This window comes from Diplotaxodon limnothrissa, linkage group LG15 (genome assembly GCF_057381915.1).
Source record: "Diplotaxodon limnothrissa isolate DT_005_m linkage group LG15, D_limnothrissa_male_GT1.1, whole genome shotgun sequence".
NCBI lineage: Eukaryota > Metazoa > Chordata > Actinopteri > Cichliformes > Cichlidae > Diplotaxodon > Diplotaxodon limnothrissa.
The window spans coordinates 9,061,461-9,133,357 of NC_140610.1; the positions used below are offsets into that span (position 1 = coordinate 9,061,461).

The 71,897-nt window shown below is 39.9% G+C and overlaps 3 protein-coding genes and 1 non-coding gene across 7 annotated transcripts in view; 2 read left to right on the forward strand and 2 right to left on the reverse strand.

Annotated features, from left to right (window-relative positions):
* Positions 1-800: 800 nt before the first annotated feature.
* On the forward strand, positions 801-51,686 carry eya4 (EYA transcriptional coactivator and phosphatase 4). 3 transcript variants are annotated; one of them, XM_085373046.1, is made up of 20 exons: positions 801-1,132; positions 4,829-4,889; positions 23,105-23,154; positions 25,836-25,957; positions 30,708-30,791; positions 31,494-31,571; positions 32,676-32,742; positions 32,898-33,040; positions 35,287-35,430; positions 35,515-35,597; positions 36,705-36,879; positions 38,109-38,245; positions 39,549-39,632; positions 43,418-43,507; positions 44,062-44,120; positions 44,401-44,561; positions 44,957-45,071; positions 45,275-45,396; positions 46,929-47,029; positions 50,190-51,686. In XM_085373046.1, exons 2-20 carry the CDS (start codon positions 4,857-4,859, stop codon positions 50,268-50,270), a joined length of 1,929 nt encoding a protein of 642 aa, XP_085229172.1. In that variant the 5' UTR covers positions 801-1,132; positions 4,829-4,856; the 3' UTR covers positions 50,271-51,686. The 3 variants fall into 3 exon arrangements, with proteins under 3 accessions (XP_085229172.1, XP_085229173.1, XP_085229174.1); XM_085373047.1 differs by lacking the exon at positions 30,708-30,791; XM_085373048.1 differs by lacking the exons at positions 801-1,132; positions 4,829-4,889 and adding an exon at positions 19,429-19,829.
* A 1,854-nt stretch (positions 51,687-53,540) lies between these two features.
* rps12 (ribosomal protein S12) lies at positions 53,541-56,968 on the reverse strand. Its single transcript, XM_085372138.1, has 6 exons — positions 56,917-56,968; positions 56,746-56,792; positions 55,406-55,522; positions 55,169-55,271; positions 54,773-54,874; positions 53,541-53,628 (listed from the first exon to the last, which is right to left on the reverse strand). The coding sequence occupies exons 2-6, from the start codon at positions 56,757-56,759 to the stop codon at positions 53,566-53,568; spliced, it is 399 nt and encodes a 132-aa protein (XP_085228264.1). The 5' UTR covers positions 56,760-56,792; positions 56,917-56,968; the 3' UTR covers positions 53,541-53,565.
* Positions 54,982-55,065, reverse strand: LOC146617011 (small nucleolar RNA SNORD100). The gene has a single exon (XR_014906904.1). It is a non-coding gene; the product is annotated as a small nucleolar RNA SNORD100 (small nucleolar RNA).
* Positions 56,969-67,603: 10,635 nt separating the features above from the next.
* LOC146617012 (scavenger receptor cysteine-rich domain-containing protein DMBT1-like) overlaps positions 67,604-71,897 on the forward strand; it is a 10,526-nt gene continuing 6,232 nt past the window's right edge. For both annotated transcript variants that reach the window (XM_085372372.1, XM_085372371.1), the window contains exons 1-7: positions 67,604-67,705; positions 67,775-67,852; positions 68,132-68,158; positions 68,279-68,590; positions 70,424-70,714; positions 70,816-71,130; positions 71,211-71,498. In XM_085372372.1, coding sequence (XP_085228498.1) covers positions 67,801-67,852; positions 68,132-68,158; positions 68,279-68,590; positions 70,424-70,714; positions 70,816-71,130; positions 71,211-71,498 — 1,285 coding nt within the window. In that variant the 5' untranslated portion in view covers positions 67,604-67,705; positions 67,775-67,800. The remainder of the gene's footprint in view (positions 67,706-67,774; positions 67,853-68,131; positions 68,159-68,278; positions 68,591-70,423; positions 70,715-70,815; positions 71,131-71,210; positions 71,499-71,897) is intronic.

The following is a 71,897-nucleotide window of genomic DNA, read 5'->3' on the forward strand; positions in this document are numbered from 1 at the left end:
GTGTGTGTGTGTGTGTGTGGGAGTCTGTGTGGGCATGCGTGTGTGAACATTAACAGGATCTCTAAAGCAACAATCAGCGATCAGTCAGAGTGGTCGCTGACATCACGATCTTAAATAAATGACAGCATGGTAAAAGAGCGCTGATCCGAAGCCAGCGGGGCCCAACAGTTGGAGAATCTATAAGCCATAACAAACAATATTTCAAATAAACAGACCCCATGGCCAAGCCTGTCATCTTTCTGGGGCGTCTCCAAAACAGTCCTGTCTGACTTTACTCTCATGCTGTTTTCTGTTTGTTTTTTCGTTGCATCTCCAGCGTGTTTTCTGGCATCGTTGTCCTCTGTCTGATCCCCTGCCTGTAACTGTATACAGATTAACCACCACATTTTCCTTTGACGTGTTTGCATAAGTTTGCATTTTTGCCTTTCATGTTTACATATGTACTGTGTATTTTTAAAAAGCTGGCTTTCTATGGATGTTGTTTTTGAATATAAAAATACAGTAAAAAGTCTATATATACTTTTGCTATACAAATTTTTTTCTGAATCCTTTATAATACTGGATTAATGGACTAATTGGAGACCAGATAGATAGATTGATAGCTAGATGTTTTTGCTCCTGTGGGATATATAAAACTGTGAGCACATCATTTGGGCCAAACTATTAATAAGAAATCATTTTGGTCCCCTCCACCCCACCCCACTCTGAACCCCATTACTTCTTTGGACTCTTGCCCGGTAGTATCCGCATGGCAGCTGGACGCATGCGCAGGAGCAATCTTCAATAATGTCCCATGCCTCTGAACTGCCTGGTGCTCAAACTTGGACGCGGACTGAAAATAATGTTGTTTCCCGCGGGGGCGAGCGTTCCGGTCACCGAAAGCGAGCCTCGGGACTCGTGTTTGAGTTTGTAAAATTGTTTTAAGGACTCTGAATAACTCATCGGCTTGTTTTTGGACTCTTGCTGATAATGGCAAGCAGTAGCTGAGTGTTTTGATCCCGGTCAGTGACAGCCTGCAGACGGCAGGGAGAGCTGTGTGGCGATCACGCAGTACTTGATTATGAGCGCTCGCAAGAAGTGAAGAGAATCTGGGAGCTGATTTCTCGCTGGGACGACAATAGGTTTAACACAGGTATGTTTAAACTAGTTTGTGTTTTCCCCAGACGGCTGTGGCTTTATTATTAGACACTTAAATTGTAGGTCAGGTGGCAGAAGCGAGAAAACTGTCATAGTTTTGTTGAGTTTGATTAATTCCGATTTAAAAACATTTATATGAAAGAAAAACAACAACAATTCAGTAAAATGTATCAGTAACATTAAAATGAATTATCCTCCATCAAAGAGTGATAGACTCTGTCCAGTTTTATATAATATTATTATTAATATAAGTCTTTACTTTACGTTATTGTTGTTGTAAGGCCAGTGCATGCCTGTTAATAACGCTGATGTGTTAAGTGTGTGTTCTCCGACTTCATCCCAGCCCCGGAATCACGGCACACCGATAGATTACCTGATATTAAACAAGTGGACAAATAATAATAATAATAAAGATTTAGTGGTTGCTGTAATTTTTTGCTGAAACATGGCAATAAATGAACAGACAATTACGTCAGATCCTTCCCCGTAAAACTGAATAGTTGTGCAAAAGGGTTTTCTTATTAAAAAGAAAAGAATGATAAAATTACAGTGATTATTTTTTGGTGGTTATTGGTCACACATCAGTCTTTAACTGCAGGTCAGTGCGGTCCATCCTTTTTTCCCCTCTCAGTTTGTGGACACGTGAAGGAGTTTAGTCCCCTTGGTGTCCCCTCAGTTCTCAGTCTTCATCCCTCCGCGTGTCCATGGCTTTTTCTCTCCATCTCGGCTCTCATCCCACGTGGAGTTTGTGTTTATATTTGATATGTAGGAAATGGGAATCTTATACCACTGCCGGGCTCTCAGGGCTTGAATGGCCCCCGGCTATTGGCCTGCCTCTAACAACATGACAAGTTACACGCCGACTCAAAATCTGATAGGGGCCTACTGCGCCGTAATCCATACAGATTAGATTTCACATTAAGGGCTCATACTTAAACAACGCGCATTAATGCGCAAGATTTAGAGTGTGGAGAATTTTTGGAAAATTGTAAACTCCTGCACTGGCCTTCTATCTCATTTTACATTACGGCTCGGTCTAAGGATGATAATCCCACCAGAAATGTGAAATATTTAGGATTAAATATTTTAATGCAGCCAAAGGGGATTTTTAGCGGGTGTTGGCGTTTGCTAGAATATTTACATTTTTTGTTTAAATGTTTTTTTGGTTCTTTGTAATATCGGTTAATTAGAGGCCACCTTAAGGCATTAAATAATCCCGTATATAAACTGTATTTAACACGTCACATTTGTTTCTATTTATTCATTTTATTTTTCCTCTAGTGGGAGAACTCTAAGAGTATCCGTTTCATTATCTGGAAACTGTTTTATGTTGTTTAACCCTGACCCGAAACGGGGAGGGCTGCAAAACACACTGTTTTATCCCTTTTAAAATGACCAGAATAAAGAACAGCATCGCACTCTTACATTTTCCAAATCTTTTTTTGTACTTAAAAAAATGAACTCGTATATGCATATCGCATTGTTTATAGAAATGTTGCGTTAGGCCTAAACCTGCCTAGCATAAAATATTTTATTCTGATATGAAGATTTGAGTCTTCATATCAGAATAAAATATTGTATTTTTATTTATTTGTTTATTTTAACTTTTTAGGTTAAAAGCAAATGTAAATATTGACCATTTAAACGTCAGAGGCCTTAGGGGTTTTTTTTGGGGGGGGGGGGGAGGGGGGTGTAAACAGTTTAAATTTTGCACAGACTAATCCTTAACTGGTAATCTTGGAAACTGCTCGTGTCATTTAAAGATCGATAGCTGCATATAAGCGATTGCTAAGACAGCGAGGTTAAACTCAAATTTAACATATGATTTTTCCCTGCAGCCACTCCGACCTGCAGCAGTCTGCGGTTTGTTCAACATTCTCCTTCCTTCGGCTTTTATAGCGTGAAATTACCGCGGTGTAGCTATTTGGTCCACTTTCTAACCCTCTGCCGTCCCATATGTGTTTCTTATGTCGCTGTCAATAGCCATAGTGAGAAATATAATTCTCTCTTCTGGGACGCCGAAGGAAATGGCAGGCACTATTGATTCCCTGTTTAGTGTCAGGTAACTGCTGGGTGGGTTTTAGGGCCGTGCAGGGCAGCTGGGGCAGATAGACAGCATCATTTAATAAGAATTAGTTCTGACATAAAAAAAAAAAAAAAAAGATCCCCTTTTAATCAGCAAAACTCCTTGTGGCTTATTTGTGCTATACTTTAATATAAAAAAAAAACAACAACTAAGGAAAACTAAGACAAATGCTCCATTACAAGCATGAAGTAAACTTTGCTCTTTGTGGGTTTACTGCCCATCACGTTTCCGCTAAAGAAGAATAAATCATGAAGGGAAGGGTGAAACCCAGCCAGATCGAATAGAAGGCTGATTATGTCCTCCACAAAGGTGAGAGAGAGAGGGCGGGAGGGAGGGAGAGGGTGGGGGTTGAGGGAAGCAGGGAGGCTTGGGCACAAATCAATTCACCTGAGAGACGCATTATTGTCTTCGGTTTCAGGCTAGGAGGAGCTGAGCGCTATGAAAAATTAAAAGGATGCCAGTTAGTTTAAAGGATCGAGCCAGAAAACTCCACAGTGCACACACATGCAAACACACTCGGCAACAAAACACTGCGCAGACTGAAGAACAACTTGGAGTGCCCCAATTTTGTGCTCATACCTGTCCATATTTTGGGAAAAACATTTTAGACCCTGATCAGTCTTTGTGGTAAAAGTAAACAAATCCCTTGTATCTGTCTTTTAGAAAGAGCAACACACTTGTATGCACATTGTAGTATTCACGATTACAGTCAAAAAGTGTTACAGTAAAATAAAAAGTGTATTTTGATGGAGAACTTGAGATAGGTACAGTTAGTGGCACTCTTTACCACATTGCTGGGAACAACAGATCTAATGACAGGGAGGACCTTTGTGTTTGCAGGTTGTGTGTGTGTGTTTTTGCAGCTTATTCTTTTTTCTGACGCCTTTTGCGCAACATACCAGAAAGGAGCCATTCAGTGTCACCCTGTTGGGATAATGGCACCTTTTTCCATTGTTTTGTTTTGTTTTTTTGCAGTCCTTTGTTGCCGCGTCACTCCGTGCATGACAGTAGCGACAACAAGACGAGGACGCATTGTAGCTTCTGTCCTCATCTGGCTGATCGCAACGCCTCATCTTCGCTTAACTTGTAGACAATCACCTCAGGCTTCTCCGAACTCCTCCGCCAACCTGTCTCCTGTCTAGTATTAATAGGGTCACTCACTATCTTCGTGCGCTAGCCAGCCACTGTGTCTGTGGTCCAGAGGCAGCCAAGCGGCCCTATCACTTACACTTCTCCATTTTCATTGTTGATATTTACTTCTGCAATTATCTCTCCACTTCACCCTCGGCTGAAGATGATATGCTGAAGTTAACGCTGTCGCTTCCCTCCTTCGCTCTCCTGTTGCTCACACATAAACGCAGTGACTGAAGGGCTAACCGACAGATGCACACACACGTACAAAGTAACTTAAATGCTGAACCGTGCGCGATTTCATTCACGATATAAGCCATGAAACTCCCAGAAGAGTGGTTTGTTTTTGCTGGGATTTTGGTGGAAAACATCTCAGTCTATCAGATGATCTTGTTTACTTTTAAGTAAACAAAGCGTCACTTTTAGGCTTCTGACATCTATTTTATTTCCCTATTTTCTTTTTTGGCTTTCAAGTGTGTGGCAGATCAAAGCCAGAGGAGCCATGGAGGCCTCACAGGACCTCAGCGAACAGATGGTGAGTTAAAGGCTACTGTATGTAAGTGTGTGTGGCTGAGCGAGTAAGTATACCTTGTATCGGCCACACAAGTGTGAGGAATGGGTGCATTAGAGACATACATTGTGTGTGTGTGTGTGTCCAGGCTAATACACAGCAGCTGTGTTTCAGTGAGCGTACAGTAACCATATGGCACCAGTCAGAGTGAATGAGACTTCAGGAGAAACAATGTTGGGCATAGATGTCAATTTAACAATCATGTGTGTGAATTTTGTGAGCCGAAGTGTGTAACGCAATTCAAATCACTCATTAAATTGAAAAAGGAGGTAATTTTTATCTTTATCTTTTACATTTCAGTCACACACTGACACAGACACACAAACGCACACACACACCACACTTGAGCCTGAGGGTTTGTGAGCGTCCCAGGACAGCGGGCCATCTCTGCGTCACGTCAGCGCAGCGTCCCAGTTCTGCTTGTTTAAAGATCAGGCCGTATTGTTGGGAAAATGATTTTGGCGGCGAGCGAGGGCCACTCGCATTTCAAAGTCGTTAGTCAGCCACCAGAACAGGTGTAATTTCATCTTCTTCTCCTCCTCCATGAAGCAGCGTTCTCTCTCCCTCCCTCTCTCTGACCTGCCAGCCTCGACAGTAATAATAGCGCAAAGTGGGACAGAGCCCACGAAGTATGTTGTTTTTTTTTTTTCCCCCCCGACTTTTTGTGCTGCTCTGTTAGCCTCACTTCAGGTTGGATTACAGGCGGACCCCAGCGGAGTACATGTCACTCATACATAAAATGCACGCGCACACACGCACAGACACGCACACTAAAGAACACAAAAACACAGAAATAAAGAGAGAACAGAGAAAAACATCCATCTTGTCTTGCCGCTATCGCGACATCAAATATTGATGTGCATATTCCACAGTTACTTCACCTACTTTAAATAGGGCAGTGATATCATCTATAAGTGAATTTGAGCTGCGGCTCAAAGACATTGATTAATTGTTCGTGTTGGAAATGAGATATCGGAGCAAGGACAGAGATTTTTATTAGTTCGATGGTTTTATAGGCTCAGATTTGTGACTTCTAAAATGTTCAGGCTCAGCATTTTCTGTAAAGGGGCCAAAGCTTACTTTGTAACTTGGACAACCGGAGAATTCAGGTGTGTTGGTATTTAGGAAACTCGGTATATGGTTTTCACATGTGGACATAGCTAAAATCAATACAGGTCAATATAATAGCCCTGCACTAACACTACTTTCAGTTATTGGCAAAATTGAGTGATATTTGGGGTCATTAGTTCCAGTTCTAACACCCGACAGTATGCTGTAACTGTACTTAAGGACTGAGACTGAATTACTATAAGGTGGCCACTGTTTTCAGATATATGGCTAAACTTTGAACTGCAGTCTAATTTCAAAGGTTTATCAAAAAGATAAAGAAAACTGCAGTTTCATCTGAAACTGTTAAAACAGCTGACATATGCCATTTTTTCCTTTTAAAAACGGTTCAAAATATGTCAACCTCAAATACATTCAACCTCTTTTTCAAGGCTTTAAATGGAAATTTAATTTGCAGCTTTGCTCGTATTGTTTCAGTCTGATTACAGCTGAACCTTTAAACCTTTGATTCTAAGTATGAATGACAGCTTTAACATCTGACTGAACATTTTAAATTATAAACTTATCCTATACTTGTAAAAAAATTTTCAAGCTTTCCTTTTGGTTTTAGTCTTTAAACTAAAATTGGCTAATTCTTTCCCCGCACTCCTTCATTGAAATAGGCGTGTCTCGGGTGACTAAGAAAACAACTCAGACCTCACACACAAGGTTTCGGGGAGTTGTCTGTTGATATTTAATACCCCCACTCCTCCTCTTTACCCTTTAAAGTACCCTTACTTCCTCCACCCCGCCCTTTTCCCACCACATCCATCGCACGTCATCTGGGTTATGGTCAGGCGTCCTCTCTGGCCGCCTGCCTGTCGAGAGCCAGCCTGCCGTCTGGGGTCCTCTGGGAGCGCTAGAAAGGAGCCTGAGATGGCGCTTGCAATGGTTCGCTCCGAAGCGCTGCTTACAGCTTCTTGAGGTGTTTCGCTTCACCTGTTGTCGCATATTTTGTTTCGCTTTGGAGAAAAGCTGTTGTTTTTAGGTGATGCTCTGTGAGATGATGTCGACGAATACAACGATTTGTATTTGAATTCAGCTGTGAACATTAAGGAGATTGGATTGACAGATCAGCGTCAGTCATTCAGTGCACACACAGAAAACAGAAAACGCATGCAAACTCCACACACAGTCTCAAGAGCTCCTGATCCAACAGACCTCCAATTGAAGTCTCCAGTCTTTGGCTTGGTGGAGGTGGAAGCAGTGAGAGATGGGGGAGCAGGAGCATTTGTTGACCCTAGGGAGCTTTGCAGGATTTAAAATGTTGAGCCACCTGAAGGGAAAAAAAGTAAGAGAGATGGAGAAGAAAGAAAAAGCGTCTGAAACATGAGGGGAAAGGGTTCTTTTAGCTTTAGCCTTTTCCTCTGGTGCACTGGGAGAGGCCCCTAGTATGGCAGCTGTCCTAGTGTGTGTGCATGTGCGTGAGACACAGAGCGAGAGACCAAGTAGGAGAAGGAAAGGGGTCAGGTTGCACCCCTCTTTCACCCCTACAACCCCATACAGACACATTCACACAAACTTACATGCAGCAGCAGTAGCTTAATATGACTACAGCCCAACCCTGATTGCTAAGATTGCACTGGCGTCATAGATGGCCGTTTCAAAATCTGCCCGGCAACGGGACAGATCACTGAAGTGTAGAGTGTAACAGCTACCCCACTGGCATCCCTCTGGTAGGCTGGCATCCTAGCTGGGGCACCGAGGGGCACTTCAATTTCAGCTTGGTGTACAGTGCTTCTCGTAAGATTTATGTGTAGCTGACAGCTGAGTGTTGCTGAGTGAGTCTTCTCTCTCTGTGCAAGAAACGCTGCAGATTATTTTGATCAGCACAGGAGAAGGCAGAGGAGTAGGGAGAGCAGGATATGAAATATGGCATGCACAATGTAGACAATAAATGCTAAATGATATTAAACTGCATGCAGTTGCAGAGAAACCGTGACAAGAAAACCAAGCAAATGAGAGCAGATTTAGAAAATCATAGCATAATAGCAGGAGTTATGATAGTTTTAAGATTGCATGCAGAAGAATGCTCAGAATTTCAATATGTACATATATTTAATTAAAGGAATGCCTTTCAAGGACCGACAAACTCTGAGCCTCCATCCCAAAGTTTATATTAATGTAGTATTCAGGTTGACTAAACATTATATTGTTAAAGCTACAAACTTTAGCATGAGCCCAATATGGTAAGTGCTTACAATTTTAGCGGGAAATGCTAGTTTTTGGCCAATGAGTTAAATTGGGCTTATCATGGCAACACCGTTTGATCTAAATGGTGCGTGTGGGGGGGAAAAATTCACTGAAAAGTGTGTTAAACAGTTGGACACATGTTTCATCTCTAAAGGACTTCTTTCCCCAGTCACTAAATCACCCATCAGCACCTGAACCGCTAAATAAGCTAAACCTGTTGTTGCACTGGTGCAACAATGGATAAGACTCACAACAGATTCCCAACAGCTCCACCCATGTGGCGATGCATAGTTGCGCGTTACTGTAATAAAGATGTAGGGAAGTGCACAGCACAGTGTTTTTCCTTGGCTTAGTGCATCCATAACATGAATCGTCCTGGTGCTGCACATTGTTATTATTTAAGATGTGTGAAACAACCAAAACATCTGTCTTTCGCCAAAAGCCCTTCAGTCCATGCTTTGGTACAGATAATTTATAACTCGTATATGAGAATAGAGTGAGAGTCTGTCTGGCCAGAGAAAGGCAGCTAGGTGTGAGGTCAGCGGGTCACAGACAGTCCCTGAGCCACTCAAAGCCTGACAGAGTCAAAGCCCCCAAAACAGACTGGAGAATCCATCTAGAAGCCAGAGCAAGTGGCGTGGGTTTTCTAGAAGAACACACCAGACAGGAAACCACATGATATGTGTGCTTTAGTGTCTGGTGTGTGAGAGTACGAGTGTGTAGGTGTTTCTTTCTCTGTTATATGCATATACTCTCTGTGGTGTGGGTTGGCTGAGGTCATCTGAGTGGAGACTGTCTAATACTGTGGCCATGCTTGTTTAATGGAAGTCAATCAGGGCTATGTATTTCTTGCCAAGACTCATCACTTTATTGATTACTCTGAGACTTCTCAAGAAAATCCCTATATTGCCAGATGTGACATTTTAACATAGTTGGTTATTATTTCTTTCTTTTCTTTTTTTTGTAACTGACGTGCTGAACTGATGCTTTGAATTTGCTCCGTAAAGATAAAACACGTTTAAAATGTAAAAGCATAACCCCAAGAAGAAGTCATTATTAAAATAGTAAAACATTTTCTTCTTTGTTTGCAGTAACTTCCATAAATAGAGCCGTCGATATAGCCCACCTTTTGTTCGGCCCCAACTTCTGGCTAATGCTCATCTGCCATTGGTTCCAAAAAGAGGAGCATATTTCCTCATTTTGCTGGGAAGGAAATGAAATTGCAACAATTGTGCTTTGGTAACGGAGGAACCTTCTGCCTCGCCTGCCGCAAGAACTTCCTCTGTTGCTCTGCTGGGAGATTGGATTTCTTTCTCTGCAGCAGCGCAGAATCAGAAAGGTGGGAGAGAGGGGTCGGCGAGGCTGTGACCTGTGTCTCTGTGCTGACTTGACTATTGCTACAACTAATGGCTGTTTTCATTATCTGCCACTTTGTTTCTTGTTTTAAGCAGAGATTAATGCCTTATATTATTAGTGTTCATAGTCATGAGCATGGTCAAGTCACATATTTTAAAAAATCCATTTAAAACCAAAAGATCTTCAGTTTTTCATCGAATCTGACAGTTTGGAATTGGAATTTTGCACTTGTGTGCAATTCATGCTTTCCTGTCTCTTAAGAGTATTCCTTCCTGAATACATTAAAATAATATTGATATTAATTTCTTACATGTTTGTGCTTTGTATTTGGTGCTGGTGTTAGCCTAAAGTTCTGCATGGAGTAGAACAATGACTGGATACACTGAAAGTAAAAAAATTATTTATTAATCTTAATATTCATGAAAGACTTTTTGGTTTTGGTTTTTTGCGACCACATCTGAACTGCATCATTGCAGCAGTGATATCCAAAGAGAAAAATGAAGTCTTTTTTTTTGTTGTTGTTGTTGTTTTTGGTTTTGTCGTGTTTTTCTTCTTCTTCTTCTTCTTCTTCTTCTTCTTCTTCTTCTTCTTTTTTTTTTTTTTTTTTGCTCCATGTCCTTGATTTTTTTTTCCTTTTCTTCGATCTGTCTGACTGACTGTCTGTCCCACCTTCTCTTTCCCCGCCGGCCTTCCCGCCTCTTCGTCTCTCTCTGTGTCTCTCTGGCTACAGAGTGATGATTCAGGCCCTATTGTGAAGTCAGCAATCCGATACAGAGCAAGCCCAAGAGCGAGGGTGGGGGGGGAGGGAGGAGGGGGTGGATGGAAGGATAGAGAGAGGGAGAGAGCAGGGGGGGATGAGAAACAGGATTATGGGTGTTCTCGTAGCGGCGTCCGTGCTATTGCGAGCCCTAGGCGGTTTGGCACCCTTACCTGTCCTCTTCTTTACCTGTTGCTCTCATTCTCCAAGTTCACTCTGTAGTCTACGTGTCTCTCCTTCTTTGTTTTCCTTTATCTTTATCCTCCTCACACCCACCGAACTCCTCACTGACCTTTTTTTCTTTTTTCTTTTTTTTAAGCTCCTTGACCATCTTTTTTTTTTTTTTTTTTTTACACTTACATACTCTCTCTCCCCTCAATCTGTCTTCCTTTTTTGTAGACATCTGGTATTGTGAGTGATTTTATTAGGAAGTTGATATGAAGTGTTTCGAGGCCTGGTATGATGGAACAGCTTGCCACTTCTGAGACATTTAACTCCTGTTCGCTCTCCGTGGTGCATAGGCCAGCCGTAACTTCTAATAATCAGCCGCATAAAGAATCCACGAGCAGATGGTGTTTGCATGTGTGGGTGTGTGCGAGAGAGACCATACCTTTCTCTGCACTGAAAGTCTCTCCTTGTGTCCCTTTTTTTTTTTTAAGGATATCTACCTTATGTTGTACCTCTCGCATGCATGCACACTGTGATGTCATGAGCAGCATTATTTAACAGGCAGCTGGGAGGCCATTCATCATTTAATTAAAAGCGTCTGAAAGGGATCTGAGGCCTAATGAGATTAGCTTTAATTATTGATGCCGCTGCTGCTGCTGCCCCACACACACACCACCTCCAGTGATGACCACCACAGATATTTAGACCGTCTAGTCTTTCAGCCTTAACACAAGTAGTTGCATGCACATTTTTTTTGCTTTTCAGTTCTTTTCTTCCCTACCTGATGTCTTCCCAGACCCACGCACATCCCATTGATATTTGTTTCCCTTTGGGATGTCAAGGTGCTTTGGAGGGGGGGGGCTACGGTATGAAGACCAAGCAGGGGGTGCGGTAGCTGTGGTCAGGTTGGCGATGGGGGTGTTGCTTGAGGCTGGTGTTGAGTTTCTTTAGGTCTCGCACACCAGCAGAGAACTTGCTGCTTTATTTTTTTCCCCTTAGTTTCATCGCTTTCATACATATCAGTGGATTTATTTTGGATCCATTCTGTTAAGTCCTTGGTTTTCATACTGTAGCCTGGGCAGAAGGTAATATTTTGTATGGCTTGTGATAACAACTTACTTCATGTCACACTATGAAACATTAGTATAGAACCAGACCCAGACAGCATTTTCTTCCACTCTGGCTGTAGCTTATCATAGCAGGCCAAACCTTTTTAACTTTAACAAGGATCTGGTGTCGCCTTTATTAATCGTTGAAGAACACTATTAGGTACACCTTGCTAGTGTCAGGTTGGACCACCAAATGTTTTCAGGATGGCCATAATTCCTCATGAAATAGATTCAAAAAGGTGTTGGAAACATTTCTCAGAGATTTACGTCATGTTGATATGAGAGCATCAAACAATTGCTGCAGATTTATCAACCTCACATCCATGATGTGATTCTCCTGTTCTTCCACATCCCAAAGGCGCTCTATTGGATTGCGATCCGGTGACTGTGGAGGCCATTTGAGTGCAGTGAACTCAATGTCATGTTCAAGAAATGAATTTGAAATTCTTTGAACTTTGTGACGTGGTGTGTTATCCTGCTGCAAGTAGCCATGAGAAGATGGGTACACTGTAGTTATAAAGAGAGCAAAAATAACAGTCAGCTAAAATATCAGCTAGGCTGTGATCATGCTCAGTTGGTACTAGAAGGCTCAGTGTGCTAAGAAAATATCCCCCACACTATTACACCAGCACCACCCTGAACTTCTGGTACAAGACAGGATGGATCCATGCTTTCACGTTGTGTACCCCAAATTCTGAGCCTAACATCCGAACGTTGCAGCAGAAAATGAGATTCATCAGACCGGGCAAAGTTTTTCTAATCTTCAGTTGTCCAATTTTCATGAGCCAGTGTGAAAAGTAGGCTCCGTTTCCTGTTCTTTGCTGTCAGGAGTGGGGTCTTTTATTACTGTAGTCTATCTGCTTTATCATGTTGTCCATTCACAGATGTTTTTATGCATGGTTGTAATGACTAGTTAAGTTCCAAGGCATTCTCCTCTGACCTCTGGCATCAACAAGACATTTTCACCCGAACATCTGTAACTCACTGGATATTTTCTCTTTATTGGGCCATTCTCAGTAAAGCCTCGGGATGGTTGTCCCGGTTCGACCAAGTCTAGATGACTTGGGCCGCAATCACATGTTGTTCAGATAATAAAAACTCTGAAGACCTCTGCCCTTTAAAAACCTCTTTTTATTTTCTGTTTAAAATGTAATTTATAATTAAAATTCAATCTATCTGTCCAAGGTCATGACGCGAGAGAAAGGATCACCAGTATGTTTAAATAGAACACCATTAAAAAAATGTAAAAGTGGAATATTGGCCAGGTAAAATGGTTCCAAGTTAGGCAGATTGCTTGATCAAGGCTTTTAGAACAACTTATAACACCACGGTCCAGAAAAGTCTTCTCACTTACTTTTAAGCTTAATCTGTGAAAACTCATATTCCTTCTCTTTCACCTCAAGGCTTTTACATTCATATCACACTTCCCAGGAGTTTCATATATTGTAGTCATAATTTTTACGACTGCATCGTGGGGTCTAAACCAGCGATTTATGGGGATAAAGCTAATGCAGGTGGGGAAAAGATGACAAAAGAAAAATTATTGCATGAAAATTACTTATATTACCTTGCATGCAGGGAAATTTGCAAATTAGTTTGCCATTGTGCTGAATTTTCTTTTAATAAAATTTAACATTGGTCCTTTAAACAGCATACTAAATCGCAATGCAGCGCAGATATGGGAGTCACTTAATGACGCATACGTTATGTTGTCATTTAGATCAATTAAGGGTCACTGATTAATCATTATGTCTGAAAAAGGTTAACCAACAGTCGATTAAATAGCATTTTAAATTATACTGATCCTTCCAGTTCATTGTCCACTCATCTGACCTACTGTCAGACTTTCAAGAACTTCATATTAAGGTGTTTGTTCTGGAGTGTGGTTCTATACCACTAAGTAGTTGAGTGATGTGCTCAGTATGTGTGTGTGTCCGTGCACGCAGTCAGCCATGGAGTGGTTTAAGTTTCTCCCAGTTGTTTTTTTTAATCACTCTCATCAGATTAGCTGAGCAGGGCCAGTTGAGGCCAAACGCACTATTAACAACCCAGAACCAGTGTACACACACACACACACACACACACACACACACACACACACACACACATCCATCACTGACTTTTCATTTGTCTCCACTGAGTAAAGCTGCATTAAATCGTGTCTGTGATCCGTCACTCCCTTAGACAATGAGGAGCCAATTTAAATAGGCGACATGAAGACCACCAGCACGGTGAGCAGCATGGAGATTGGTCTGTTCCCCTCTGTAGCTCTTCCTCCCCCAAACACGTGGATTTACTACCGCAGTTCGACTGAAGAAAAACAAACGCTTGGGACTTCAGGATTAGTAAGATGCACTAATGATATCTGCGGTTTTGCTTAAACATAAACGCCCAGAATTTATACTGTGATAAGACTTAAATGGAAAAAGAAAAACAGTTTTACTGTAAAAGTGTGACTTTTATCAGCGAGCCGAATGGAACAAAAACTAGATCCACGAGGCGGGCGATAGTCATTGATTCCTTGTAGGCAGCCCACTTAGCCTTTAGTGGCTCATTCTGACCTTTGTCAGCAAGCTTGTTAGAAAGAAGAAATAATAAAAAAAAAAAACAACTTGTTTTTTATGTATTTTTATATTTTAAAAAAGTCCCAGTTTACCTTTGGAGACGCTGATAACAGAACAGCTTAGAACACAGTATTGTGCAACATTTTGCTGGCTTCATTTTTATTTGTATTTAACTGTTTATATTTTTAAATGTCTTTAATTGATTAGCATAATGTAGCTACTGCTTGTTGTAACAATAACTATTTATTTGGTGAAATCTTTCACTGCGATTAGTTATGCTGTCCAACTTCATCATATTAGTACAAATATATTCTCCTGGCATGGTTTGCTGAAGACATCGCAAGTCACTCGGTGTTGTGAGTTAGGCTCTCTTTCTATGTAGTAAAAGTTGTGAACATCACCAGGCTGGCAAATTTATGTAAGCATGGCCAGGTGAAGCGAAGTATACCTGGCTAGAAAGACATGGAGGGAGAGAGAGTGAGAGAGGTTTTCGGAGAGTACCTATTTCACCCAAACACCTCCTCCTTCTCCCTGCTCCACAAACTGTTCTCTCCTTTCACTCCCTCACTTTTTTCCCCTCCTTTATAGCTTCCTACTACACCTGAAAAAGGGGCATTTTTGGAGGCATAAAGAGAGGGATAGATTTACACCTCCCCAGGCTTGGGGAACTGTGGGGTGTAGGAGGAGGGAGGGCTGGAGGGTGGAGGCTCGGCACAATGTATTTTACATGAAAGGAAGGGGATAGAGTTACCATCCCGATAACCACTCATACAAACGTGGAGAGCAGAGAGCTTTGAGCAGGGGACAGGTAAACGGGTGACTCTGTGTGTGTGCATATGCGTGCACGAGGGGAAAATGCAGAGTATAGATCGAGATGAAGCTTGTGTTTGTGTGGTGATCAACATTCTTCATGAATGTTTTGTGGTCGACACACCAGCCGATGGCGCAGGCAGGGATGGTTGGGTGATCGTGTTGCACAGGTGTATGCGTGCATGCCCGTGTTTGTGCGCGTGTGCAACGACTGTCCCTCTGTGTCCCATTAACTACACAACTAAAGACTACACAGCTACATTCTTTTTCTGATCCTGATGTTTTTTTAGCCTTTTTAAATGCAATTAAATTAAAACTATAGGATTTATTTAATACAGAAAAACATTTAGTGTCCATTTACATTTACAGTTTTCAAGTTTTAGGATTATCATCAGTAACTATTTAGAGCAGTTGTGACTATTTTTTTTTCACCCTTTTTAGAATTTTATCCAAATCATATAATCAGGCATATGAAAAAGAAGAAGAAAAAAGTCCATAATTAAGCTGGTCACCCCTCTGTAATAGATTCCTTGGGTCTGGCTCTTTCAGGTTAAAAGGAGGGTGTTTTTATTTAGTTTTTTTCTCTATTGTTGCTAGCTGCTCACTCACAGCACCACCTGGATCATTGTGTTTTTAACTAAAATGTCCTGTAAGGGCTGTTTTAAAGTAGTGGTACTTTAGTTCTGTAAAAGGACGTGCTAAGGATATAAAGAATGTGAATACTTTTAACACCACTAAGGTTAGCTTACTAAACCTAGCCAAACACTGGCCTTAACTGGGAATTCTGGTGCAATGTTGTGTCTTGAAATGAGGTTTTTGGAGATCTGGAATGTTAATGCTTTTGTCTGGAAAGCATTTTAGTGCAACTTCTGTTGATTTAAATGTGCCATATGAATAAAACACATTTGATCTGACTTGACTTGATCTTCTTGTCTAACTTTAACTGATGAAGTGAATGAGCCTATGCTTAGGCCAGATTTAATAAATCAATTCTAAATTTGTTAGATCAACATCAAAGTGCTCAGAAGTGGATTTTTAAAGTGTGATGATGGAGCTAAAAAAATATAAGTAAATCATGAAAAGCTAGATAAAAAAGGAGCAGGGTCTGTCTTAGTCAGCCCTCCTGTTGGAGGTGAAGAGATAAACTGCTGTTGTTCCACTTGAAGAACACAGTTATTCTCAAGGGCCTCTTCAAATTGAATGAGCCACCTCCAACAGGCCCTTTGAAAACACTCCTAAAGTCAACAAAAACCAAAAGTAAGTGCAGCTATTTGACTGTATTAATATAATGCCCTCTTCCTCTGCTCAGTTCACTGCTCAGATGTGCCCATGCCCCACTCCTGTTTTTTTTTTTTTCTTTTTGTATGTGTGTGTGTGTGTGCAAGTGCATTTCATCAGGCGTGTTTTGGGACGCCTCCCCTGCTCCCTTCTCCACTTGCTGTGAAAATATTTCATCGGGGATGTTTTTGGACGACCCCCCGCCCCCCGATCGGGTCTAGCCTGGCTAATAATAAAGTGCTTGAGTTGTCAAGCGCTTCGGCAACACCCTAATCTGTTCTGACAGCCAGTCCTCCACATTCACTCTCAAACGTCCAGTACACACACACGCGCGAACGCACGTCGGCATCCACATATAACACACTTTCAACAGACATTCGCCACGATCTGTGCACACAGGTCCTCTAGACAGTCTATCAATCACGGAGTTTATTGGGGCCGGGGATAAATGCTTTGGGACGGGGCCGCATGCTGTCACTATGGTGAGCGAGCTAAAGGTGGCTGGAGCACAGTTGGAGACAGTGGCTCTGTTCCAGATTGGTCTCCAGGCCTGTATAGATTTGTTACTGCTCCCTTAGCTATTTTCTATTGCCGTGTACACACACAGCAACATTCAAAATGTTCTGAATGTTGTTGAAGGATCATTCATGCCAATTAAATTCTATTTAGTTATAATCGTATCTAGCCACCATTTGCAACTATTAACAGTCAATTCATTCTTGATTGGTCTATTTAAAGTGGCATCACCAGCATAAAAAGCCTACACATCATGTTTTACATCTCATATTTTCCAGAATTTTAAGTGCTTTGACATTAAAACCCATCCACACACATATTGAAACAGCAAAAAATACAATAACTAAAACTAAAATGTTAATAGTAACTTTAGAAATGTGATGCTTTGTGTGCATAAATCTAAAAGAGTCAAGATCCACTGGTTTCCCCAGCAATATGCAACAATATGAGGTCTAAAATGTAAACAGGAGGAGTTTTGTTGTGCCTAAATTCATTAATTTTTTTCACAAGGCACCTTCATGTAATATAAAGTTAGTGAAGAGCACTGAATTTTCTTCCCCTCTGGGTTAAACAGGACTAAAATTGGGCCACGTCTCTCCAAAATGTGCTGAGGGAGTCAGATGTCAAGAGTTTGCTTCATGAAATATTTTTCTCCTCAAGTGCTTTTGTGTTAAATGTGTTTTTGTTGTTTTTTTTAGGTCCTTTCAGCTTTAAAACTCTGATTTTTTTTTTTCAAATCATGGGGAAAAAAGTAATGATCTCTATTTTTTTTTCCCATTTTAACCATAGCAGTATAAATAGAATAGCATTCGTCTTGTGTTTACTGGGAAATCTCAGAAACATTTATCTCAAAACTATACGCATGATCCTGTGCTGATACAGAAAAGTAAAAAAGCCAGTTTTGTAATGTGGGCGATCTGATCCCAGTATTGGTTCTATGGTGACGTTTAGGTAAAGAAGTGAGTGTCAGAAATTTGCAGTGGCCTAGTTTAGGCGCATGTATGAGTGTGAAATCATTCACTTTTGTTTGCTTAACTCCTAGTGAGTGTGCAAATGTGTGTTTGAGTCTGTCTCCAGGGGTTAAAGTGGGATTTGGCATGTTGGGGAACCCTAAGATTGGTTGTAAAGGCACCGTATGGGTAAAAGAATTACTTGTGAAGCTGTGATCAGCTGACCCAAGCTGCTACCCTGATTTATGGCTCTCTGTGGGTTCTACAAGATATAAGCAAATGTTTCATGAGCCATGGCTGATTTTCCAGTATGATAAACACTGTGAAGCTAATATAAAAGGTAGAATTCAGTGAGTGATTCTAATCAGCATCTTTACCTTAAATATAAACAGATTTTTGTTACCTTTTGATGTAACCTAACACTGATCTTGAATGCCGTGTCTCCTGTGTACCAGTCCAGCAAATAGTGTATCACTGTGAACTTCACCATAATAGCACAAGCCAACCTGTTTAGCCTGCTCTACAATGCTTTGTTGAGCATTCCGTACCTCCTGTCTTCTTTCTTACATTTTTCTCTATTTTGTGACAAACATATTTCTGTTTGTGTACTTGCTGATATTTGTTCAGAGGCTCACAAAGATGCATCTTAATTTATCTCCCAAGTAAAGACAAAAAAGTTACTGCTTATAGCTCCATTCAGTGCCTCTAGCTAGTTGAGAAGCAGTTTATATCTACACCTTGAACGCATCACACGGATGAGAGGAAAGGATGTGTGGAGGGTTTAAGTGGGCTGTGGGATGTCTTTATTTTCTTGTTACTGAGCAAGTATCTCCATGAAGCATTAACTCGTTTGACGGTAACACGTCTTAAGATGCCTTTTTGGAGTTAATTGCTCGTTAGTTGACAGCGCCGGAACGCCGGTCCAGATCATTCCGAGCCCACTTTGACCCCTGTTGTTGTGAAAGGGTGCCATCTTCAGACTGAGGAAACTGGCCGCTTGTGTGTCTGTGTGTGAGTGTGATTTGATATTACACTCAGCCCATTGCGCTAGCTCTGTTAGACTTCACATATGAGACAGATGTGCAGCCGTGTGTTTCCAGTTAACACAGATTGAAAGTATGTGTGTGCGCGTATGCTCAGGTGCACATGTGAGTCAGTGGGTGAGATGGGGGAGGGTGTGTGGGGGTAGTGGTGTGTGTGTGTGTATGTGTGTGGGGGGGGGGTCTCCTGCATGGTGTGAAGTTTATGGTCTGGCCTGTACTTTCTACTGCACAGCAAGATATTGACACTGCGTCCACACCATTTCAGCTTCATGGAAGTAATCACGGCAGAGCTGCCATCAGCAGGATTTATATACGTGGATGTCTTTGATTTTAGGAAACATCCTAAAAACGTGTGTACAGCTCAGATGTTTCCTAACTTAGTTACTTCTGTTTTTCATTTAAATTCTCTTCCTTTTATGTTTTCATTCACAATCGAGTTAGGGAATTAAGTTTAACGGTGCCTATGTTAGGATTGGACCCACACATAAAAAAAAATGACATCTGTTACATTTAAAAAGTTCTTTGGGTTTAAACGTAAGCTTGAGTGAGCCTGTAATGAGTGACAGCTGAGAGAGGGAGAGGGAGGGAGAGAGGAGGAGGAGGAGGAGGAGGAAGAGGAGAAGAGAAAAAGAGGGGGTGGAGGCAAAGGAGGAGGGAAATGGGACGAGTGAAATGTTCCCCATTACTGGAGTCGAGAAGACAGAAGCTGAGCATGGATTGACCTTAGAGACAGAGAGGAAGAGAAAACGCTTGGTTTTTGTGCGGTCGTCATTTTCTAGCCCCTAGATATTTCTTCTGAGTGAAAGGGAGCGTCACAAAAGGAAGCAGGAAAAAAGTCGTCATTTGCTCCCTTAAAGCAGAAACTAGATAAACGTAACACCTGGAGTGCAAAGTGAGGAGAGGCAGGTAGACAGAGACGAGCGCTCAGTGTGTTTTCCGATAGTGTGTGAGAGACCAGCGAGCCTGCCTGTGAAGGGGAAGCTGGTGGATCGTACAGCTCTGTAATGCTTTGTGGAAGTAAAGGACTGCTAACGGACCCGATTACACCCTGAGGTAAGAAAAGGATCTCTCGGTCTGTATGGACGTGAGTGTGTTTCACGCTCAGAGTAATGCTAGTTATTTTTATTCAAGCAACTGAGATATTTTCTATATTCTTACATAGTTTGCTCATTTGTGAACAAATGTAAGTTGGACATCATTTGACACAGCACTCAGAGAATTTTTAAATGTATGGTGACAGCAGTGTTACTGGATTAACATTTGTTTTACTTAAATAAGACACGCTTTTACCGTAATTCTGTGTAAATACATTTTTCTTTGTGCTTTTAATACAAGGCGTGTTTTATTCTTCATAGTACTGTTTTCACATATACTGAAAAATATTCCACTTGTTTTTTTAAATGTTAATGTAGAAAATATAACCTCATCTGTATTTTCCAGTTTTTAAAAAAGTTAAAAAAAAAATTACAATTTTGATCAAAGTAGGATAGCGACAGAAATTGACAAAAAAAAACTTTTTTTAAAAAATTGTGAACCATAAAATCTTATTTGTAGACAAATTTAGAAATTGTGTTTTTTTAAAACCATCAAATATTAAGTGTGTGTGTAACTCACTCATTGCTGATGTGCTGGATTATGTGTTGTTCTTCATTCTCCATCCCTGTTTTGTCTTCCTGCACTGAACTTCCATAATGTATCAAAGAAAATAACAAAAAACTCGTTCAAGCACCATTTTTATGAACACTTTTGGATTCTGTAGTGAACTTTTCTTTTTAGAAGAACAAGCAAGAGAAGGAAACACAACTCTGACTAGACCAAGGGCAGCTTCTGCTTATTTCTGACTCTCACATACGCGTTAATGCTTCTTAAGGCCAAAGAAGGCCTCACGTTATTATTACATCCATTAGATTGAACAAACATCATTAGTTACACAAACACAGCAGTGTATAATTCCCTTTAATAAATCATTGTTATTAGTTCTAATTACCTGTAGCACTTGTATTTTTCCCGTAGGGAGTGCTCGGGCTGCCTAGGTAGTGTTCTAGACCGGTCACCTGGCCAACCAGGTCAAAGGTCACCTATTTAAATGGCTCAGGTGACACAATTGGGGTCTTCGAGCATAGTGGCCACCAAAGAGTGGACTCAGAGGTGTGTCGTTTCAGTATTAGAAATGAAAATTGGTGCATTGTACTACAAAATAAAGGAAGAATAGCATAGACTATCTAAATGCGGGGCTTAGTCATCATTTATTTGCAGCTTTTTTTAATGTGCTGCAAGTTGACATCAATAATGTAGTTTAATAATATAGTCGATGAAAATGGCTAAAGTCTGTATTGATCAAAGCCAAAACAAGTGGAACAAATGAAAGCTGGATGAAACAGGAAAAATAATGCTTTTGATTGTTTTATTATGTTAAAAAGAAATTGTGATGTGATTAGATCAGTAAGAGAGTTGAGTAAAATCAATATGTGGAATCTGTTTAAATGTGAAACTAGTTGTCCTCGATCCGACTGAAAAAGATAAAAGTGGCGAGATGTTAAGAGAGGTGAGAGCCTCTAGACCGCGGTTGACGCGGAGGGAAAGCGTGCGCGGGGATAAAGCACGACGATAAAAGCTTTTCAGGATCAAAGCCCGCGTGTGATTTCACAGATCATGCCGGGACAGAAACAGTCCGGCTTGTGTATTTTCAAGTGTGTGTGTGTGTATACGCACGAGAGCTGTGTGTACACCTGCGTGCTGTATGTAGCCCTATGTGTACGTTACATGTGCATTGCAGTTTCTCACGGCCATGACGCTGATGTCGTGAGTGACAGCCTTGTTAAATTTCACTAAAGCATGAAACGTGACATGAAAGTGGTGTGTGTGTGTGTGTGTGTGTGTGTGTGTGTGTGTGTGTGCGTGTGTAAAGTGATCCATACTAGGGCACCGGCTAACCTTTGAACCCCGTCTTAAACAGCTAAGTGCTGCTTCTTATTCACTCACAGCAGGACCCTCTAATCAGAACCATAACAGCACAGTGTGTTCTCCACACACACACACACACACACACACACACACACACACACACACACACACACACACACACACACATAAATATTAAAATGTCTACATACCTGCAGTTCAGAGTCTGCTTAGCCATGCACTTTCTCTGTATACTTACCTGTGATTGCGATAATGTGCAAATGACTGCTTGAATTTGGTGTGGGTGTGCGTCTGTATGCGAATTTCCATGTACGGGTGTGTGTCTTTGGCACCCCACACGTGCCCTACACCTCAGCAGTGTGTTGACACAGTGATTATAGGGCAGCTGGTACACATTGGCCCTGGCTCCGCCCTGCATTTACTGTTCTAATTAGTTCCTGTTGCAAATAAGACAGAGGAATTTTAATAGAGAACCACTGGTCTGCAGTCTAGCTGCACATACCCTCACACACAGCAACAGCCTGCGTGTGAGCACAAGGAGAAAGTTTGCGGCTGAAGAGTGTTTTCTTGATTCTTTTTTCTTCCCTACATCAGTGAAGAAGTAAAAAGTTCCAGCACACTAACTGACATGGCCAAATGTCCCCCCACCCACACAAAAAAAGTTAAGGCTTGTTTTAGTGTCTGTGGTGACCTGTTTAACGGCGAAGACTAAACCCCGTGCTTTGACCTAACATGACCCCGCCGTGACCTTTCAACTCTTTAAGGGTTGAAAATGAGGCTTGAGCGTGAGCTGGAGTGGGGTCACGGGTGAACAAGGGAAAATTAATATCTGTCACTTAGATGCCAGTTAGTACTTCTGTCACAGTGGCGGCTACAGCTACTGACACCACATCCTGATTTATTTCTTTTTAAACATTTAACATTTGAAAATGAGAACATTTGTAAGTCACATTTGATGTGATGTAATTTCCCGTTGAGGTAACTGATGATGCGATTTGGGTTTTTAATGCCTACTTGGCAGAATTTCTCTGTATTTGGTGTTGTTCAAAATGTGATGATTCTAGTATATGAAAAAAAGATCTGTGTTCAGCTGCTCACGTATTAACATGGTCGGTAGTGGCACATGTTGGAATTGACAGATTTTTAAGCGGGATGCCCTTCCCAAACGCAAGCCCGAAAGGATTTGTGTCTCCCCCCAGGATCGAACTGGCAAACCTTAATTTGTTAGTTAAATGTGTTAGCCACTTCGGTGTTAATACTAATATAATCTGTCCTGTTTACAAACTGATTTATGAGGTTTGTTTATGACACACTAAATGCGTTTTCTCATGAACTGTATGTGTGTGTGTGTGTGTGTGTGTGTGTGTGTGTTTAATAACATTTCCTTTCCTCTGTTGTCTTGGCAGGTAAAGAAATCACACACTGAATCTCATGTTCCAGACCCTTCAGACGTCAGGTACGCTCATGTGTCTGTTTGCATAATGTGAGATACAGAATGTGCTTTTTCAGAACTCTGTGTGTGTGTGTGTGTGTGTGTGTGTGTGTGTGTGTGTGTGTGTGTGTGTCCGTCCTAGTTCATTAGTCATGGTGCAGAGAGGTGAGGTTTCACTGCAGTTGCAAGCAGTGATGAGGTCATCAACACTTCCCCAAGACCTCTGTGTCCTAAAACTGCACACACACACACACACACACACACACACACACACACACACACACACACACACACACACACACACACAAAGAGGAAAAGATGTACTGATTTGATCAAACAGACAATAAAAAGGGAATGTGCTTTACACACAGTCAGTACATCAATTAGTCAAATTAGGAAATCAACTACATGCACTAAAATGCTACACCTTTGAATCTTTGAATTCAGGAAAATCAAGCACCCTTAGTGCAGTCTGTCTGTCTCTGTACTACGATGCCCCCTCCAGTTTGTGGAATTCCTCCCCTCTTGGGAATTCTACGATCAGCTGAAAGCTTTAGGCATTAACATCAGCACAAAAACTGTGCGCTGGGAGCTTCATCGAGAGTCAAAAAATTTTACAGTGTCAAAAGACTGCTGTAGCATGCTGCGTCTAGTTAGCTGTTGATAGCCTGAAGTGCTGGCAAATGTAGACAGTTTTGTTTTTGTTTTTTTAATTATCCACTTTAACTACTTATCCTAGTCTGAAATAGCTTAAATTGCAGAAACAGAGTAGCTGCAACCTGACAATTTGGAGATTTGACTTACTGCATGCCAGGATCCTGTAGCTTTGCCATTCTTCTCTTACTACCTGTTTTCCCCTTTTGTCCCCCTTTGGTAGCTTATTGATGAAGCAGTTTATACTTCTTAACAGCTGCATTGCAGCTCCTAACTATTTTTCTTTTTCTTCTTCTTCTTTTTTTTGCCTTCAGAAGGAATTGACAAGAAGGCACTTTCTTGCATAAAAAAATCCTCTGAAATGGGCTTCTGTTTATATACTGCAACTTATTCAGTTAAGAGGGGGGAAAGGAGTGGATAAATCAAAAACAACCAGCTACAGGCCTAAATCTGCTAATTTAACAAAACGCGCCGTGCATCTCGGTAATATAGAGCATATTTTTTCAATGACCGAGCCATGATGTGAAAACCAGAGAAGAGTTTATGAAACACCACAACTCTTGCCATCGCCTCCCGAGAGGAGTGAAACAGAGGGAAAAGAGGAAAAAACAAGAAGGGGAGACAGAATCATTTCCTGCTGTTGAAAGACAAAAGAAAAGGATGGATGAAGGGGTTTAAGCACATGATGGAGAGAAAAAAAAATGCGGGTTGGGGGTGGGAAACGAAGTGGTGGCGGCAACATAATCTGTGAAAGTTCTTAACTTTTCCCTTGTGTAGCAGATACACTTAAGGCCTTTGTTTGAAGGTAGGACTTGGCTCGTTTATTTTGTCCGCCGTAAACTGTCGTTGACGTCCATGCAATGAACGGGAGAACAAAATGAGTGTTTAGCCGTAAATAAGGAAACAAAAAGAAGAGTTGACCGAAATGGAGAGAGCTGATTTAGAGTGTTTATCTTTCACGCATTCTCCATTTTGCACCGTTTAGCAGGGTCTTTCTCGTTTGCTGAAAGCTATATGTTTATACCCGTCAGTCCGACTGTGGGTTGCAGTCATGTGTGGAGATACTATCTGCCCATAGCATTGAGATGGCCTTCTGCCAGACCGCCACACAGATGCACACGCTCTCTTTTCGTACACACACACACGTGCGCGCATAAACACACACCGAGCAGCAGCGGCCCGCATTTGTTTTATTCTTCTTCCATCTCTGTCATTTCTGGCTTTGATGTCTCACACAAGAGCACAAGTGTGACCAACCTGCGGGCTGCATGAGTCAGTGCTCAGAAATATGCACACACACACATTCGTAAGAAGTATTGTCCACACACAGACCGATTCAACATGAAACTATAGTCTTGGTCCGAATGTACTGAAATCTGGGTTTGTGGTAACAGTGGTGAAAAGTCTGAATAAAGTATTTAATATACATTTGCTTGAAATCTAGAACTATAAAAATGTATTAATAGGATTTTTACCTCTTAGTTAGGGGTTATAGAGCCTATAGAGAGAGCAGTTGTTGCCACAATAAACTGTAATACACAAAAGGCAGACTTTTATTCCACTATGTGCATCTGCACTCTGTTCATGTCTTACTTACTTCCACTTCCAGTCATCCGCGCACACACGCAGACACACTCTCACTTTACCATTACCACCTTGTGTGCTGGTTCGTCCCAGTCATGCATGTGGAACACATTGTAAAACTAAAGCACGCTGGCAGGCTGTGGGTTTGTATTGGAGCCCAGAATTTATATACACACACACACACACACACATACCGCCACACCATAAAAGAGCCAGCAGGCCCACATACAAGGTGTAGCCCCTCTGAACACATGCTCATGTAAGCTAACTGGTGCTGAGAAGTATGAAGTTTATGACTGTGAGGATCTACAGTACAGTGGGATCTTAACATAATGTATGGTCGATGTAAATTCCCACCTGTGAGAACATATTGGCATTGATCTGCTATTCATTAAATAGCACATACAGCACATAACAGTAGAAGAGAGTTTACCTCTTTTTCCTTGCCATCTTCTCTCCCCAAATAGGTCTATGGAAATGCAGGACCTAGCCAGTCCTCATAACCGAGTGGGAGGTGGAGATTCGACAGGCTCCAAGCTGGACAAGAACAACCTTGGCAGCCCGTCTATCACCACCAATGGAACAGGAGGTGAGAAGATGGGATTTTTAGGAGGTTTTCTTAGGGGCTCCAGTATTTTGTACTCAGCTGTGTATCTGAAACTCAAAGAAAAAAATGTGTTCGACTGCTTAATAAATCTGCACACATTCCCAGAGGAAGTCAATATGATGGCAAATGCATAGATTTAGTTGTTTTCTGAGAAAAAGTGGGCTTATGGGTTCATGGCAACCCCAATGCTACTCCACCATCCCCACATTACTTTCAAGTAGCTGATCAGCTCCCTCCCACTCTAAGATGCCAGTTTAAGTAAAGCACAAAAAAAGAACTAAGAATTTTAAAAATTAAGTTTTATTTTTCCAAAATAAAGGTTGACGTTAAATTATATGAATCTTTCTTTGTTTGCAATCTTCTTCCATGAAAAAGGACATTCGATATGCTGCTGCAATAGATCTTTGCATTATTGACTGCCCACTGTGTCACAAAACCACTGTCTGACTATGGCCAACTGTAGTCAAAGGCATGACCTAATATCCCTGTGTGGATGCTTTTCCCACATCGTCATATTAATGTTGGTCCAGAATGAGTGTTACAGCTGACCAATAATGTTGTGATGTCATAGCTTTGTAATGTTGGGGTGGGGGGGCTTTTGTTAGTATAAAATTCTCTTCTGGAACAAATGCTAAGCATTTCAAGCATTTTCTTAATTCATTTATACAATATGATAAATATTGTTTGGGTTACATTTAGATTTAAATTTAGGTTACCAATGTTGCTTTGCTACAAGTGATAGTTTCTTTATAGCATTAGCTAACCTCTTGGCTAATGCTAACTGATTGCTCAGACAACATCATCCGTCAGATGCAATGTTTATCCAGGAACAACACCAACATGGGGTATGTCAGATACATAAATATCAAATATACTATATAAGAAATAAATAAATAAAACCTATATGTTTCCCTTTTGAACTAAACAAACAAGATTTGTTCATTTTTAAGCTTAAAAAGGTGCTGGTAAGCCAGATTGGTTACATTTGGACAGGAAAAAGCCAACAGTTTCATGTGTTTCAAGGCTAACTAATCTGACCCTCTTAGTCCTTTCTAACTCTAAGCTAGAAAACAAATTTGCCAGTATGTACGTTTACTTGAAATGCTGCATAAAGGTCCATGATGTATTAAAGTTAAAGGGTGAATTATTTCTTTGAAGAAAGGAGAGAGCCATTGATGCAGGAACAGTGAATTTACTGATTTCTATTTTTTTTTACGTTGTATAAAATGTAGTTGAAAGTCTAAACTCCTCCATTCAGAATACTCATTGTCTTTTATTCCTTTTTTTAATATAATCTTAATGCCAAAGGAGGTCCAATGCACATGTTGAAAGTCACTTAAGGCAAGAGCATTTGATGAGAAAAATGTAATGCAATGAAATTTATTGCAAAATCATCAGTCAGAAATCCTTTCAGCATGTAGAGATAAATACTTTTTGAGGAATTTATGGAGATGGAAGGACACACGCACATACAAATGCATGCATACACACTTCCAAGCTGGCATGAGTTCTTGAATAAACCACCGGAGAATGTGTGTAAACACACGGCGAAGCACTTCTGCACTCCTCCGCTAACGGCTTGGCAAAGTGTCTGTATGTGTGTGTTGGAGAGCAAGCTCAAAATCCCACTGGAAACTATTTCCTCTACAAGAGCATTAAAGCATCACTGCTCTCTTATATGTCAACACCAGTGAGCCCGCTCCTCTCTTTTTCTTCTTTTTCTTTACTCTGAGTCTGTATGCGTTTCTCCTTCTTTCTATTAATCTTTTTTTTCTCCTCTCACCCTTGATCTTCCCACTTTCTCATGCTCTGTCCTCTGGAACCATTTCTGTCAGGACAGTTTGATGATATAGCCCTGGACATGGTACTTTTGTTGAGGGCCATCGTTTGATCTATTGCTGATTTACCAGGCGGTGGAAACCACTTCTAATAATAATAATAATGTCATGGAAAAAGTGAGATGCTGTATTTTAGTCATTTTGATGTGTTAACATACTCGCAGTCACACATGCTCAGTGTGGGCTAACAGCACACCGAGACTGTATTAGAGCACATTAAATCATTTTTGATGAGCTCACAGTTAATGATTTAAGCAGACAGAGCTCAGGCTTCACAGAGAGCCAAAACAATCTACATACTCAACATTCCCCTCACCTGACATCAGCGAACGCTCAGGCCCAAAGGCCATCTCCATAGCAATTCATTTGTCTTCATTACAGCTTGTCCAGTGGATTGTATTGTTCCCTTAGGGGATTAATGAAGTTGTCCTGAACTCAATTGAGTTTTCAGATGGTTGCTAGTGATGGGCGTTTGAGAAAAGAAGCCCCTGAAACACATTATGTAGAATGATAAACTGATTAACAGGTGTCCTCTTCTTTTAAAAAGCGCAATCATGTGATGATAGATGAGCTGCTAATTAGAAGAATAGCTCGAGACTTTAGCAAGAACATATTTGTAGAGACAGAAATATCAGGAGATTAATCTAATAGCTGTTTGTTAAAGCAGATACAGTTGTCATGTATTATAATAAAATAGCTCTGTCTTAAAAGTCGCATATCCTTCTACTTTGACATATTAATGTTAGTCTCACATGTCCCCAGAATGTATATGTATTTATATTTCTCACTCTAACTCAAGCTATCTAAATGTGCCTTTTTGTGGATGAATCAGGGATTAAATGTGTTTAACCAAAATTCAGTTCAGTTTCATTAGCTACAACCAGTCCTGGCTACTACCAGACCTGTTGAATCAAGAACTTATTGAAACAGAATCTGTATGACAAAGTGAAATAGGCTTATAGACCTCAAAAAGTCCCAGATCATGCCACCATCTATAGAAATGTAAGACCTGTTTAGAATCGGTTAAAGTCACTGGTTGGAAACTGCCATTTCTAAGGCATTGGGACTGCATGGTGAGAGCTATTTTCCACAAATGGAGAAAAAGTGGAACCATGGTGAACCTTCTCCGGAGCGGTCAAGCTACCAAAATTACTCCAAGAGCACATCGACAATTCATTCAGGAGGTCACAAAAGAACTGAGAATAACATCTAAAGAACTAAAAGGCCATACGTTCCTTCAGTTATGGTCAGTGTTCATGATTCAACAATAACAAAGACTGGGCAAAAATGGCACCCTTTGGAGAGTTCCAAGGAGAAAACCGCTGATGACCAAAAAGAACACAAAGATTCACATTTGCCAAAAAACTTGATGATGCCCAAGACTTCTGGGAAAATATTCTCTGGACTGATGAGACAACACTTGAACTTTTGGGAAGATCTGAGTTCTGTTTTATCTGGCATAAAACTAACACAGTATTTCATAAAAATACAAAACCAATATTCAAACATGGTGGTGGTAGTGGGATGGTTTGTGGCTGCTTTGCTGTTTCAGGACCTGGACGACTTGCCATAACTGATGGAACCATAAATTCTGCTCTCTACCAGAAAATTCTGGAGAATGAGGAGAATGTCCGGCCATCAGTTCATGCCCTGATATTCAAGCAGGACAATAATTTGAAACACCAGCATTCCACCTCTGAATGGCTCAGAGAAAAAAGGTTTTGGAGTGGCCTAGTTATAGTCTGGATTTCTGATTGAGATTCTTTGGCATGACAGGACGATCATGCTTAAAAACCCTTTAATGTTGTTGAATTGAAACTATTCTGCAAAGAAGAGTGGGCCAAAATTCCTCCGAAGTGACATGAAGACTCACTACATGGGTTGCTGTGTGACTTTGTGTGACCAATTGAGGCAGCATCAGTTCTTTCTTCTGAAACATGCTCAGTTTCAGAAAGTTTTTTATTGGATCTTTGATATCATAAAGAAGGGATATCCTTAATATGGTCATCACAGCCTTCTGGTTATGGATGTGAGCACAGGAGCCCAATCCATCCGTTCTCTTCAGTTTATCCAATTCAGGGTTGCTGGTGGGCTGGAGCCTATCTCAGCTGTCTTAGGGTGAGAGGCAGGGTACACCCCGGACAGGTCATCAGTCTGTCGCGGGGGAAAGCACATAGAGACAGACAACCATTTGCACCACATTGACTCACCCAGCTATTTTTCTTTTCTCTTTTTCCCTAAGGGGCAGCCAATTACAAGAATGTTTGCATAAATGGGGTGACTTAAAGGGAAAATTATTCAGACAGAGAATGATTTGAAGGGCTTACCAAAATCCAGTGTGAGATACATAAGGGTTATTTTGACCTACACCCAAATGGATATATTACCTTTGATTTAAGACTCAAACTAGACTTAACAGGTGGGAAAATTACGTCTGGCTTTGTCCAAGGGTAACAAAATCCACCTACCAGCACCTCTAGAGTTCTGAAATCAGTTTGTTTTAATCTGTACAAAAAATCAGCAGGTTGGGGGTTATATATGCCTTTACTGACATCTTGTTTCTAAGCTTTTGGAGCGCTGGGAAGCAGCTGTTCTACCAGTTTTATAAGCTAACCATTTCCTTACTCTAGCTTCATATTTAGCATAGAGACAAAATTGTTACTGACCGTCTTAATAACTTGGCAAGAAAACATGAAAGCAAGACGATGGGGAAAAAAACACAAGTCTTTAAATATTCCCACAATATAACTATTTCGGGAATGTTTGTTTTTCTTTTATATTCAACGCAAATGTCTACGAAAAGATCAGTACCATGTGACCCCGTATACCTTTGACCTGCATCTGGTTTTCAGTGGGTCGTATCCTCATCACCTTCCCACCTTGCACCCCTATAGGTGAAAGCATGACCGTTCTTAACACGGCTGATTGGCTGTTGGGCTGCAGCAGCCCATCCCCTGCCACAGGCTCCAAGGAATATGGTACAGAGGTGCATGTGTGTGAATCCCAGAGCAAAGATTTTACAGCAATACAGCAAAAGCATAGCCGTTGAACTTTCTTTAGTTTTAGCTAGCCACGGTTGTTGACTTGTTGTTAATTGTGTTTTTTTTATTTTGGGTTTTGTTTGTTGGTTCTTGCCAGAGTTGCTCTGACTGATTTTTGGTTTGCTGTGAATTTTTTCTCTGCTTTCTGAATCTTCATTGTTTTTCTGCATCCCAGTTTATTACTGTGTGTGAAGTTTCTTTCTCTCTTTTTTATTTTTTTATTTTTATAGTATATTTACAGGGTTCCTACCAAAGACCCTCTGAAAAGAGGGGAATTTGATAAATTTGCAGGGGGAGGGCAATAAATCGCAAACATTTGCTAAGGATCACTTTGCATTAATTCATTTTTGAATGTGTTACTTACATTTTATAGTTTTCAAAGTCATCCATATCTTAAAAATAGCATCAGAAAACAATGACGAAGTAAAAAGCTTCAAGCATAGTGGTTATAGAGAGCCATTTAAAGACTGTGAAATTAAATAGTGCTTGCAATGGGAACCCTGCACGCAGCATTAAGTTGACATGCTGGAATTGCATGGACGTTTTCTGCTCTTACCCACTAAGGTTTGTTTCTGTCTGTGTGTTGCGGGAAGTCTTTACTGCTTTACCCTAATACTGACCTTTTCCTTTTCCTTTAAGTGAAAACAGAGCCGTTGAACAACAGCGATACAGTTACTACGACAGGGGACACAGCCCTGGATACATATGCAGGCTCAGGTAAAGCACAGACCCTTGGATAAATATGCACACAATTCAGAAATATCACCAAAGTCCATACCTGTCAGTCAGAGTTTATTCATTAATCTAGCATTAAGAATCCAAAAGGAAGACTAGGAATTTGCAAAGCATCATGGGCAGGATAATGGCGTGTGGACTTGTGACAAAACCAGAAGAAGTGTATTTTGCATAGATTATAGTTAGTTTTTAACTTGCTTCCCCAAAACAGCTATTGCTAATTTTAAATTTGCAGGCTTGAGTTTAACCTTTTGACTGTCTTTATGTAGTAGTTGTATAAGTAGCTGTGATAGTGGTCAGAAAGCTGATCAATATATAATATACATTCTGTGATTCAGGTGAATACACTGCTTTTTAAAAACAGTGTAGGTTTGAAAAAATCAAATCCCTCTGCACTCGGAGTTGCTGTAAGACTGTAGATGGGGAAAAAAAGTACAGTGAGTTGACAACTGAATCAGCCATAGATAGACGCAGAAATATAAATGCCTTCTGGTCTCCGCTTGTCTGTTTTTGTTCAGACGCACAGAAGTCACACAATCACCATCATCCATTTGAGCTCACTGGTAGACCTGCTGAAAGCTTTAATCCAGTGAAATATTGCCTGTCCTTGGATTGCATCATCAAAGGCTGGCAGAGGGATAAGAGAGGGGCAGAGACATTTTACATTTGTCTTTTTTCTTTTTTTTTTTGGACTCACACACGTCCCCCATTCTCTTTCACACTGTAACACACACACAAAGCCATTCTACAAAACAGAGAGAGGGGTTTAAACCCAGCAGGGTGTTTGTCAGTACTGAGCTCTGACATCTCAATGACCACAAACAGACATTGTGTTTTGCTATGAGGCCCACTGTAAGGGTTTCAGGGACTGCGGTGATCTCTAAAGGAAGAACTTGGCTCCCCTCCATTCAAAATGCTTCAAATTATGTTTACTGGAACGGCATCTCGGCTCAAATAAGCTGGAGGCCCCGAATTGTCCTGCTCAGGAGTGGTTTTGGTAAATGCTCAGAAAAACAGCAGATTTGAGTTGACACCATCCGTAACATGTTTTTGCCTTGTTGTATTTGATTATTTTGCTGTTTTTAGTAATCACCAGCAGCGGCTACAGCCCTCGTTCAGCCCACCAGTACTCTCCCCCTCTCTACCCATCCAAGTAAGTCCAAGTTTTAAAACTGAACAGGCATCTTTGTTTACATTCTGTAAGGTTAGCTAAAGTTGAATTTTACTCAACGAAATAACTCCTAAATGCTATAATATACCAAGTGGCTAATTTACCTACTCCCACTGTCACTTTCCTCTCTCTTATAGGCCCTACCCTCACATCCTCTCCACGCCGGCAGCTCCTTCCATGCCGACGTACACCGGCCAACCTCAGTTCAGCAGCATGCAGCAATCAACCGTCTATACTGCTTATTCGCAGACAGGCCAGGCCTACGGATTGTCTACCTATGGTGTGAACCAACACACGCTGAATAAGCCACATAGTTCTACCCACACATCTCCATACAAAAACTGCAGAAAAATTATTTTTCGAAGATTTACAAACTAAACTGCAAGTGTTGTGTGAAAGAAGGAATCTTATTTATATGGTATTATTTTGTGGTAGGAGACATTGTTCAAACTCAAACCTAAGTTTTCCCATGCAACTGGGTTGATGTGTTTGTGCTGAGTGACTGGTTTGGATGCCCTTTAAAAACTAGAAGTAAACTCATTATGCTGTATTCTATTTGGGGAGAAATTAAATATTTTCACCCATTCAATCATTGCAACTGGGTACAGCCAAAGATTCGAATAAACTGAACTGAAAGTGAACTCGTAGCAGAATGAGGACAATATGCAGTTAGATCCATAAGTATGTAGGCGATGAAACAATCTCTTGTAACTTTTCCTGTTGTACACCACCACACTGGATTTTAAAACAAGCAATCAAGATGTGATTGAAGAGCAGACTTCCAGCTTTAATTAAATTGAATTAACAAAAGTATTGTATTAACTGTTTAGAAATTACAGCCATTTTTAGAGGCTCAAAATTAATTGCACAGTTGACTGTTGAGCAGTTTCGTGTCCCAGTAAGGCCTATTCATTTGTTATTCAATGAAAAATTAAGCAGATGAAAATGTGGAGTTGATTCAAAGTGTTTTTATATTACATTTTGGTTATTCTTCATTAAAACTGTCAAAATGAGGTCTAAAGAGATGTTGATGTAAGTGAGGGAAGCCCAAATAAAGCTATCAGAGAGACAGTGGCCAAATCACTGGTAGACTCTTAAAAATCTACGGCGTTACTGCCCATCTCAGCAACACCAAAAGTCTTGAAAGAACACAGAGGCTAACTAAAGTGGATGAGGACAGAACTCTTTCCGTGGTTAAGAAAAACAACTTCAGAACATTTAAACACGTCGGGAACACTTTCACAGAGATAGGTGTTTCATTGTCAAGGCCTACAATCAAGCAACACCTTCATGAATGGAAATGCAGACCAGCAAAGTGCAGACCTCTGGTTACACTCAAGAACAAGAAGGCCAGAGTGGACTTTGCCAGAAAACATCTAAAAGAGTCTGCACAGTTCTGACAAAAATTTTTGGACACATGGAACTGAGATTAATGTGTATGGGTGCCAGTGGAGCTGGGTCACTAGTGTTTATTGATGATGTGACTGCTGATAGAAGTAGCAGGATGAATTGTGAAGTATTATGGGCTTTACTCTCTGCTCAGATTCAGCTGCAAAACTGATTGGACAGCACTTCACAGTGCAAACGTTAATGACCCAAAACGAACTGCAAAAGCAACCTAGAGTTTCTGAAAGCAAGAAAAATAGACTCTTTCTGATGGGATATGCTTTTCAGTCACCTGATCACAGCCAATCAGAGCATGCTTTGCAGTTACTGATGACAAAACTGAATGCACCGAGAACCTCAAACAAGCAGCAACTGAAGGTGGTGGAAGTAAAGGCCTGGCAGAGCATCTCAAGCATGGAAGGAGCATATAGTGATGCCCATAGTATCTTGACTTCAGTCAGTCATTAACTGCAAAGGATTATTGTTATAAAAATAATCCTTATAATTGAAATTACGTTAGTTTGTTCAGTTTATTTCGAGTCTCTAAAACTGGGGACAATGTATATGTAAATAGTTAATGCAATACTTTTCAAATTCAAATTTTATTTGTCACACACACAACCATACACAGTACGACACGTGGTGAAATGCTTATTGCTGTGCAATGCCCGACCATTAAATGATTTACATATTTACAGATTACTACAAAATTTGCAGATTTTAACTTAGAAATTTACAGTTAAAATGTGCAAATAACAGTTTACGTAAGAAATTATGAATAAAAAGAAATGAGAGGAGTCCATTGTTGGGATGGGAGAGGTCCATCATAATCTTCCTGGCTTTAGTCTTGCACTGCTTGGTGTAGATGGACAGCAGGTCAGGAAGCTCTGATTGAATGATGAGTTCAGCCGAGCGCACCACTCTTTGCAGATCTTGTCTGTCCTGCTTGGTGCCGTTCCCAAACCAGGTGCAGATGTTTCCCGTCAGGACGCTCTTGATGGTGCAGGAGCAGAAGTTCTTAAGCACCCTCAGTAGCAGGTGGAAGTCTCCAAGTCTTCTGAGGAAGAAGAGACTTTTGTTAAACTCTGCAAATTAAAGCTGAAACATTTAATATCATTATTTTTTTTTCAATTGCCATAGACCTCGGTGTAATGCTTCCCGGCATAAAAACAGAAAGCGGCCTAGCCCAGAGTCAGTCTCCTCTGCAGACAGGCCTCAGCTACAGCCCCGGCTTTACCACACCTCAGCCTGGACAGACTGCCTACTCCCCCTATCCAATGCCAGGTCTGTTTATAACACAGCCTTTTATTTAACTTAAACATTTTTGGTTTTTAAGTTCTTGCTAAAGGGGGGTTAATTTCTGAACAGGTTCCAGTTTCACTCCTTCCTCAGGCCTCTACACCACCAACAACTCAGTGTCCAACCCCGCCAACTACACTGCCACACAGCAGGTACGACCGCATGCATTTGTGAACACAGGTTGGTCTATCATACGAAGCTAATGTGTTAGCTCTTTGTTGTCATTTAATGTGATTATCTTATAATGCTGTCTCCAAAGCAGAAAGACAGAAAGAAAGGGAAAAAAGGATCCGAATTTCATATTAGTTGCATTAGGATTTCAGACCAGAAATGGTTTTCCAGGCATGCTCCCACGCAGTTTTCATCATCACAATGCAACCTTGCAACAGGGAAAATTCTGGGAGAGAAACAGACAATTAGTCTTTGTGAAAGAGTGTTATGGTCTGAATATTTCTCTATGTCCATATGATGAATTGCATTGTGGTAGTAAAAATGCTTAAAGGGGGATTTTAATGTCTCACTATGATAGATGTGGCTGTTTACAGGAAGAAAGTCAAGGTTTGGCCCATGTGGGTGGATTAAGGGGGAATATAGTGTGTGCGTATGTGTGTGTACTTGTATTACTCATGTTGTGGGGACATAAATCTTTTTAAACAGTCACACTGTGGGGACCTGCCTCTCTTTTGGGGACAAAGAAGCAAGATCCAGTTGCATGAATTGCAACATTTAAGTTGGTTTAAGGTTAGGGTTAATCTTGTTGGGTAAGCAAAGTAAAGTCGAAGTCATGGTTAGTCTCCGGGAAACAAATGCAAGTCAAAGTAAAAATCTCTATGTAGAAACAAGCTTACTTTCTATGACTCTGTTGCGTTTACATTTTTCCTTTACCCCTTTTGATACTTCAGAGCATGCGCACAAGTGTTGCACTGTATGACTACACACCAACTGTGCCTTCTTATTGTGTGTGGCTTTGTTTAAGGACTTCTGGAGATGGATGTAGTGACAGGTTTAGAGAGCTGACTCATAAAAAACGTCCATCTCCACTGGGTCTGTAAAAAGCAGCAGCACGAGGTTTTAATTGTTTCAGAGATATAAAATACAGAAAGGCAGGGACAAAAGATTAGAGACATGAGAGGGAACACTTGTAAAATCTATCCTCAGAAGTCAGACTGGTCCTTTCAGGAAAACCTCTCCGTCTCCCTGTTTCTTTTTGTTTGCTTGGTATGTCTTTGCGTGCTCATAATTCTTGTTATTTTCCGCAGGATTATCCCTCATATACGACATTTGGCCAAAACCAGTATGCTCAGTATTATTCCACCTCCCCTTACGGGACGTACATGACCTCCAACAACGTGGATGGCACCGGTTCCACAGCAGCCTACCAGCTGCAAGATCCCACCCCCGCCATAACCGGACAGGCTGCTGAACTTCACCCAGGTTTGTGTTAACATGGGCATAGTTTAGAAAGAAGCAGTCGAATTACCAACACCACACCCCGGCTCTAACTTCATAAATATGCAAACAAATGTCAAAAGAATTTTTCACCACTTCTGATTGCGGTTTCATAATCTTGTTTCCACAGTTTTAAGTTAACCGAGTTCAAAGCCCTCTTTCTACGATGATGAAGCACAGGAAGTAACTTTAGACTGTAGCCATAGTTACCTGGCATTGCGCTGGCTAATTGGAGAATCGACATGTGTTTACATTAGCGTCCGAGACTTTGATTAGAGACAAGTCACGTTAAATATTGCACTTTGGTGGGCAAGCCGGAGGAGAAAGTGGGAAGCAAGAAGGACTTAAACTGCACACTTGTGCTCAGGAATATGGATTCGTGTTCGGCTTTTCGTTTTTTCCATATTATTATTTGGTTTATTTTGGCTGTAATTCAGGAAGCCTGATTAAAGGAGCTTATCATTCTTCCTGTCACTAGCTCTTTTTCTTCCGCTGGCTTTCTCACTTTTTCTCTTTCGCTCTTTGTCCAGGAGTGTCTTTTTTTATTTTATCACCAACTTTTTCTTGTGTGTGAGTATCTTTATCCACCCCCCCCCCCCACCCCCCCTTTCACTCTCTCCACCCCCCCTCCCTTTTTCTCCCTGATTGAGACATAATAATATGCGAGCCGAAGCTCAGAGTCTGGTTCTAGTTACCGCGCAGCAGTGGGAGCATATGGCGTTAGGAAAGTGTGCGTGTGTGTGTGTTTGAGCCTTTGGGAGCATTCCCATGTATTCTCCTCAAGAAAATTGTATGTACTGTATCTTAGCAAGAAGCATCACATTACCTAACCTAACTAATTTATTGCACACTTCAATCTTCCCACTCCCCTGTTAAATCTTTGCATGTGCACGCTGTCATGAATCAGTCAGAATACCGGTGGTACTTTTGTTTAGGTTTCTTGGTAGCCTTTAAGTTGATCCGTCATGCCAATTACCTTGAATTATTAAACCTGACAACATGGCTTATTACTGTACAGGGTTTGAATTATTGCTTCTCCTGAAGTGGCTACAACTCCAGAGCACCTGTGGGATCACCTCAAACCACATCATTAGTGCTGCTTTTAATGGAGTGACTTTAGTTTGTGATTGCTTGTGCAGTTTAAGACAGATATTTGATCACATGTAAATTTAAAATGTTTCAAAAGTCCTGTGTGTGTTTATATACACTCTCAGGGGACTTTGATACAGTGCAGAGCCCTTCCACACCCATCAAAGAGCTGGATGACAGAGCCTGCCGGAGTGGGGGGTCTAAGTCTCGGGGCAGGGGCCGCAAGAACAACCCCTCCCCTCCTCCTGATAGTGACCTGGAGGTAAGAGACTAGAAAACATACACTGAGAGCACCGAGATTACTGAATGAATGCTCCCTTCAATTCTCCATGGACACATGGTATTTTCTTTGATCTTTGTCCATTTTCTTTACTTTAGTCTCCAAATTCAATCAAGCAGAAGCTATTAGAGTCATTGTCATTGTCAATACAGGCCTGAATGTATATATTGGCCCTTATTTGCTAATATGCATATATGTAAAACAAAACAAAAAAGTGTAGATGCTATATTAACAGCAGATTTATAAAATCTGTACACCGGACTATTTTATTTGTACTACTGCGCATTATATTAGTAAATCAAACTGTGAAACAGCAGGGTTGTGCAATCTGCATCCTGCTCCGTCCCAGTTTCTCTATATAAGGAAGCATTTACCGTTAGATGGAATTAGATTAGATGGCAGGGGGAAAAAAGAAAGAAGTGGTGACAGCGTTGTGAGAGTTGAGCTTGCATCTCTAAAGCAAGAAAGCAGGAGACAGACTGAAGAAACTGAAACAATCGCGTCCAAAGACGGGGACAGAAAAGGCGCCCTCTTCATAAAGCGAGGCTCCGGCTGAAATAACAGAGGTTTAGAATATTGTTTCTCCTGAGAACGCTCACTGTGGCTCAGGTTTGGACATCAAAGCTGATGTGAAAAAAAGGCTAATAGAATATAAGAAAAAGAAGAAAACAGATGGACGACAAGGAGAACATGATCTGTCAGCCTGTGATGAGAAACTCATTAAAAATAAATAAAAAGCACCAGTGGGATAGTGCCAAGATATTAGACTGTAGGTGATGACATCCAGCAATAATAGAAGTCATTTTTAATGGAAGACCAGATATTTTAAGATAAGAGAAAAGGAATGCTGGGATATGTTTAAGTAAACACTTTAAAGTCTGCATCTTTATATCTCCTACTTTGTTTTCTTTACATACAATTTAATTTTAGGTTAAATCCGACTGTAATTCTGAGCATTTTATTGATTTATGGTGTTTTTGAAAGCAGTAAATAATAACCAATAGGCAATAATAGTAGTATAATAATCATGCTATCATCTTACTATAATGATGTAGCCTATGTTTGTCTGTTTCCTAACTCCACCTAGACAATCATAATATTTTCATGTACAGATTCACTTCTACATTTGTTCATGAAGTGTAAGTAAATTCAGGAATGAAAATGTTGATAAATCAGAACATTTGTACTTAATAAATAAATGTACTTATTAAATAAGGGCCATTTGTAAAATCAGAAGAATAGACTCAAATTTCTTGCATTGTGTCTTTTTTGTTGTGATGTGCAGAGGGTGTTTGTTTGGGATCTGGATGAGACGATTATTGTCTTCCATTCTCTGCTCACAGGCTCCTATGCACAAAAATATGGCAAGGTAAGACTGTTTTACTGTGTTTACTTGCTACGTTAAGTTTACTGTTCGTAAAGCTTCTATATGTATCTACGCTTGACTGCCCATTGGATTCACGAGCAATGAACCTTCACATCGTGCCAGATTTAAAGCTTAAGCATCAGTTTGACTACTAACACAACTCATAATAGATCATCCATAATAACTGAGCCATCGAGAGGAGGGCCTAATCTTGAACTTTACAAAAGGTGGGCATGAAAATAAAGCCAGTGTTGTTTCTTGAACCTTCAACTCCCCAAGTGAGTCTATTCATGTGGATACTCATTTAAAAAATCTGGTACAGAAAGAAAACGAAAATTGTTACAGTACAACAGGAGGTAAACTCACCCAGTTAAGTGATGACACCTAATGTTACGCATTATTAGAGGTGTGGCGTGTTGGTGCTGACACCAGCAGCTGCACCCAGCAGCTGTCTGCTAAGCTGCACCTCAGCTATGTAACGCAGCCCTAAGTACACCAAATGATTCGATAGTTTGTGCAGCTAGCTTTAGCAGCAATAACTTGTTAAATTGTTTGATGTCCACAGCACTTAAGTGGCGTTTAGATCTGGACTTTGATTGCCTTGTTTGTTTGTTTGTTTTTTCTTTTTCCTTTTTCTGTCATTCTGTTGTCGATTTGCTGCTGTGCTTGAGGTCATTGTCCTTTTTGTGACCCAATTTGGGCCAGCTTTAGCTGCTAGACACATGGCCTCAAATTTTACTCCAGAACACTTTAGTATACAGAGCGGTTCATGGTCAACTCGATGATTGCAAGGTGCCGAGGTCCTGTAGCTGCAAAACAAACCCAAATCATCACCTTGTGTAACCGCTGTGGCAGACAGTTGGTATGAGGCATTTGTGCTGATATTCTGTGTTTGATTTTCTCTAAACATCACACATTATGGCCACACATCTCCACTTTGGTCTCGTCTGTTCAAAGGACATTGTTCTAAAAGTTCCTGTGGTTTGTTCAGAAGCAACTTTACATCCCTAAATTCTGCCTCCATGTTCACCCTGCCCGGGAGCCTTTCTTCTGGTAACACTTCCAAGCTAGCAATTCTTGTTCAGTATTTTTTCTAATTGCATTGTCATGAGCATTTAGTATGCTACCACAGACCTGTAAAGTCTAAGATGTAGCTCTTGGGGTTTTGGCTATTTGTCTGAACATTTCACGGTATAACTTTAAGGTGAATTTGCTGGGGAGATTTGGGCACACCTGAATGATCTGCACTATTAAACAGCTAAAATTCCTGCTGTTATAAGGGCGCTCACACTTGCTGCATAGTTAATCAAGGGTATACTTACTCTCTTGAAGAAAATATATGGTGGTGGTTTACTGTTCAGGCTACTGTGCCCTGTGGTGTAGTGAGGTGTGGAGCTTTTTTTTGGTGGTACATGGCCACATTCTGAAAACACATCCCACCTCTTCTTATTTACAGGTGGAAAATAACGTTAAATGCTAGGTTAAATTTTAGCTTTGAAAGTTAATGTTTTCTTGAAAAGATACAATCAACATAGATTAAAATTGGTAAGTTACCATAAATTGGTAAATTATATAATGTAGTGAGGATCTATCAGTGAAGCAGATTTTTAGGGACCAATACTCCACCTTCATACACCATCTCTGAAACCAGAGTTTCCATCCTTACTTTGATTTTCACAATGAGCACGCAAAGTGAATAAGCTTCATTTGTCTCTGTAGATTTTTCAAAATGACATCAGCCACTTCAGGAATGTTACGGTCAATTTGGGATGATAATCTAATGGATTATAAAACAAGTCTTTAAATTGCCAATGCTTTCTTTAATTGAATGATAATTTAATGTGCTAATTTCTTACTTGGGCTGATGTTTATTCCGCTTTTCTCTGTGAACTTATTTGGTGGTCTCTCCTTCTCCCATAACAGCATCCCTGTTTATAGTTCCCTTTATTTTAATAAAAAATGTTCTTGGAACTGATCTGTGGTCGTCCCGCGTAGCCAAGGCTGCAGATTTTTATTGGGTGATGTCGTTTCCTGTGGGCACCGGCGTGGCCACCAGCCCGCCTGTACGGACTTTGCATCATAAATCCGTTCTGATATTGCTGTTTGGCAGTCGAACAAAAGCTGGCACAGCGTACGCACAATTTGGAGCCCGACTTGCATTGAGCCATAGGAGCCCAGGCTTTTTACAAATAGGGTTTGCAGGCATTGATGTGCTTCCTAGTTGTTCTGCATTTGTGGACTTTAAGGTTTGGCAATTGGGATTTAATGGGCATAAGACAGGCCCTGGTGAGTTGTAAAATGCCATGTTTAGAGCGAGGGCACACGTGGTCTTGATGGATAATTCAGCCTCTTTGTGTTGTATTTTCTGTAGAGAAGCACTGAATTGAATGGTAATATCAAGAAGTGAGGTTTTGCATTTGTCTTGACTTGCAAACTAGTGAATTAGATGTTTCCAAGAACTCAAATCGGGGTTTAATGTACCCTCTCATAGCACGCCACGTCAGATTACCCGCATGGCTCATGACAACTGGCAAATCATCGGCATTAAAAAAAAAAAGGATATGCCTCCTAATATTTGCCTGAAAATATTTGCGAGAGAATTTTTTTCACCTCGTTTTCTGCCGCTGCCCTTGAGAAATATAGCAGCAGCTGTGTCTGTTCACACCTCACCCAAAATAGTGTTTACACTATTAACATAGAAACCACAAGACCTAAGTGCCCCTCTCATGGAGCTTTGAGGATACAGCTGCTCCAAATGATGTTTTGCCTTTTTGTCAATACAAGCATAGACGTCTTTATCGCACAAGCCAATCTCACTCTCTGTTTCTTACTATACTTAGTATGCTGCTCACATCATGAGGAAGTGTTGAGTTTCCAGAGCTTAAGTGATACCAGCGAAGGTGAAGAGTGCATCTGGATTTTTGTGCAGTAATATTATAATAGTTATTTAGCAATAACAAGTAGGAGTTATTGACTTTTGTATGTGCGTAGAATATAGCCAGTGATGAGTCATAGTGGAGATTTAACAGATGCTCTTCAATCTCTGTCGTTCACTGTGTGTCAGAGATAACAAATTTCAGTAACATGTGTTGTTATGGTACAGAACTCATAAGTATATGTGGTGACAGTTTTGATTAAATGAAAAAGACTTTAGGCGATCGTCCTCAGTCTTCCTCACCGTTAGCAAATTTCTGATTTAAGATGCACATCCTTTTGCACTTTCTGACATTCATGAATGCCGCCAGTTTCTCTCGCTTTCCGTGCCTGAGCACCTCGCCTGCTCACTTTCGCTCTCCTTCCTGTTAGTTTCTTTCTATTCTGGTCGTCTGACAGCGTCAGCGAATCGTGCGGCAAGCTGTCGACCCTTGCTGACCTATCACAGATGATAGTTTTTGCAGCTGAGCGCTAGCCTGGCAGTGCAGGCCGCGTTCTCCAGAACGCCCGCACACACACACACACACACACATAGACACACACAAACCATTCACACACCACATACACTCCAGGCATCTCCCTTTGAGGGCACCTACAATTTGCAACACACACACATGGAGGGACACAATCTTGCTCTCTCCCCCCCCTCAAAACGTAAGGAATGCTGATGGGACAGAACAAGTGCAACCTGTCTGTCAGCGTCTGCAGTGATGAGCGGAACGTACCAAGTATACAAATAGGGGTTTGTTGAGGGTGGGGGGTCTAAAATGGTTTTTGAGGTGGAAGTAAGTATTAACTCTGGAAATTTGTTGTCATGTTGATGTCATGATGATGTTATCTTCCTCTTCTCTTAGGACCCTCCCATGGCGGTAACACTGGGTCTGAGGATGGAAGAGATGATCTTCAACTTGGCTGACACACACTTATTTTTTAATGACCTGGAGGTGAGTCACAGCTGTTAACATTGTCAACAGTTTTTGCTCCGTCTTTAGCTTTTGCACAAAGCGTAATGTTGAGAATGTCATTGTTCCACTGATTTGATATACACACCTTATCATACACCAGCTTGGACTGAGCAAACGGTAGGGGACACCACTGTCAAAATTCGTGCTCACAGTCACATCTAAAGCCAATTTCCAATCAACAGTTATCTTAACTTTTGACTTTTAAGTTAATACATCGTCTTCTCGTTTATCTGTATTTGTTTCTCTATTGTTTTCTCTTGTTCTTAACTAATTGTGAAGCACTTTGGTCAACTCTGTTGCTTTTAAATGTGCTATAGGAATAAAATCTGAATAGAACTGAATTGAATTAACATAATGACTTTGGGCTGTGGGAGGAAGCCTGAGGTCCAAACCATTACCCAGTTAGATACAACTGCTGCCCTCTAGTGGTGAAAATGAAGTTAACATACTGTAAATGTCACAACATGTCTATATTCTATCTTCGGCACATTGTGCTTGCAATAATTGTTATTTTTATGTGTATCTGTATACAGGAATGTGATCAGGTGCATATTGATGACGTGTCATCAGATGACAATGGCCAGGACTTAAGGTGATTATTTAAAAATTAACTTTTGTGTAAAGTTGTAGTATTCATTCATTTCTGTAGATCATATATTCAGATAAACATTAACAACATTTGTCCAGTTTGTGTTTTAATATTAACTTGATGACTAAAATTTTAAAAGTATGTAGATGATACTTAACTGCATTCTTACAAATAAATGCTTGCCGTTATGTTTGTGATACCAATACCAAAATACAAATAACCATCTTGTTTTTTTTTCTACCAGAGCAGATTTCCAAATAAAACATATTATTATTATTGACAGTACTTACAGTTTTGCAACTGATGGCTTCCATGCAGCTGCAACCAGCGCAAACCTGTGCCTGGCTACGGGCGTCCGCGGTGGAGTCGACTGGATGAGGAAACTGGCCTTCCGCTACCGACGAGTCAAAGAGTTGTATAGCACGTACAAAAACAATGTGGGGGGTAAGCCAATCAGAATAGACTCAGAACGGAGTTGAAAATGAGTTTTACTTTAGTTAAACTCTACAGGAGTTGAAATGTTCTAAAATTATAGTCACACTCTGTCTGGGAAAGGGGGGAGCATTCAGTCCTGATCATCTATTAGATGTTAAAAAACTGTTTTGTTTTGGGGGGGGTTAACTTTGTATAGGACTATTTAAATATTAAAGTTAATTAATAACAGAATAGAAGAATAGAATAGTCCCTTGCTGTCACAGGGAACACTGTGCAATGAAATAGTGGAACAGTATAGACACAGATACAAATACAGCAAATACAGCTTATTTTTTAATGCTCAAACAAAATTGGAGTGCATTGTAGAGTGCTTATAGAGTAAAGAAGTTGGTGCTGTGTTTTAGGTCTGCTGGGTCCTGCTAAGAGAGACGCCTGGCTGCAGCTCAGAGCTGAGGTGGAAGCTCTGACTGACTCCTGGCTCACCCACGCACTCAAGTCCCTGTCCATAATCAGCTCCAGGTGCCACTTTCCATTTTATTTCCACGATTTACACAGATGGCAATGTCTCTTCTAGTCCTCTCTTCCTTTGATTTCCGTGGTTAAGAGTTAGGGTTGGACCTGAGCACCAGTGGACACTAGAGGCACTCGGGAATCTATTCATGCATTTACCTACCCACCTCCACTGTGCATAATATGGCCTATTCTTTCTCTTTGTCCATCAGGAGTAACTGTGTAAATGTGTTGGTGACCACAACACAGCTCATACCAGCGCTGGCCAAAGTTCTCTTATATAGTCTGGGATCTGTTTTTCCTATTGAGAACATTTACAGTGCAACAAAAATAGGTAAGCACACGTAAACACACGCATCTGTACACAGTCCATGAATTTAAAACAAAGACTAAATTAATGATTTCATTCATGGACTGAATTAAATAATACAATATATTGTGGAATAGAAGTCATAAAATAGTAACTGGATAGATACAGTACTGTGCAAAAGACTTGAGTCACTCCTCATATCTTTGTTTTTCTAGGAAATAGGTGCAATGATTTATTAAAACATGCGTAAACACACACGGGAAAACAGTCCATTTGTACAATTCACACAAGTTTGAAAGTCAGTGTTTAATATGACCACTTTTATACACAGCCTGGACTCTCTTATTTAGGCTTTCTGGTAGATTCCTTGAGCAGTCATCAGGAATAGTTCTCCAGGCTTCTTAAAGACATTCAAATCTCCCCCTCTCCGTCAATAGAGTGTGTGTGTGTGTGTGGGTGTTTTAAATCCAGGTATGCTTTTACTGCATCCTTTCCTTTTTTTATGCTTGAATGACTCATAGGTCAGTGTTAAGATGTTAAATGGCTTAACAAGCAAAAAAATCATCCCTGTGAAAATGATCAGATATAAGAACTCGACTGAAAATGATGAAAAAGCTGCAAAAAATAAATAAATATCAAGACCATTGCTAAACAAACTGCAAGATAATCTGGATAGATAGAAGCAAGTAAGGGGTGACTCAAGACTAATTTAAACGTGTGCTCTTATACTACTAATGTCAATGATTTTGATTGAAAGGGAAGATGATCTTTTTGAGGTGGATGACGTCACACAATCCGAAACACAGCTCCACCCAGCAGATGTTTCATTTGCCACATTAGGCGAAGTCACCTGTGTGGGTGTTGAGTGTCTTTAGTATGACTTACTTATCCCCACACTTACAGTATTCTTCCAGCATTATATCCGCACTCAGCTCGTGCGTTCCCGATCTGGCCTCGACACACATGTCGCTCAGGCTGCACGTCTACACTCTGAACGGACTCTAACCTCAGCTGGTTGTGAAAGTGTACCGCAACCATGGCCAGTGCTGACTTATTGAAGAGTGGAAACAAAACAACTCAGACTGGGGTTTGGGTAGAAAGATACAACACTCAGGAAATGTATGTGTGTGTCACTATGTGATATGCCTTGATTCAAACAGATGTAACAATCTGATATCTTTAAAAACTAGTGTTTAAGGTCAGATGCCACGCCACTTCTGGGTACGCTATTTTTAACTATTAAATCACTAGACACCATCTTGTGTGTTTGTGTGTGTGTTCACTTCACCCTAGTACGCACAGCTCTACCTCTTCCTGTGTTTTATTTCAATCTAAACAAAGGAAAAACCTGTGAAAGCCATTTGTTTGTCTCCAGGCAAAGAAAGCTGTTTTGAGCGTATAGTCTCCCGCTTTGGCACAAACATTACATATGTTGTGATTGGCGATGGAAAGGATGAAGAGCATGCCGCCAGCCAGGTAAACAAATGACACCTGAACTTTGACCCCTCTGACCATGTGACCCTCCTTCCTCCCCCTTGTTTATTTGTTTTTTGCAGGAAAAGAGAGTTGCTTTGAACGCATAATGCAAAGGTTTGGCAGGAAAGTAGTGTATGTTGTAATTGGGGACGGTGTGGAAGAGGAACAGGCGGCCAAAAAGGTAATGGACCCGCAACCTCACCGTGACCCCCGCCTACTCAGCACAGCGTGTGCTCTGATTGGACGAAGCCCGCCTTTCTTTGCTGCTGCAGTTTTGTGTTGGTCCTTTACTTTTTCTGGTCTACTTGCTTTGGTTTTTGTTTTGTTTTTTTCATGGGGTGACAGGAGACTTTTGCAGCCGTCAGAGTGAAAATTTGAGAATGAGCCTCAGCTGCTGATGGATATTTTTGCACCAGCTTTTTCAGCGTCAGCTATTCCAAATTTGTGTCAATAACAGATTTTTATTAGATTGACATTGGCATCTGCAATTGTGTAATGAATGGCTGTGTAAATGTACACGCTGACTGGGCTGTGAACGGCCTCATTTGTTCAGAGCAATGATCCTGCCGTATCCTGTGACGTGTCTCCTGTTATGTGTTTTTAACTGATGTTGTAGTTGTATAACAAAAAAAAGGGAGATAAGTAGTGATCTATTTTAAGTTTGCTACACCAGAATATTTTCTTAATCCTCTCTTCTACAGCTTTGGGTTTCATTCATCGTGCTGGGTGCTGGGGTTGTTAAAAGATGGCTTTGCATTTTGGGATATACTCTTTTTTTTTTTTTAACTTTCTTACTGAGCACTAAATACATTGGATTTGGATGGTTTTCAACATTAGCATCATCTTAAAATTGGTTCAGTCCCCCTCCTGGCCCCCATCAGTCTACACACAATACTCCACAAGAACTTAGTATAATAGGATTTTGAAGTGTTTTGTCAAGTTATTAAGAATAAAAACCTGGAATAACCCATTTGCATGACTACCCTTCACTTGTGTTAAAGCTCCTTTGGCAGCAGCGAGCGGAAATGAACCTTCAAGCTTTCATTTGAAGATTTCTCCAGTTCTCCTTAGCAAAATTGTTAAACATCAGCCAGCTCAGTCGGACATTTTCAGGACTCTCCAGAGGTGTTTAGGTCTGGACTCTGGCTGGGTCAGTCCAGGAGTTTTCCCAGAGCCACTCCTGTGCTTTTTTGGCATTGCACTAGGGCCTTTTTTTCCTGCTGAAATATAATCCTGAGCACTCTGACAAAGGTTTTCACTCAGGATTTCTCTATATTTTCTGCCTTCATCATTCCCTCTATCCTTACTGGTTTCCCAGTACTTGACAGAAAATTACTGATGGAGCATAATGCTGCCACCTCTGTCTTTGACTGTAGGATTGGAATTAATGAGGTGATGCCCAGTGCCTAGTTTCCTCCATGCGTCTGTCTTTATTTTAGATCAGATTGGATTACTGTCTTAATGAATGTTTCTCCCATCCCTACAAAGGATTTTATTCATAGTGACTACTGGGTTCTTAGTTACATGGCCTCCGTCCCAGTTACGGAGTTTGGCTGAAACAAGGAGAACATTTAATAAAAGTAGGAAGCGCCACAACTGTGAGTGTCATAACAACAGGTTTGTTATCATCCATCCATTCATCCATCCATCAATCTTCTGCCACTTATCTGACACTGGGTCATCAGTCTATTCACAACACAGGGGTCATGTTTACCTCTGTAGCATCCCCTTTTCTTTTAACGACAGTCTGTAAATGTCTGGGAACTGAGGAAACCAGCTCCTGGACCTTTGGGAAAGGAATGTTGTTCCTTTCACACAGTCCAGTGTCATAGCATCAGAAATGCAGGCTTTCGAACTGAACACTCTTGAATCCATTTTACCAAAATTTTGATTCATCTGACTGCAGAACAGTTTTCCACTTCCAAAACTGAGGTTATTGTACTAAAAATCTTAAAGATACAGTGTCTAACCAGATGCTTACTCTGGATGGCTTTACCTTGGCCTCCAGTAACACTGGGATGAGTCTTGGAGTCTTTTTTGACCAGGATGTCTCCTTCAATGCACATATTAAATATTGTACAATAAAAAGCACCTTGAGGCAACTGTTGCTGTGATTTGGTGCTTTATAAATAAAACTGAATTCAACCTGATGCTCTTTTCATACCCAATCATCTTAATGGCCTGCCTCAAGTTAACCTGATAAGTAGCAAACTCTTCATCTAGATATTTGTTTTAGCACCACTTTTAGGCTTTTCTTGTCCCCATCCAAACTTTTTTGTGATATTCCGCTGCCGTCACCTTCAAATAAGCCAACATTTCTCATAAAATGGTATATTTTCTCAGTTTAATATCTTTATTAAAATATGGGTTTATGAGATTTGCAAATCATTGCATTCTGTTTTTATTCACATTTCACAGAGTGACCCAACAGTTTTTTGGGGTTACGCATGAAGACAATGTTTCTGTCTCTAATTTTAGTACAGTATCACAGGACTCTGAAAACTCTGTTTTGTTATTGTGGAGTATTATGTGTAGACTGTGTTTAGAAAAAAACTTAATTCATTTCAGGATTAGTCTAAAACATAATAAAATGTAGAACAGGATGTAAAAACTTCCCACATACAATTTTGGCACTACTGTTAAAGCTTTTTAGGAAACTATTGACTTCAAGCTACAGTCAGCAAAAAGTTAAATTACCTTAGCATAAAGGCTGGAAACATTGGGGAAACTGGTGTTTTAAAAAGTAAAAATTTCTTAGTCTTTACAGCTCACCAATTTAGTTATATCTTGTTGATTTTATTATAATGAAAACAAAAGTCAAAAACAACAGCTGCAGGGATTTTCTATGGGTTATATGAGTGTTTCAAAGTAGAGGCTAGCATCAGTCAAAGTAGAGGCTAACATCATCAGCACAAATCTTGTTATCCTTCATACATTTTTTAAAGTTCTTTGTACATATTATTGCTGATACATATATGTTACAATTAAGTTGGTGATATTGAGAATTGCCCTTTGTAGATTTTTGTGCTTTTTTTAAGGCTAAGGTACCTATTTTTAAAATTTTTATGCTAAGCTAAACTGACGAACCGCTGGCTGTAGCTTCACCAAGAGGGGAGAGATGAGTGATATAAATTATGTCATCTGATGTAACCTTCTGAACAGAAGGATAAGCATAATTCCCAAAATGCCACCCTTTGTCTTAAAGCCTTAGAAATGCATGGATTTTTGTTTGCAGTGCAGCTACAAGCTACAGTAGTGTAGCTTGCATGTGGTTAGGCGGTGGTGGTGTGCAACAGTGATAATTGTACGTCTGATTTTAATGATGTGTGTCCACTCCGCAGCACAACATGCCTTTCTGGAGGATATCAAGTCACTCTGACCTGCTGGCATTACACCAAGCACTGGAGTTTGAGTACCTGTAACTATTATAGCAATATGGACTCATTGCATTGTCACATGGACACGGTCAGCCAGGCAGCCCCTTTCTTTTGTATAACTATTTAAGAACACACGACACTGCAAGTGTTTCTGTGATTACTTTCGTTTCCTGTCTTGTTTTTGAATGTCTGGATTTACAAACTCGTAACGGTCTTAAGAGGTTAAAGGAGGTAAAGAAGAGGAAAGTGGGATTAGGAAAAGGCTATCCGACACATCCTTGCTCAGCCCCCCTGGTCCTGATGCTGGGGACAGACCTCTGAAAATCCAGTCTGCTGTTCTTGCAGCTGTAGCAGGCTAAAACTGTCAAGGCTTAAGACCTTCCTTGGACTGGGAGGATATTTTTTTTCCCTTGAGATCTAGTTTGTGGTCAGAGCACCCAGGTGGAAATGAGGACTTGTGGCATCACTTGGGGGGGAAGATCATTGGCTATGCATTAATTTGAAGGCTTCTCTGTACAGACCATATCATGTATACTGGGATAACAGCTTTTTTTGTAAGGGTTTTGTTCCCAGTGGTATAATAATCACGACAAAAGAATGCAGTCTGTGGTAGAAATTTGTGTAAATTATTTACAATAAACTTACATGACAGTGGTAGGGTTTTGGGGTTGTTTTTCTTTTTCTTTTTGGTCAAATAATTGGAAATTTTGAGGCTCTTTTGTTTTTTCCTTCTGGTTTTTGTATTTTGTTTTCTTTCTGGTGGGTGGGGCTTGAAGATGTGCGTCATGATGTGTTGTGCCTTAATGTGTTTGAATGTCTTTTCTTTATTCAGAAATGTCTATGTATGTAGATATAAAGGAGAAAACTTATCCACATGACCTATGCATCTTCTTTCATAAAAGAAACAAGATCCTTAGCACAACCTGTGATACTCTGAAACTAAAGTCACAAAATGACAGGGCTATAATAAGAAGGGAGAGCAATCTGTTAGTGAGCACACTGAGCCTAAAGAGTTTAACATCCCTATTGTGCTCTACCTGAACAGATTGCCTTTGAACCTTATACTGCATACCTGACTCCTCTTAAGGTTATTTTCATGGTTTTTGCTTAAAAAAACATGAAAACCCAAAAAACAAACACACACACCACACAGGTACGATTTCCTATTCTGCTGATGTACTGAGAGAGATGACAAACAATAGAATATTTTGATTTTTTTTTCTAAATTCAGAATAATAACTGTCCCATATTCAATATCCATTTTATGTACATTGGAGAATTCTAGGCCTTTGTTTTAATTTGATTACGGTTTATTTATAGCTCATAAAAACCGTCAGAATACTTGATTTCAAGCAGTATAAACACTCTTTTGGTCTGCTCAAGTACCCACAACCTTAAGGAAGACGGCTGACTTGACAGTTCTCCGGGTCATGATCATTAACACCTTCCATAAGAAGGGTAAGCCACAGAAAGTCACTGTTGAAAGGCTGGTTCACAGTGCTGTATCAACAGATATTCATGGAAAACTGACTGGAAAGGAAAGTTGTCGTAGGAAAAGGTGCACAAGCAATGGGGATGCCCGCTGCCTTGAGGGCATTGTCAACAACTTGGGTGAGCATCACAAGGAGTGGACCGAGGCTGGTGTCAGTGCAGGAGACACCAGATGGAAAGAGGCTACAAATGTCACATTCCTCATGTCAAACCACTGCTGAACCAGAAATGCGAGGGGCATCTTACTTGAGCTGAGGAGGAAAAGAAATGGACTGCTGCTCTGTGGTCTCAAGTCATCTTTTCAGATTAAAGTAAATTTGGGATTTTCGTTTGAAAATTAAGGTCCCCGAGTCTGGAGGAAGAGTGGAGATTCACCCAGTGAAGTTTTTCAGTCTGATGATTTGGATTTTCATGTCAAATACTAGTGTTGATGGTAGTCGGTCCATTATGTTTTATCAAGTCCAAAGTCAATACAACCATTTACCAGGAGATTTTAAAGCACTTCATGCATCCATTTGCTTACAATCTTTATAGAGATGCCAATTTCCTTTTTCCAGCAAAACCTGGCTCCTGCTTGCAGTACCAAACCTTCCCAACTGAATCTAACATGAACACGTGTTCTCTGTAGAGATGGAAAAATAATCTGACTCCAAAATACAGACAATCTGAAGGCTGCTGTCAAAGCAAACTGGACTTTGATTATCAACTCAGCAAGGCCACAAACTGATGCAGTAATTTGAGGCAAAGGAGACTCCATTGAGTTCCATTTAAATGAAGCTGGGCATTTCTGTATTATAAATTAATGATCTTAGGAAATATTCTAATTATCAGGTTTGATGTATGATTTCCTTGAGTTATAACCCATTATAATTAATTCCAAAATCAAAGGATTGAAATATTTCAAGTCATACTTGATAAAAGAATTATGCAACAAACTCGTGATAGTCTGGCTTTTTGGTGTACTCGATTGTAACCTGAGGAAACGTATGCAAACCTGCCAAGCTGCACAAGGTAAATGGTAAGCTTCTCGTGCAAAAGGATTTCACATGCATCATTTTATGTAAAAATAAATAAATAAATAATAATAATACATAAGCGCTGTTTATTAGAACTGGTTTTCATGTCATTTTTTGACACTAGTACTATAGCAAATAGAACAATCTAGAAAACCAATTACTTCGATGGTATTCATCTCAACTATTTCATTTCTCTCCAATTACGTAACTGTTATTCCTTTATATTCTTTCTTGGATAATGTTCCATTTAAGTGTTCATTTGATGTTTGCGTTTTAACATTTCAAAGCTCTGTTCAATGTAATACATTGGGAGGCATTCAGTATTACACTTATATAAGTTTTTAAAGATGTTTTGAAAGCTTCAACAATGTTCATTATCTGACTGGCTTTTTAGTTTTCAGTCAAACCAGCTAAGAGACAGCAACACTCCATGGAGCCTAAATCATAGTAAGTGGACTCAACTTGAGGTCAAGTTAAGGTCACCAGGATTTGAACTTTTACTAGATGCTCCAATGGTGTGAATTTCAAAACTGCGCATTGCACGGTTCAAGTTTCACTCGTTCATACTCACAAATTTGGGATCCATGCTGCTTGACCATCAACGTTTTCTGGCTAAGCAGTAACAATGTTATCCAGAGGGCAAAGAGCTTTTTCAAAATTAAAAATAAATAAATAAATAAATCTGAAATTTTCAATTTGGAGAAAGAGCTCATGAAATGATGCACTAACCAAGCAACAAGATTGGTACACAGTAAAATAATGCTCAATATCCAACCAAGCAACTCAAATCAATAACACACTCCAGAGCTTCATTTCATTGTTTTATTGACACTTCATTTCTTGGACTTGAAGTATTCCTCAATCACATCCTTGGCCTGGGACTCCTTGCCATAATCCTGTAGGGGGGATAAATAAATAAAATTAAGGTCAACTGAGCCCAACATCACAGACATGTATGCCTGCAAACATTAAACAGCCATTTGGAAATAAATTTAAGTTTATTACGCAAGGGAAACATAACGAGCTATAATTAACATGTCTCCAGATATATTTAAACACTACTTGTTTCAGTCTTTGTCATAAATTATGGCTCAATGCAGTGTGGAGGTGATCAGCTTGTTACACCGTGTCAACACAACTCACCTCTGAATTTCATTTAGTTCAGGCACACATGTTTACTGCAGCTGTGGTATAGGTATGCTGCTTAGACTGAGTTAAATACACCAACCCTGATTTTATAACTACACTAGTGATGACACCGTGGCTCGCCTTCTAACTGGTAATCGTAGGTTTGAGTCTATCACCCCATTTCTCACTGGCCTCCAATTAAACACTGCATTGATTTCAAAATCCTACTGCTTACTTATAATACTATCATACTATTCACACGTCTGATTCAATCCAGACCTTCAAGTCTCAATTGAAACCCCACCTTTTTAGCTTAGCCTTCCCGGCCTCCTACAGCATGCCTTTTAAGTGTACTTTCTTGCCCTTCACTTTCTTTGCCTATATTGTTTTATTGTTTTTATCGTTAAGTCTTGCTTGCTTATCTGCGTACTTGTATACTTGGTTAATCAATGCCTTCCACCTGCTAGCTTCTCTATCTGCTTTTGTACTTTACTACTGTTTTATTGGATGATGTGAAGCACTTTGGCTACCTCTGGTTTTAAATGTGCTAGACAAATAAAGTTGTATTGTGATCATTAAAGGGAAGAGGAATTGCATGGATTGCCTTTATAGCACCTTTTTTGCCTACTGTCATTTGGTACTCTATGTAGCCATCCTTAGGGACCCCGGACACCACAGGCAGATGACGGGGCTTGTACGCTGGCTCCTCTCTAGCCAGGAGTTAAACAGCTGCATGGCATGAGGCACAGCAACTGCACTTGACTGGCAAATATAGTCCTAACTCATAACTCTGTTTCTTTCGCTGTTATGTTAGAGGGATCTCATTGAATTCCCATTTAAGGTTTCCTATATAGATCAAAAGGCTAATCAAGTGAATTCAGACTAGCCAAAGAAAGAAAGCAACATAATTACCTTAACAACGACGCAGCTGCAGCCAACCACCTTGCGTGGTTTACCCTCGCGGTCGATCTTGCACAGACCAACCCACTCACCAAGCTTCTTGTTGTCATCAACCTGCCAGAGTTTAAAAGGTCACTTCAACTTCATGAATGAATTTAAGTCAACACAGTAAAAATAATAATAAGCACGGGTAGAATAGTGCATTATAGTCCAAGCTCAACTGTATCTCAGACAGAAATTGGGTAACAATTGGCAATCTCCTCACAGTGTTCAGTAGAGGGAGCCAAATTGTCATCAGCGATACAGCAGTGCTACATTCACTTTATGCAACTGGTTTAAAAAAAATAAATAGAAGAACGCAGTCCAACTGTCCATGAACATCAAACCAAACCCAAGCAAATTCAGTACCTTGATGAGATTGATCTGATGCTCGGCGCAGAGGGCCTCCACCAGCTTGACGTACATGGGCTCATCGCAGTTGGCAGCAAGGACGCAGAGATGGGCCTGACGTCTATGAAAGAACAGGGGAAAAAAAAAAGAAAGAACTCACATTAAAAGGCTACTACATTATACCATTCACACTTTAAACTGATAGGATGGCTCAGACGTTTTAAGTTAAAGCTCTCTAAAAGGTTTAAGACTTACTTGTCCAGAGCCTTGGCAGCCTCACGGATACCGCGGGCTAGGCCATCGTGGATGAGTGCGGTCTTGAGCACTTCAGGGAGAGCGGTGTTGACATCCATCACACCTCCGGCAGGACTGCTGTTGGAAGTAAGATAAAAAAAAATCTTAAAATTTTGAGGAAGATGAGCACAAGAAATTGGGGCCTCTTCAGCTGAGCTTTTGGCATATGTCAGAGCGGCGAGCGTCTCACTCATTGTAGAGTGAAGGGGTATCCGACAAAAGATGGGATCATCAGTCATGCACAAAAGCTCAGCTGGCAGAAAAACACAATAATGAAATTTCAGAATAATATCCAGACTAAAAACCTAAATCTATACCAGGTTTATCAAGCCTTCCTGCATCTAAACTGGACTACGACGGTTTGGAACTCCTCTCTTGCCAAGTTACAATTAGTTGTAAATACTGCAGCCAGACTGCTGACGACATGATATATTCCATCAAGGTGTACATGTTTGGCTTCTCAATCATTTAAATCTGAGCTGAAGAAAGGCCAACTGAGTCAGTGTTCTACACAACACTGTCACTAGGTTTCAAATAAGTTACTGCTAGCATGTCAAAGCCCTTAAATACTTCAGATCAGTGAGAAGACTTCAAGTTACTGAAAAACATGCCTGTTTAAGACTCCACATATATTTTTCATACATAGCTGCACTAAAGGCAGGACTACTACTTCTAAACCCTTTGACTGTATTCACATATGAAGAGCAATATAACAAAGATCAAGGTGATTACACTAGTGATCATTAAAGGGAAGAGGAATTGTAAACGTCAGTGAAGCTGCCGCATATCAGTATCTCAGGTTAATTTTAAACTAGATTTACTATTGTGTGATTGTATAAACCTGTTAAACATTAGCCCCCTGGACCGGACTATGGACATGACTTATCTATGAGCTTTCTATTATGTGCCTTTCTCTCATTTTTGCACACATTTCTTGTGACTGTATACATTTCTCCTGTTTGCAATTTATCTGGCTGGTGACCTGTTACATTTTATTCCTACACAGTTGGTGTTGTACAATTGCGTTGTACATGTACAATGACAATAAAGGGCTATTCAATTCAATTTTATAGTAAATTGCTACATGCGTGGGGGTAGTATAACTGAACCTCTATCCCTGCTAAGCTAGCAACTTGTCTCATGTGAAATATTCTCTTTTATGCTATAAAGCACACTGTTACCAAAAAGCTTATGTTTACAAGGTCACTATCCTCTCCTAAACAAATTTCAGCTGTAGTTTAACTACGGCTCGTTTAAGTAACTTTTATTATCAAGTCATCATACAGAAATGTCTTGCTCACCCTTCCTCGGCCATTGTAGATTTGCGATGGATGGTGAACTAAAAGTTCTGCAATGAAGAAGAAATGTGATATAAAAGTTATTATCCATTGTAAAGCGCCAACTCTTATGAATGTACAACTTAGGATGTTTGATTAATCCAGACGATTGTGTCAGGAGTTGAGGGAACGCACCTTTCCTGCAGATAAGCAGCGAGTAAAGAGGACGTCATAAGCCCGCGACGCGAATTTAACACCAGCAGGCCCCATCTGCGCCTCACTGTGGCGCCAGCTAAGTTGCCTGTTGTAGCTTTAGTTAACAGCTGAAACTACAAGTTGCCTCCTAGATATTATTCAGGCCTGCCAATACCGGCGAAAAACACGTTTTATGACCCACAGACACAATTCAGACAAATACATCTCAAGGACAGATGCACATTTATTCATGTCGTTAGATAAACTCGTCATATGGGGTACTTCTTAATGTCATTCAACATTTCCCATTGGACATTTTCACAGTGTAAACACTGATCCTCCTCAGAAACAGTGGATTTTGATCTTACTGGAATTTTCTTCCTTTACATGTTTAGAGGAAAACAAGCAAACCAAAGAAGTTTAAACTTTAAGAAAACGTTAAAAAAAAGATAAAACGTAAATAATAATCCATAAATGCAAAAGATGCATAATTTTCCTCAGAAATGTGTTGTTTTTTTTTAATTTTAGGAAATAGATTTTTTCAATAGAAAACATAATAACATAAAATATGATCTCCCCTACCAACTAATAAATAAATAAATACATTTAACCAGCTCTCACATGAATATGGAAACAACAACATGAGATGAGTAGAAAACAAAACAGCATACAATACAATAAATAAGCATCTTCTTTGATGTGTAGATAATCAGAGCAAATTCATAGGAAGAGTGATGCTGTATTTTTAAAGGAGCCACATTAAACCGTGACCGTGCTACTTCCTGGCTTTTTAGTGAAGTGGAAAAAATTGCCCCCTAGTGGCTGCGGGGGCCCTATGCATCTCTAAAGTCTACTTACAGCAATAAATTGCTCTGCAGAGAACTTTATAATGCATGATTTAAGACTGCATCACATTTTATTGTACTTGAGCTTCATTGGAGCTCTGTTGCTTTAACATTAGACACTGATTTTATCATTTCAGCTTTAAAGTCAAAAAGAATTGCCTGGATTTAAGCATATTTGCACTGCAGAAGACATGATGTGGATTGCACAACACTGGACATTATATTCTTCATTTCCAGTTAATACTTGTACAGCTGCTGTTATTGTGTATATATTTATTTATATTTCTTCATACATTCTTATATAGTTCTATATTGTGTATTTTGTTTTCAACTTTAATTTATATATTTTATCTTATTCCTTCCCAGTTAAATTTACCCTTCATTCTAATTTGTGTTGTACAGTTATTTCCTTTTTAACCTTAATTTATATTTTATTCCTTCCTAGTAAAATTTACCCTTTTTAATTTTTCATATTTATTTCCCTTTTTAATTTTTCATATTTATTTCCTATCTTATGCATAGCCTTTTCCTTTTTTTGTTTTCTTTAGGTCACGAGCAGTTGTCCAAGCATTTCACTGCATATCGTACTGTGTATGACTGTGTACGTGACAAATAAAATTTGAATTTGAATTTGTCTTTTGAATCTTTTTCTCTCAAATTCACACCAATTTTCATTTCGCATAAATGATTAGTTTAGAAATTTGTTAGTGAGTTTCCATTCTTCATTTTACTACAACAAATCAAAATACTTTTTACACCTGTTCTGTACGGGATGTAGTCATTCCGGATTCAGACAGGGGGAAAAAGTAAACAAGATAGCAAAATTGCCAGGATCCTGGGTCATTTTACCTAGCGTTCTTAGTTTTCCTGTGTTCCTGTGTCATTTGTTAATTTGTTATTCTATGGGTCCTAAGTTGTTCAGGTTAATTTACTAGATTTCCCCTCATGTCTTTATCCCCCTTTGTCTCCCTCTGTGTGACCGTGTATATAGTGGTGTGAGTTATTGTGCTTTGTTCATACTCCTCATGTTCTGTGTTTTCCTCTTTCCGTCATGTTCTCTCTGTGTACTCTCTGTGTTATGTTTAAGGTCCGTGTCTTGGTGTCAGCATTTTCAGTTTCATGTCCTCTACGCGCTGTCATGTGTAATTGTCCTCAGCTTGTCATGATCTGGCTGTGTGGCAGGCAGGAAATAGGACCCAAACGCACACTCACGGAAAACAGGGCTGAACTCAAAATACAGCTTTATTGCTGATAAAGATGACAACGATACAAAATAACATGAAACTAAACTGGGAAGAACTAAGGAACGGACTTACAAGGAAACACACGGAGGGGCACACAGTCATGAGGGAGAACGCGACACCGAACCGAGGGAGACGCAGACATAAATACACAGAGGGTTAACACACGGGGAACACAGCTGACACAGATAACCATAACGAGACAGGGCAGGAGTGAACATAACATGACGCATACAGACGAGAGATTATCAAAGTAAAACAGGAAGTACACGGAGGTTCAGACAGGAGGAGAGAGAGCACAGGGAGAACAGACATAACAGGCTGGGGAAAACATGGAATAAACACAAGGAGAGACTAGGGCTCACAAATACACAGAGGGGCACACAGGGGGTAAGATTCACAAGGGGAAAACACTTAGGGAACAACGTAACAGAGCAACCCAGGAAACATGGCCTAAATAAGGAACAAAATACATGAAACTAAGAATACTGGGCCAACATGGCCCAGGATCATGACACAGCTGTGTTCCCCATGTGCTTCCACTTCCCTCATTACCTTCTGTGTATTTATGTCAGAGTCTCGCTTTGTTCCATGTTGCGTTGTCCCTCATGCTGTGCATTCCCTTGTGTGCCTCACTGTGAAGTTTAGTTTGTATTTTCCCAGTATAGTTTAATTCTGTATCTTTTCCTCGAGTCTGCAATAAAGCAGTGCTTTTGAGTTTATTCCCCGTGAGTTTGGGTCCTCTCCTGCCTGCACACAGCCGAAACATGACAAAAATAACATCATAGTTTACCCTCACACTATATCTTGCAGAGACGAACACAGTAACTTAAACAAGTACATCTTAAGGACAGACTCACATTTAAGTGCTTAGACACAATTTTAATTATATTAATGCAATATTTAAATAAAGGTTGGTCAAAATAATTTAGTCATTCATGAGAAGTGATGCATTAAAGTAAACGCTTTTAATAATGCCACTAAGTTTAGATATGTACTGCTTTAAAGCAAGAACATAAGGTCACAACAGCTGCGCATTAACTGATAACTGTGTTCCTAGCAATGCAATGACACTATTTCTATGCCTATCTACTTGTTAGACTATTATCCTGCTTGTGACATAATCACCCTGTTTATCAGGTCACGCGTGTTGCCTTCTTGTTCAAATAAAGATGTGATCTAATTTCCCATCAGAGAATTTCAAATCCTGCAATGATTTACCCAGATGTCAATATGTGCTTAACTTGTTGTCCATTACAAACATAAGTATTCTCTAATTCTCTTTTCTAGTTCTGTTACTGATATTCACTAATGTTAGAAAAAAGGCAATATTTAATACAACGGGCCAGGAAGTGTTTTCATAATGTTCAGACCCTCTGGCCTCCAAAGTAATAAGACTCTTTAACACGCAAGTGAAATATACCTACCAGCCACTTCATAAAGTACACCTGTTCAATTGTTCATTCACTCAAATATCTAATCAACCAATCACGTGGCAGCAATTCAATGCATTTAGTAGGGTAGACATGGCTAAGACAACCTCATTAAGTTCAAACTGAGCGTCAGAATGGGGACGACAGGTGATTTAAGTGGCATTGAATGTGTTAAGCGTTAGGGCCAGATGCCTTTGAGTGTAGTTCCACATCGGTAGAAGATCAGTTGAACGCAGCCTGCCTGAGTAATGCAGTTGACAGTGTCCATCCCACAGTGTGCAGATGTGTACTGATGGCTGCTTCCAGCAGGACAAAGCACCATTCCATTCCTCAAAGCTCAAATCATCACAAACTGGTTTCTTCAAACATGACACTCAGTTCACTGTCCTTAAATGCCCTCAACAGTCACCAGATCTCAATCCAGCAGTGCACTTTTAGGATGGGGAGATTCACATTGTGGCTGTGCAGCCAACAAATCTGCAGCAACTGTGTGATGCTGTCATGTCAACATGGACAAAATGTCAGATGAATATGTGTCACACAGAATTAAGGCAGTTCAGAAGGCAAAATGGGGTCTAACCGATGGTCTATTTATTTCATAATGCGACTTTTCAGCAGAAGGACTTTGTCTGTCAATCAATGTAAGTGGGCTGGACCTTTGCACCTATTGGCTTATCGTTTACCATCGACTAGTTTTCCTGGATACAGGTGTTGTGCCAAAAAGTGATTGTCTGCCAGAAACTGATTGCCGTCCGCGGGAGCGCGCGCAGCCGCTTAAAGCTGCAGCGCCCGGATTACTTGCGTTGCCAGCTACTTCCGTGCAACTGATATAACGTGGGGGAAAAAACCCCAGACACATTTATGCCTTTGTTATTAGGCAAAGGTATGCATTTATGGAGCTTTAACGTTTCTTGTAACCGAATTATGACGCTTATCAGAAGCTTGCTTTCAGTGTGTAGCGCAGTCACGAATGACTACACGCATCACGATGGAATAATTAATGCCTACAGGTTTAGTATGTCTGCTCTCGTTGTTCATATTTGTTATAAGACTGTCGAATAGTAGTTAAAACAATAAAGACCTATTGTGCCAGTATCACCATGACTCTTTCTTGTTTGTTCAGAATAACGACTGAGAACATGGCATTTTAGCGCTACCAAAAAGTGATTGTGGCCTATAACTTGTCACTGAAACAATATTTCGGCTTCAAACTTGTTGGATATATTCCAGAAGGGTTACATGTGATATATTATATCCCAAAAACTCTCCAAGAACTGCTGAATAACTTGTACAGGAACAATAAAACTGATAATATGCCATTTTCAAGCTGCCAAAAAGTGATTGTGGACTATAACTTGTCACTGAAACAATATTTCTGCTTCAAACTTGGCGGATGTCAATTAGAAGGGTCATATGTCAAATATTACATCTCAAACAGTCCCTTAGAACTGCTGGATAACCTGTAAAGGAACATTAACATTGATAATATGCCATTTTCAGCCTGCCAAAAAGTGATTGTGGCCTATATCTTGTCACTGAAACAATGTTTCTGCTTCAAACTTGGTGGATGTCATTCAGAAGGGTCCTATGTGACATATTATATCTCAAACACCTTCCAAGAACTGCTGAAAAACTTTTAAAATAACATTAATACCGATAATATGTCATTTTCAACCTGCCAAAAAGTGATTGCCACCTATATCTTGTCACTGAAACAATGTTTCTGCTTCAAAATTTTTGGATATCATCCAGAAGGGTCATATGTCAAATATTACATCTCAAACAGTCCCTCAGAACTGCTAAATTACCATTAAGGGAACAATAAAACTGACAATATGCAATTTTCAACCTGCCAAAAAGTGATTGTGGCCTATATCTTGTCACTGAAATACTATTTCTGCTTCAAACTTGCTGCATGTCATTCAGATGGGTCATTTGTCAAATATTATATCTCAAACAGTCCCTTAGAACTGCTGAATAACTTGTACAAGAACAATAACACTGATAATATGCAATTTTCAAGCTGCCAAAAAGTGATTGTGGCCTATAACTTGTCACTGAAACAATATTTCTGCTTCAAACTTGTTGGATATCATCCAGAAGGGTTACATGTGATATATTATATCCCAAACACTCTCCAAGAGCTGCTGAATAACTTTTAAAAGAACATTAATAACGATAATATGTCATTTTCAACCTGTGCATAAAAAGTCAAATTTCAAAAATGTTAAAAATAATACAAAAAAAAAGGATAATGGCCAAATGGAAACAGGTGGGAAGAGATCTGCTTAAACACATTAAGAACACCAAGTAATAGGAAAGACAAAACAAACGGTAATAAAAATGTCATTCCAATACAGCACTTATTAATTGAAACGAAAACCAAAAACAAATAACAATTACATCCAATTAAAGAAGAAACCACCAGTTAAAATAAACTAATTGTCATGGTGAATTGGATTAAAGGACTCAGGTGCGAGACTCCTTGCAGAATGACAGTGGATTTATTTACAGTGAAAAGGTGAGTTAACAAATCGAGTCTATAATCCAAAAAGGGCAGTGCAGTGATACGGCGACCTCTCCTCACGGTGACAGTGCAGTAATAATCCACAACAACTCCTGGTGCCGGCTCCTCCTCCAATCCCTGAACCCTGGAGGCAGATGAGAAAAAACACACGCTCAATAACGAAAACGTCCTCTCCTTCACAAACCGGGTATGCTAATCATGACTACGCTACCCGGTTTAGTTCAACGTTCCAGCGTTGGTTGTGACTCAACCGCCCCGTTAAATAGGTCTGCGCTGCCAAGGTAATTCTGCACAGGTGCGATGATTCTAGCTCAGGACACTCCCCTGCGGTCAACTGCCGTTCCGTGCCACGGCTTCCGGAAGTACATGTTCCAGCAGAAAAACACATGCACAGGATGGAGAGGAGAACACGACACAGTACACACGAACACCACAACAAATTGGCAAGACGATCCGTGAGGACCGTCTAGCCATGACACTAATAAATAGACCAGAAACAGGGGGTATAGCGGAAGCTCAACACCAGTAAACCATGGAACAACATATATATTAATTCTTTGCATACAGTAACTATGCTAACATGTTAGGAAACACAAAATAATTGAATCATCCTACAAACAAATTGCAATCAAAGCTGAACTCTAATGTTGTGAAAAACACAGAAACACACACAGCAACACGAACATAAATTAATGAATTAATAAACAAATAAACAACCAATAAATATTATAGGAGACGACGATACAAAACAAGAAACATTTCAAAAACTTTGAAAAATTGACAGCAACCCTCTGACCAGCATGCTTCACAAACAAATGGGGTTTTTTTTGGTCTTGCGGGGCTTCTTGGCACAGCTCCTGTGGTACCACCGTGGGTAAATCTTGCAGCCAGTATGAATTAGACAAAACAAGGTAACACGAGTATTTTGTTAAAAGTTTGAAGCAGAAATATTGTTTCAGTGACAAGTTATAGGCCACAATCACTTTTTGGCAGCTTGAAAATTGCATATTATCAGTGTTATTGTTCTTGTACAAGTTATTCAGCAGTTCTAAGGGACTGTTTAAGATATAATATTTGACATATGACCCATCTGAATGACATGCAGCAAGTTTGAAGCAGAAATAGTATTTCAGTGACAAGATATAGGTGGCAATCACTTTTTGGCAGGCTGAAAATGGCATATTATCAATGTTAATGTTCCTTTAAAAGTTATTCAGCAGTTCTTGGGGAGTGTTTGGGATATAATATATCACATGTAACCCTTCTGGATGATATCCAAAAATTTTGAAGCAGAAACATTGTTTCAGTGACAGGATATAGGTGGCAATCACTTTTTGGCAGGTTGAAAATGACATATTATCGGTATTAATGTTATTTTAAAAGTTTTTCAGCAGTTCTTGGAAGGTGTTTGAGATATAATATGTCACATAGGACCCTTCTGAATGACATCCACTAAGTTTGAAGCAGAAACATTGTTTCAGTGACAAGATATAGGCCACAATCACTTTTTGGCAGGCTGAAAATGGCATATTATCAATGTTAATGTTCCTTTACAGGTTATCCAGCAGTTCTTGGGGAGTGTTTGGGATATAATATATCACATGTAACCCTTCTGGATGATATCCAAAAATTTTGAAGCAGAAACATTGTTTCAGTGACAGGATATAGGTGGCAATCACTTTTTGGCAGGTTGAAAATGACATATTATCGGTATTAATGTTATTTTAAAAGTTTTTCAGCAGTTCTTGGAAGGTGTTTGAGATATAATATGTCACATAGGACCCTTCTGAATGACATCCACCAAGTTTGAAGCAGAAACATTGTTTCAGTGACAAGATATAGGCCACAATCACTTTTTGGCAGGCTGAAAATGGCATATTATCAATGTTAATGTTCCTTTACAGGTTATCCAGCAGTTCTAAGGCACTGTTTGAGATGTAATATTTGACGTATGACCCTTCTAATTGACATCCGCCAAGTTTGAAGCAGAAATATTGTTTCAGTGACAAGTTATAGTCCACAATCACTTTTTGGCAGCTTGAAAATGGCATATTATCAGTTTTATTGTTCCTGTACAAGTTATTCAGCAGTTCTTGGAGAGTTTTTGGGATATAATATATCACATGTAACCCTTCTGGAATATATCCAACAAGTTTGAAGCAGAAATATTGTTTCAGTGACAAGTTATAGGCCACAATCACTTTTTGGCAGCTTGAAAATTGCATATTATCAGTGTTATTGTTCTTGTACAAGTTATTCAGCAGTTCTAAGGGACTGTTTGAGATATAATATTTGACAAATGACCCATCTGAATGACATGCAGCAAGTTTGAAGCAGAAATAGTATTTCAGTGACAAGATATAGGCCACAATCACTTTTTGGCAGGTTGAAAATTGCATATTGTCAGTTTTATTGTTCCCTTAATGGTAATTTAGCAGTTCTGAGGGACTGTTTGAGATGTAATATTTGACATATGACCCTTCTGGATGATATCCAAAAATTTTGAAGCAGAAACATTGTTTCAGTGACAAGATATAGGTGGCAATCACTTTTTGGCAGGTTGAAAATGACATATTATCGGTATTAATGTTATTTTAAAAGTTTTTCAGCAGTTCTTGGAAGGTGTTTGAGATATAATATGTCACATAGGACCCTTCTGAATGACATCCACCAAGTTTGAAGCAGAAACATTGTTTCAGTGACAAGATATAGGCCACAATCACTTTTTGGCAGGCTGAAAATGGCATATTATCAATGTTAATGTTCCTTTACAGGTTATCCAGCAGTTCTAAGGGACTGTTTGAGATGTAATATTTGACATATGACCCTTCTAATTGACATCCGCCAAGTTTGAAGCAGAAATATTGTTTCAGTGACAAGTTATAGTCCACAATCACTTTTTGGCAGCTTGAAAATGGCATATTATCAGTTTTATTGTTCCTGTACAAGTTATTCAGCAGTTCTTGGAGAGTTTTTGGGATATAATATATCACATGTAACCCTTCTGGAATATATCCAACAAGTTTGAAGCCGAAATATTGTTTCAGTGACAAGTTATAGGCCACAATCACTTTTTGGTAGCGCTAAAATGCCATGTTCTCAGTCGTTATTCTGAACAAACAAGAAAGAGTCATGGTGATACTGGCACAATAGGTCTTTATTGTTTTAACTACTATTCGACAGTCTTATAACAAATATGAACAACGAGAGCAGACATACTAAACCTGTAGGCATTAATTATTCCATCGTGATGCGTGTAGTCATTCGTGACTGCGCTACACACTGAAAGCAAGCTTCTGATAAGCGTCATAATTCGGTTACAAGAAACGTTAAAGCTCCATAAATGCATACCTTTGCCTAATAACAAAGGCATAAATGTGTCTGGGGTTTTTTCCCCCACGTTATATCAGTTGCACGGAAGTAGCTGGCAACGCAAGTAATCCGGGCGCTGCAGCTTTAAGCGGCTGCGCGCGCTCCCGCGGACGGCAATCAGTTTCTGGCAGACAATCACTTTTTGGCACAACACCTGTATCCAGGAAAACTAGTCGATGGTAAACGATAAGCCAATAGGTGCAAAGGTCCAGCCCACTTACATTGATTGACAGACAAAGTCCTTCTGCTGAAAAGTCGCATTATGAAATAAATAGACCATCGGGAAAAACGGGATTTTGAAATAAAGACTGACTTTGAAAAAAGGTCATTTTGGAATATAAACCGCTGGAAATAAATAAAATGCCTCAGGAATAATCTCTGTTATTGTGAAAAATAATGACCATGAAATAATATTTCACAATAATAAGTAAATTTATATAGCAGAATGTAATGTATTTCACAATAATGAGCATTGTTTTCAAAATGTGTTCCATGATTTCACAATATCATTCTCACATTACATATCTGTGTCTTATTTATTCACATAGTTATTTATTTCATCTTGACCTATTTATTTATTTATTTAATTTTGAACACTTTGGAGTTCCATAGATACCTTGCTGATGATACAATATTAGAAAGTTGGATAAATTAACAACTTTGTTTTTATTTCCTATTAATTCAATCCCATAAGCCTATTGAACATGCTCAGTTTTGAAGTGTAGTATCACTGTGTGTTAAAATAATATACAATATAGAAACATAAGGAAATACAGCATAGTTTCATATGCGGACATATGCTCACTGCAAGAAGAATAAATGGTCTGATTTGCCAAATGTCATAATAAGTTATTTTAAATTTTACTGTTACACAAATACATAAAATGTAAACCATCTAAAACCCAAAAAAGAGTAGCTTTCTCTTAAAGGCTTTTCTTTCTTCCTGACATGTAACAAGAGGAAAAGCAGAAGTGGTCATATTATTCATACAGGATCTCTGCTAGACTTTTCTCAAAACATCCCGTTTTGAGAAAAACAGCATGAATTCTGAAGAAAACTCATGGCCCAATTTGGGGGGGTTTTTCTACTAAAATGACATCAATCTTCTTCCATTAATAAGTTAAGTTAAATGTTTTCTTTTTCTTTTAAATATTTCCACAGGCGTTGTGGAAAAAAAAGATAAAACCCTCTCATCGTCTCATCTTTAATGATTGATCAAAAAGTCAACATGTGTCCAGGTTGCAGTCCAATACAGGTGGACCTTTTCATTTAAAATAGTTACTGGATCTGTTCTTGGGGAACATGAGAACGTTTTTATTAAAGACTCTGAGGTCCTTCTGTTAGCGCAGCAGTCTTGCAGGATTTAAAAAGGTAAGAGGCCTATATAAACACCTTTTGGTGAAAACAAAATGACTAAGGTATTATGGTATTATTTTACAGTGACTGGCCAACACTGAAGACACAATATGATCCTCATTTTTGATGAAAAACGACATTTTCTTTTTCACTTGTCTCTTGGTGAGTTACTGGAGGCTTTTGTCTCAGTTTGACTTCATGTGGACGTGTGTTTTCTTGAGTGTAGTGAGATATATTCTTAGATGATTGAAAAGTGTTAAACATTTTTTAACGGATGAATTTAAAATTATCCGGGACCCTCTTATGTTCCCGATTTGTAAAATATTTGACAAATTATTGACTACAGTGAAGGCTTTTAACTTAAGAATGCTGTTTTATATCTAAACCTCTGGGCTGTCAGGCTTAATCAGATCACTTTTGCGATATGTATTTTTGCTGCAGGCCTGTTGAGTTTCCTGCAGTTTACAGGTCAGTAAGTAACTCATGAGACTTTGATTTCTACATTAAAAAGATAAAAATTGTGAAATGTGGTTGAGGACAAGGTTACACATTGTGCATCCTTTGTGGTTTTGTTTTTTTCATATCCAGAATGTGAGAATATTAGGCTGGTCGGACCTTCGCGTTGCTCTGGCAGAGTGGAGGTCTTCCACAAAGGCAGTTGGGGAACTGTCTGTCACGATCAGTGGAGCATTGCTAACGCTGAGGTGGTGTGTCGAGAGTTAAGCTGTGGGACAGCTATCGAGGCTAAAAAAGACGCCTTCTTTGGACAGGGAAAGGATGAGATCTGGTTGGATGACGTACAGTGTACTGGGCACGAGTCTTCCATCCTTCAGTGTCAGCACAAACCGTTTGGGGTAAATAACTGTGGCCACAATGAAGATGCAGGAGTGGTCTGCTCAGGTAAGCCCCAATGATGTTTGACATATTTTTGTTTTCCCTCACAAACCTTCATAGAAAACCTTTTCTTCGAGAAAATGTGCTAAGACATTTATTTTTTTGCTGCCACATGTTAACAGCTTTCTCAGTCCAATATAATATCACTTTAACAAATGCAACATGTTTAGGTTAGGTAGGTGGATTTTTTTGTCACATTCTACCATTTTCCAGTCTTTCTGCCAAGCTAAGCTAGCACTGCATTAACAGTTAAAGTTATCAGAAGTCAGGCAGAATTCATTCACATCAGCAAGATGTCAAAACTGCCCCTTTTCGTAAAATGTGGAACTGTTGTTGAAGTTGAGAAATCCTGTACAACCTAAGAGAAAACCAAAGAAAACCAAAAAAAAAAAAAAAAAAAAACCTAAGAGAAAACCAGCTAACACAGCAATTATGTTAGCTCACCATGTTATGTGGTTTAGGTTTCTCATTGCTGCAACATTTCCACAATTGTTAGGCTTTGAGAACAGCCATCATGGAGTCACATTTGTTCTTCTTGAAAGAAGCAAGAAGAAAATGTGCTATACATATAGCATTTAAAGATAACGTACATGTCTTATGATTTAATTTCGTTTTTGCTCCTTCTATTGTGGAAAGAAAAATGATGTCACATACTTTTATGCATGAGTCAGTATATTTAAAAAGTGTATTTAAACTGTGCTAAGATATATTAATTAGTATGTTTATCTTGCCCAGACACTAAAAAACATTTTGATCAAACATTACGCACACAGTCCTGTTGAAAACAATTTGCAGTGTATGACTCTTGATACATTAAAAGTTTAGCTTTGATTACAAACAATTATTTTGTGCATTATCAAGAATTTAATATCAATTAAAAACAGGTAAATTAACAGTTTGGCTTCTCGAGAAGTAAACTTGAGCTTTTGAGATAGTGGAAGACAGATTTTTTTTTACTGGCAAGAGCATTCTCCTAGTCTTGAGGGTATCAGCAGATACTTATGAGAGCAGTATTAATTTCTCCAATTGACCTTTAACATTCTTTTGCTTTCCCAAAACGTTGATTTTGTTCATCTGCACGTAGCGTTTTTAGTGGGAGAAATGTTTTGTCACTCATCCAAGTGACCTCTTCAGTCTCAGTTCGCTGCAGGCCAGTGGACACTCTTTCAATGATGAGGATGTACACATCGTGGAGGAACGCTGATTGGAGCGAGGAGTCAAGGAGTCCATTTACGTGAAAAGGGAAAGACCATCTCTGAATCGAGGTGGGGGCCTAAGGGTGCATCTTTCACCATCTTAAAGCACTGTGATTGCAGCCATTCCCCAACTCTCTGTGAATGCTACTTATGGCCATTGATCAGTTGTCTTTGACCAGTTGTTGTTGATCAATGATCATGACAATTTGCATATTAATGATCAAAGAACTGACCTCACAGCCCATTGTTCATTCAGTAGGCTGGTTTCAGTTATTGTTCAAATATACTGTTTACAAGGTTGGGGAGACCTGCAGTCAGCTGAGACTGAAGAAGTCACTTCGATTAGTGAGGAAACGTTTCTCCCACTGAAAACGTTACGTCCAGATGAACAGAATAAACCTTTTGGGATTTACTTACTTACGGATGATTAAGCATGCACCAAGGCATTCTTTTGTTTTCTTTTGGTAATATGCTTTAGATGCCAGTTTCTTCCAATTTGGTTCTGACAAAGTTAAAATCTTCACTAGAATTAGTAGTATTATTGTATATAGACTATGGGAAATACAGACACACTGGCTGATTGTATTATTATTTATGAAACACATTATTATTTTATTACGTTTAATATCCACATCATTTGCAGAACATGTGCGGTTTGAGAAAGGAACCACTCGTTGTAATGGCAGAGTGGAAGTCTACCACAAGGGTCAGTGGAAAAGAGTTTGCAATGACTGGGGCAAGGAAGCAGCTCAGGTGGCATGCAGAGAAGCCGGCTGCGGCGATCCTCTCGGTCAGAATGAAACACCATATTTTGGAGAAGCACATGAACTGTCTGCCATCAAAACCACTTGCTCTGGAAATGAGAACTCAATCTCACAGTGCAAACTTAAAGATTTCAGAGAAAGCTGTGTTGATGCTACTGTTGTCTGTGCAAGTAAGTTGGCCATGGTACATGGCCAGTAAAACTGACACTGTTAGATTGTCCCTTTCTGAAAGAAAAACCATGCCCCTAACTTTTTTTTTTTTTCTTAACAGACAGTCAACCCATTCGGCTGGTGAATGGGACTAATCGCTGCTCTGGTAGAGTTGAAATCTACTATAAAGGACAATGGGGAACAGTTTGTGATGACAAATGGGGGATGCAAGATGCAGCTGTAGCTTGTCAAGAGATGAACTGTGGGAATGTTCTCTCAGTCAAGTACAAGGCTTACTTTGGGAGAGGCCAGGGTCAGGTTTGGTTGGATGAGATGGAGTGCACTGGTCATGAAATGTTACTCGCTGACTGCCCTCACAAAGATTTTGAAGAACATGTCTGTGACCACAATGAAGATGCTGGTCTTGTGTGCTCAGGTAACACAGGCTCTGTTCTGTTTGTTTCTCAAAACTGAGTTTTAATGACAATCCCAATGATGCCAAATTTTGCTTTGCAGAGACAGTCAGATTGATAAATGGGAGTGACACTTGTTCTGGCAGAGTGGAGGTTTTCCATGATGGCCAATGGGGGAAACTTTGTAGTAATAACCGGGGTCTTAAAGAAGCTACAGTCATATGCAAGGAGCTCGACTGTGGAGCTCCAAAAAATTCCAAAGACACCTACTTTGGTGACAGCTCACTGCGAGGGCTCACAAGTAGATGCTCTGATAATGTGAACTCTATCAGCCAGTGTCAACTGCAAGAACACAGAGGGTCATGTGAAGGTGTATCTCTCGCATGTGCAGGTAAAAGATACAGACATGCTGCAATCCTGCTTTCCAAAAATAGCAAATGTCATGTTTGGACAACTTTTAAAAGAAAAGGTTGGCTCATGTGGAGTATTTCTTTTACTTAATATGTACTTGTGAATGTGTTTAAAGGTCTGAGGCTCATCAAAAGCATTTAAACTAAAATCCTGAAGGCTCAGTCTACTGACAGACACTCACAAGTCAAAGACAATAGAATGGGTTACAGTTTTGCACTTTAACTTTTTTTTATAAAGGCTTCATAAAGCCATTTCTGCATTCTCTGTGTTTCTGTCTGTTTTGTTGTCCACCAACTACTTCTTTACAATTAGGAGCTGAGCAACTAAACGTGGCATAGCTTAAGACTTTGAAGTTTCTTATCTATATCAGATATTATTA

Coding starts and splice junctions, on each gene's coding strand:
- eya4 (XM_085373046.1), top strand. CDS start 4,857: ATGGAGGCCTCACAGGACCTCAGCGAACAGATG. Junction 32,743..32,897: donor CCCCCTCTCTACCCATCCAA/GTAAGTCCAAGT, acceptor TCTCTCTTATAG/GCCCTACCCTCACATCCTCT. Junction 39,633..43,417: donor ATGCACAAAAATATGGCAAG/GTAAGACTGTTT, acceptor CTCTTCTCTTAG/GACCCTCCCATGGCGGTAAC.
- rps12 (XM_085372138.1), bottom strand. Junction 55,272..55,405: donor GCTGCCAAGGCTCTGGACAA/GTAAGTCTTAAA, acceptor GTTCTTTCATAG/ACGTCAGGCCCATCTCTGCG. Junction 54,875..55,168: donor ATCAGATCAATCTCATCAAG/GTACTGAATTTG, acceptor AAACTCTGGCAG/GTTGATGACAACAAGAAGCT.